This window comes from Miscanthus floridulus, chromosome 10 (assembly GCF_019320115.1).
Source record: "Miscanthus floridulus cultivar M001 chromosome 10, ASM1932011v1, whole genome shotgun sequence".
NCBI classification, from domain to species: domain Eukaryota; kingdom Viridiplantae; phylum Streptophyta; class Magnoliopsida; order Poales; family Poaceae; genus Miscanthus; species Miscanthus floridulus.
In genome coordinates this window covers 131,107,564-131,179,652 of record NC_089589.1, presented here as the reverse complement: position 1 = coordinate 131,179,652, position 72,089 = coordinate 131,107,564, and the positions used below count along the sequence as shown (strand labels likewise).

The window sequence follows — 72,089 nt, the reverse complement described above, 5'->3', positions numbered from 1 at the left end:
CTGGCAGCCTGCCAAGCAGCAATCCTTGATGCTAGCAGCCTGTTCGTTTCGGTTGGATTGGCTTATAAGTCATGGCTGAAAGTACTGCCGACTAGTTTGGTGTGCGAGGAAAACACTGTTGTTGGCTGATAAGTCAAGCCAGATACAAGCAGTTACAAGCAAGCTATAGATTTCGAAATCAATGGCCTAGCCTCGCTAGGCATCCATGTCCGCACAAACAATGAAAAATATCTACACCGTAGTACTCCTATACGCTCTCTCACCACAAACAGCCTGTTCGGCTGTTCCAGTTGTGGCTGATTTCGGCTGATCTAATAGTATTCTGTGAGAGAGAATAAATTGAAACCAGATGAGAGTGGATCAGCCGAACATGGTGCATCCTTTCCCTACAATCTACTGGTCCTTAAACCATTATTGCTTTCACACGGGCTAGTATCTTAGAAGACATAAGCATAAGCATTAGTTGTTGTGTCAAAACCTCTGGCTAAAAAGTTACTTAAACTAAATTCTATGTTTTTGTCTTCATTTTCAAACATAATTTTATGCACAATATATACTCTACGAACGAGACTGTGTCGGGCGGGCCCCCACGTGGCTCTCCGTACAGGGTGACATGCATGGCCCTGTTCGCTTCTCTTATAATTCGTCTTTTTCAACTTGTTTTTTCAGCCGGAATAGTTTTTTTTTCTCACAACAAATCAGCGGGAAACAGTGTTTTAGCTTGTTTTTTCAGTGAAGCGAATAGAGCCATGGGCGGCGAGCCCCCCACCCCAGCAGTCGCTGCCCCTCTCCCTCGCCGCTGCGCCTTGCCGTCGCTGGAGGCAGCCACCGGGATGCCCGTGCAGCTCCCAAGGACGGCGGCGGCGAGGTTCTCGAGCATGACCCGAATCTATGAAGGGCGCATCTGGCGGGCGCTGGGAGTGCTGAGCTAGTTTCTCGCCGGCGTGCCGAAGATCCACCTCGGGCATGCGCTTGGCCGGCTGGCTACACGCCGCTCGGAGGAGCGCTTCTCCCCTCCGCCCTCCTCTCTCCTCTCCTCTCCTCTACTATTCCCAGGTTGAGCTTTGCTTCTCGATCGGCATCTTGGCTGGCTGTCGGCGAGCTTGAAGACTGGTGAGGGGCCGGATCCGTGTCCTTCGGGTCCGGATCCGGCGCACCCCGCCCTAGATGTGCAGGTGGGCACGGACGCCTGGGCGCGGCAGACGACGACATGCGAGCACCGGCGCCGGCCCCGACCGGGTCTGCTGTCCCCGTGTGGCGGCAACCGGCGCCCCTCCCTCGATCTAGGCCAAGGCCTGTCATCCTCGTGAGGCGGCGCCTGCACCTCTTCTCCTAGCTGCGGCGCACGCGACCCGCCGCGTTGCATCATGCCCCCCTTGTCGTCCCTGTGTGGCGGCAGGCGCAACTCCCCCGACATGGCGCACCACGAGCAGACGCGGTCGCGTCCCCGACACCCCCCACCCCACCCCCTTCGAAGATCATGGCGCCGATGCCACTACCCTAGTGTGGCACGGACGATTGCCGGTGTGTGCCTCCTGCTGTCACGGGTGAGTCCTGGAACGGTCCGTGCGGTGTGGCGGCGGCCGGCACCTCCCTCCCCCTCCATCTAGGTGAGAATGATAGCCACTTCCCACCATGAGGGGCGAGTCTAGGAATGGCTCCGCAGGGTGTGGTGGCGGCCGGCACCCTCCCTCTTGGTCTAGGCATGGACAGTTGCTGGTGCACGCCTCCCACCATCACGAGCGAGTCCGGGAACGGCTCCACGCGGTGTGGCGGCGATCGGCACCCCCCTCGGTCTAGGTGCGAACGCTTGCCGGTGCATGCCTCCCATCGTCACGGGCGAGTCCAGATTCAGCTCCGTGAGGTGTGGTAGCAACCAACAGTCGCTCCCCTCTCTCCGTCCAGGCGTGGACACTTGCTGGCGCGCTCCTCCCACCATCGCGGGTGAGTCCTGAAATGGCTCTGTACGGCGTGGCAGCGGCCGACGACCTCCCTCTCCACCTGGCGTTGCCAGTGCGTGCCTCCCACCGTCGCGGGCTTGTCCGGGAATGCCTCCGCGCGGGGTGGCGGCGGCCGGCACCTACCCCCTTCGTCCAAGCATGGACGCTTGCCGATATGCGCCTCACTCCGTCACAGGCGGGTCAACGGGAGCACTGGCAAAGGTTCTGGGCGAAAGCTCAGCCCCGATCAAGTCTAGGCCAGCAACGAGATTTCCTTCTTTAAGGCGTCACTGAAGAACCTCTAGTAGCTGCTTCTTGTGGATCGGCCTGGTCAATGCAGGTCCCCGTCGGCGCAAGGCTCTGCGAAAGCATTGCCAAGCTTCTGCTTGGCTGACGATGATTACGTTTTGGCATCATTCACCTCCGAGGGGCCATCGCCAAAGAGCTCTTGTGCCTTGCGCATGGTAGTCCTTGCATTCGCTTGTGTATTTGTGGTTCTGTCACCCTGGTGCTAGGGCATTTTGGTGTTGTTGTTGTTCCATCTTAAACGTTTGTAAAACATATAATGAGCCATTTTGGGCTATATAATATATATTCAGGTGAGGAGTAATCCCCCTATTGACATTCCAAAAACAATATATACTCTATAGTCTTATCTACTAGTTGTGATAAACTTATAACTTACTAATCTATATGTGTTTTCATCCATATCTACACTTTTTTGCCCATTTGCATGGCACCTCTTTGTATCCTCAATCAGCCTATTCAACTGGTCTATAAGCCGCTTGTGCTGGTTTGTACGGCTGATTTATTGTGAGAGAAAAACACTGTACCATGCCTAATAAACCTCGGCTGAAACGAACAAGCGAACAGGCTGAATATGAATTTAGGGAAACCATTAGCTTAAACTATTGTGTCACTTGTTGTAGCCCTATTCTTATGATGCCATTAATACAGGTCTTAGGCTTGTCGATTGATACATACTTTTTAATTGTCAAGTTCAGTGCTCTTGTTCTATGTGGGGGGCTTCGCTCTGCCTCCAGACCTTTGCTGCTACGTAGCTAGGTGGAGGCCGAGGGTGTCCCACAGGAAAAGTTGAAACAGGCCGAATGTAAGAAATGGACGGGAGCGAAGGTTTGATGAAGGAGAACAATAAATATAGGAGTAAACTGCCATTAATTCATCATCCGTTACTGTTGTGCCCACCGGGATTTTACAGGTTATACCCGGGGAAAGGTGGAATTACATTTTCACTCAGTAGGGCCAAGGTTCTTTTACAAGTACATGGGGGTACAACAGGCGTTTTAACTCCACGATTCCAACCACCCAACTAACACCGTCAAGTTCTGCTTGAGGAGAGCACCTTCCCCCGTTAGTCAAATATGGCGCTCCCAGGAAGGTTGTGAGGGTTCTTCAGGCCAGTCGATTCTACAAGTCTTCCCAAGAAGGCGCCCCTCGCCAGGGGCACTGGCAAGGATAAATGTGATTGTCCTGTCAAAAGTATTCGGGAGCTTTTGCCTCCCCCTGAGGCTATACCGGTGGTCGAAGGTACAGGCGAGGGTTCGAGGGTTCCCTGGAGTTTTCTCGGATGCAAGGGAGAGGGTGGAGCAGGTTCCCATCGTGGCTGAAGCTGAGACGGGGTGACGTGTCGAGGGCATCCCCCCAACATTCTATATTTTATTAACACCATTTTCACACTTTATTAACCAGCGGTCCTAATTTACCCTCTTAAGTACCATGACTGCATAAATAGTCATTTAAAACCTACACCATGTTATTTAAGGTAAGTGATAGCGGCAGAAGGGAGATCTTGGATGAATAGCAGTGCTAACCTCAAGAAGATACAAATATTAAGCCTCATATTGACTATTTGCTACAAATGAATCTCACAGGGCAGGAAGATATAGCCACTTATGGTTTGCACTAACCTCCCAAGTTCCGACGTTGTTTGAATATTCTTATAAAAAATTATATGTTGTCAAATGTATTAGATAAAACATATAAATAAATATATAACGTAATAACTTATATAAATTATATATAATGGTCATTAATAATTTTAGATAATTGGTTAGCACTAAGGAATTTTATAAATTATATATATGATTCACTAAGGAATTATTTTTACATGTTTGTTGAAAACATAACATATATATTTATTTGTTATGCATGCATGTGTACTTGATCTATATGATGCCACAACATGCACGTGTACTTTAATCAGATTTTATTATATTAATATTAATCTTATATCCATCATAACTTGGATGCTGGAGGACTATATATATTGGTTTTGTGCTTGCTTTCAACGGCTTTCTATTGCACAGCCTCAATATATAAACCTATCCCAGATTCGTAGATTAGTGACGCGTTTAAATAGTCATCAGAGAAGAAAGAAAGACGTCACTTATATTGCATCTCTGATGCTGTGTTCTGTCCACTACAAATAAATCTTAATAAACACGTGCCTATGTAAATAGAGCAAATAGAGATTGACAGTCCAGACTTAACTCTCCATTTCACTGGATTTGATATTTTTTGGGTCCAAAGTCGATTCATTTGGTGGAAACGAGTCTTTGGTACCCATCCTTGATATCAGTGATGCATCTAGCTAGTTGAAATGGCTCACTGATATTTGTAACGCATTTTGTTTCTTGGTCATGGACAACACCTAATTAGTAACGTGTTTTGCTTACCTGCGTTGCTGATCTTATATTAGTGACGTGTTTCAATTCTATGTCACTGATTATGGTGTGTCCTTTGTCCTGTTTTGACATAGTGTTGGCTGTGCTGCCCATTATATTTTCACTTGGTGGCATTCCTGTACGCATGGTAATTTATTTTAAGATCTCGGTGAATACATTTGTACGCATGGTAATTTATTTTAAGATCTCGGTGAATACATTTTCTCCTGGATGCTTGCTCCATGTGTCCAAAGGAGTCCATCCAAAACATGCTAGTATGTAGTACGTGCTGACAGTTGCACGTAACTAATGTGTTGGTGCTGAGACGGCCATCATGAATTTACATTGTGCAAGGACACTAGGAGTAACGTAGCTGCAGCTATATGGGTCTCCCAAGGAGAGTACTAACAAGGAGTAGCCCATGTTTAGTTCTAAAAACTTTTCCCAAAAAGTGCTACAGTACCCGTCACATCGAATCTTGCGGTATATGCCTAGAGTATTAAATGTAGACGAAAAAAAACTAATTGCACAGTTTGGTTGAAAATTGCGAAATGAACGTTTTGAGCCTAATTAGTCCATGATTAAACACTAATTGCCAAATAAAAACGAAAGTGCTACAGTAACCCAAAATCCCAAATTTCGCGAACTAAACAAGGGAAGTTGACCTACTGTGAGTCAATGACAATGGACGACCAGCAATAGGCTGTGTTTAGTTGGGCGAAATTTGGGAATTTGGCTACTGTAGCATTTTCGTTTTTATTTGGCAATTAGTGTTCAATCATGGACTAATTAGGCTCAAAACGTTCATCTCGTGATTTCCAACCAAACTGTGCAATTAGTTTTTTTTCGTCTACATTTAATGCTCTATGATTCGATGTGATGGCTACTCTAACACTTTTTAGGAAAACTTTTTGGAACTAAATCCTGACATGGGAGCCACCAGCAATAATACCATGCAGTGCAGTCGTCCTTTCCTCTGCCACCGCCAGCAGTTCACACAACACACGCGCGATGCTGGCCCTGGCCCCAGACCAAACGAAGACCCATTATAATTGCTATCAGCTAGCGTAGCGCTACCATCACTATACAAACAACCCCCGACCTCCTCCTCGGCTCATGCATCATTCACCACAAAATTGTTAGTTAGAGCTGCTGCTTCTGCTTAACCAAGCGCCGCCCATCAATCCGATCCGATCCTTTTATTTCTTTGTAGCAGAGGAGAGGAGACTACTACCTGTAAGGCGGATCTACTGAGAAGCAAGGTGTGTGTACACAGCTTCGTTCGATCTGCTCCGATCCCTCTATTTATCTATAGTGATGATGATGATGAGCTCTATCCATCTTGATATGTTCTCCAAATTATATTTAGCTTGCTTTGCTTGGCCGATGGATCCACAGTGTAGTTCCTGCCTACACAATTTAGCAGTATTTTTTTTTGGGGGGTGGTGTTAATTTGCCTTCCTCTTCCCTCTATGGGACGCACGATTTGTACCTAGCCCCTTGTTCTGCTTAACATAAAGCCTTGGTTTGATTACTTACCTTCAGTACCAATTTGTTATAGTTGACTAAGGGCCGGCGCCCGGCAGATATCCCAGATCCATCTAATGCATGTCTGATGATTTACTTGCTCATGTAGGACTTGGACTCTAGCCATGGCAGCCGTCTTGGATGCCTTGGCACCCTACGTCAAGAAGCTGATAACAGACATAGCACAAGAAGAGGTTTCCATGTTGCTGGGCATCTCTGGTGAGATCACCAAGCTGGATGCCAGGATGGAGGACCTTAGAGCCTTTGTCTCGGATGCTGATAGGAGACGGATCACTGACCAGAATGTGCAAAGATGGGTTAGCAAGCTGAAGGATGCTATGTACGATGCCACCAACATCATGGAGCTTTGTCAGCTCGAGGCCCATGAGCGCAGGGAACTGGAAGAAGGTGGCAGCAGCAGGGAGCAGAATCTTGTAGCTTGTTGCCAGCCACTTCTGATGTGCCTTGGGAACCCCATCGCCACACTCATCACGTGCGGGAATGCAGAGAAGATACAAGATTTCTTCCAGCGACTCCTCTTCTTCCTACAGAATCCCGTGTTCGCCCATGAGATAGGCAGCCGCATTATGGAGCTCAACCAGCGGTTGGACGAAATCCACAAGGAAGCGGACAAGTATAGGTTCAACATGAACCTCGGTCCCAACCCGGAGCCAAGGAAGCTAACTGCTGCTGAGTTCTCCAGCTATAGGACAAGTTCACAGGTCGACGAGTCAGCCATAGTTGGAGAACAGATAGAGAGGGATACAAGGGAGCTCATCCAGGTGCTAACCACAGAAGATAACAATCACAACCTCATCAAGGTCGTGTCTATCATTGGTGCCGGTGGCATGGGTAAGACCACCCTCGCCCAAAAGATCTTCAATCATGCAACCATCCAAGAGCACTTCAAAACAAAGATATGGCTAAGCATCACCCAGCAATTCGATGTTGTTGAGCTACTGAGGACAGCAATCGAAAATGCTGGCGGAGACCATGGTGGGAAGCAAGACAGGAGCACGCTGACTGAGACCCTCATCAACACCATATCCACAGGCAGGTTTCTGCTTGTGATGGATGATGTGTGGAGTCATGAGGCTTGGAACCATGTGCTTAGTGTCCCAGTCAGGAATGCCAGCAAGAAACTACCTGGAAGCCGGGTCCTTGTCACTACAAGATCTGCACACCTACCCCAACAGATGCAAGCCCCCCTGCACCAACACCGTGTCAGGCCTCTAGAGAATGATGATGCTTGGTCTTTGCTCAAGAAACAGTTGCAGCCTGACCAGGTTAGTCATCTATCCATACTTTATACAACTAGGATATATACTTGATTTATAGAAAGCATATGGATCATAGTTCCGTTAAATCTAAACATTAGTGCAAGGAACACCAGCTTACGAGAGTAGAAAAAGTAGACCAGTAAAACATGATAGAAAGAGAAGAATAATAAAATATACGAGTAATAACAAAACTCTAGGCTCAAGTTAGCAATTACTCACTCCATCCAAAAATTTAGTGCATGGCTAGCTCTTTATGAAGTCTAGCTACTGGAAATGTGATTATATTTAATATCAACAGAAAATATTAACTTCAATTATGACATCAATTTAGTATCATTAGATTTTGTATATAAAGAATAAATAAGTATATTTAGAGCAAACCTATTTCTGTTTATAATTGTTCACTATTAATGTAATGATATTTAGAGGCGGTCATTTTGCATTTATGGAGGCAGGCACGACATCTGCCTCCGGCCTATCATTATTCTTAATCAACCATTTTCGACCTCGGGCAAACGACCGCCATCATAAATCGATTAATGGATGCCCGTATCTGTTATTACCATTTACGGAGATAGGATTTGGAGAATCAGTTCAGCACTAGCACCTCTCTACTACTCCACCACACACTTATTTGTGACTATATATAAGATGCTATCTTTTTATATCAACATTTCATAATCTTATATTGAATAAGAATACTAATTGAACTCAAATGGAAAAATTTTAATTATAAAGTTTAAATCTTGTCAAGCACTTCAACTTTGGTATAGGATATGTCTCCATGTGAGATTGTTTAAAAAATTCAAAATTTTAAATCTCAAAATATGTGAAATTAAAACCAATATTTGAGACACTAAAAATTTTAAATAAAAAAATTATCAATGGAAAACATGTAGATCAGATTAGCCCCCTCAATGTTGGTATTAACTATGTGAACATTCGAAATGACTTCAAATAAAAGACTTAGGAATTCTAAAGTTTGAATTTCAAAATCTATAAATTTAGAACACATATTTGGGACTCCAAATGACTTCAAATAAAAGACTTATAACTACAAAGTTGTAGATTGTATTGAGACTTACAACATTTGTATAGACAATGTCAACATCCAAGATTGTTTGAAAATTTTAAATATAAAATTTTGGAATCTATAAACTTACAACAACATTTTAGGACCCTATATAGTTTCAAATAAAAAACTTTTAAACTACTATTAAGTTGTAGATCACATTCAAGGCAACAATTTTGATATAAAGGTTATCTTTATACGAGTTCATATGTACAAGTTATGAATTATTTTTGCATGCAACTATTTATAGAGGTGGGCAACTTAAGACACCCGCATCTAAATATTTATTTGTGGAGGCAGTCATCCTAAGCCGACCGCCTTAGTTAATCGATGCTTTTCGGAGGTTGTTGTCTTAGGACGTCTGTCTCCCTAAATGATTTTTGGAGGCGAGCATTTTCCTGGAGGCCCCATGACCATTTATGGAGGTGGTCACTAAGTGTGCCCTCCTTTGTTAATCAAAGATCATGTCTCCTAAAATCATTTTACAGTAGTGGATGGTAATTTTAACTATAATTTAGTGAAAGCTAAAATTGTTTCACTTAGAATAAAACCGCCCTCTTTGTTGGAAGTAGTGATTACTAGTAGTTAGAAACTTCCTTATGTGTCCCACAGTAATGTTGAAAAAGAGCTAAATCCTAGAACTTCTTTCAAAGAAGCAGAAATATAAGGTCGACAATTTGGTAGCCACTATAAAAATATTCACCGGATCTAGCTAGTATGTTTTGTAAAAGCATAACCACATTTTCGTTATACAAAATAGTCTAGAGTAGCACATTAAATCTGTATATGAACTACAGACCTCTGTGGTTATAAAAAATAACCTAAGTAAGCCTAAATGTTGGTCTGGACTAGACGACACCTATATACTATTATAAACAATAATCTAAGTAGCACTAAAATTTACATCTAAATTATCTACATTTGCATCTAAAGTACTTAATATGTACATAAGCTTCATTGTTTTACAAAAGAAGCATGCTGAAATCGTATTATTTGCAAGGAAATGTAATATAAGCAACCTGATAGTTGTTAGAAATAATTAAGAAGCTTTAAATTAAATGCTGGCAGGTAGATGGAATTGATCAACTGAAAACTATTGGGATAGAAATTCTTGAAAATTGTGATGGCTTACCACTTGCAATTAAAGTGATTGGAGGTCTCTTTAGCACAAGATACCCAAGTGAGCATGAGTGGAAATCTGTTTTGAACAAGCCAGCTTGGTCACTGACCGGACTGCCTCCAGAACTAGACAACCGGCTATACTTGAGCTATGAGGACTTGTCTCCCCAGATAAAGCAATGCTTTCTATACTGCTCACTATTCCCTAAAGGTGAAGAACTCATACATGAAGTAGTAACTAGGATGTGGATTAGTGAAGGATTTATCCAACCTTTGGATGGTAGTAGTACTATTTCACAAGAGTATGAGTTCGAAGAGATGGCAACTGAGTACTACCAAGAGTTAATAAAGAGGAACCTTATAGAACCTACAAAAGAATATTCTCTCACTGGATACCGGTGCACCATGCACGATGTGGTCCGCACCTTTGCTGAATACATGGCAAGAGAAGAATCACTAGTGGTGGTGGTTGGCAGAGAACAGGCTGCTACTGGTATGCATGTCCGTCGTCTCTCCATAGAACAGACCGTATCAGTACTGGATTGGGGTATTTTGCAAAGGCGTGAGTCACTTAGGACATTAATTATAAATTCTAGAGTAAACTTTCATCTTCCTGGTGACTCGCTGAGTAGTTTCTCTAGCCTGCGGGTACTGTACATATGGTCTGTTGATTCTAATAGATTGGTTCCCTCTCTATCTATGTTGAAGCACTTAAGATACCTTCACTTGGAGAAAACTGATATATCTTGGCTACCAGATGATATCCAGAAGATGAAATTTCTACTGTACATTTCACTTGGTTACTGTAAGAAGCTATGCTATCTTCCTGGCAGCATCATAAAACTTGTGCATCTAAGATCTCTTGACATCCAAGGATCAAATGTTAATATCATTCCTAAGGGGTTCAGTGAGTTAACAAATCTGAGGTCACTTTATGGCTTCCCAGTACACGTGGACATGGATGCAAGCAATAGCTGGTGTAGTTTGCAAGAGCTGGAGCCTCTCTCTCAGCTTAGGGATCTTAAATTATATGGCCTAGAGAAGGTGCAGGACAGCCGGATGGTTGAACAGACCATGATTAGCAGCAAGCGCCACCTTGGGTATCTAGAGTTGAACTATAGTGCAAGTGGACATACTATAGGGACAGGTGGTGCTGAGGCAGAGCAGCAGCAGCAACAGAGTGTGATTGAGGAAGTCTTGGAAAAGCTCTGCCCTCCAACCGGCCTGGAGAATTTTATTTTGGAAGGGGGATACGTTGGTCGCCAGCTACCAGACTGGATGTGTGCTCCAGCATCGGCAGAGTTTAAGAGCATAAGGTATTTGAAACTGGAGAACCTTCCTTGCTGCACCCAGCTCCCTGATGGTCTGTGCTGCCTCCCAAGTTTGGAATTGCTGATCATCAAAGATGCGCCTGCCATCAAGCGTATTGGCCCCCAATTCCAAGCGTCATCCTTCGTGGCAGCTAGAGGTTCCGATGGTAGTACATCTGCACCGTTTCCAAAACTGAGAAATCTGCAATTGATTGGGCTATGTGAGTGGGAAGAGTGGGAATGGAATGACTGTGAGGAGCACATGGATGTGGAAACTGCCATAGCCATGCCTTGTCTGGAGAGACTCCAAATCCAAAACTGCAAGCTGAGCTGTCTTCCACCAGGCCTCGCCAGCACCAAGAGGCATACTCTTAGAGAACTATGGCTGTACGAGCTCACCAACCTGACACATGTGGAGAACATCCCTTCAGTTGTGGAACTTGATGTGTTTGACTGCACTGAGTTGAAGAAGATCACAGCACTCGACAGCAGGTTGCAGAACATTAGGATCGTTCGCTGCACAAAGCTGGAGGTTCTAGAAGGTGTCACAGCACCCGACAGCCTTGTACTGCAGGACACCACCATGGAGACGCTTCCAGGATACCTGCGAGCTGTAAACCCAAGGTATCTCAAGTTGGAATGCAACAAGAAGCTATACGAATCCTCCTCATCTCCAGGTAGCTCCGAATGGGACAAGATCAGCCACATTGGAAAGCACAAGATCTGCCTCGAAAGATGGCGCGTGTGTTCAGGTAAATTGCATTCTTTCAGTAGGCCGGAAGTGAGTTTTCATATTTATGAATTATTGCTTGTACTCTGATTCGTTGCAGGAAAAGCTTTCATTGGACCACACATAGAACAGCAGGGCATCAAAATATATGGTGATTAAACAAAGTGTTGCTACAGCCTGCCCGTCCGACGAGAGGACATCTACAATTGTTAACAATCAATTGTCTTGGAACAAAAGAAAAACACAGTGCTTGTGTTCACCTTTTCCCTGTTCAAGTCTGGCCAAAGTATGTGTATTATCATCTCTTATATTTGTAATTATATTTTTTCTCTCAGATTATTACGTATTTTCAAGTGTCATTATGCACTGACCGTGTAACTAATGTATGCAGGCATCCAGGATCCTTACGGCAGACACATGATGTTAGCTTGCAGTGGCAAGTTGGACTGAGATCTGCTTGGTAGAAACTCGTCTCCAGCATGCAGTACACATACTCTGTTCACATGCAGACTGTCGACATACTGCAAAATCATGGTTACGGATACCGTCTCGTGCACTCTTGTAGTCTTGACCATGTATATTTGTACACTCCATATATATTTTTTGAAGTAATGGACCTATATGTATATTTGCACAAGTAATGGGCCTGAAATCGTGGATCTTGTAATGGACCGAATGTGTGGTGATGAAAGCAGACATGCAGTAGGAACATTGTATTCTGACCTGATTGATGATAATGAAATCAGGCATCCCAATCATTATTGTTGGTCGATCTTACTCAGCCTCCTCAATGTAATGGCGATTATGGAGTTTTCCTCTCCTCTAATCTCGTGGCAACACCATATGTGTCCTCTGCTTCTGTCGCCTGCACTGCACCAATATATGAAGGCCCTCTGCTTTGTGAGGGAGGCAGAGCAAATGGGCAGGACGAGCCTTCACTGTGTCTGCAAAGCTGTGACTGAGGAATATAATGGTTCATTCATACTTCTTTGGAAGCAGGGGATAGAGGTTCATCATATATATACATATACCATATGTCTGTGAAGAGAGGAAGGACAAAGTATAACAGAGCAGACACAAAGCAGAGCAGAGCAGAGCACAACCACCCTGTCGTCGGTTGGTTTTTTGGGCCTTGCACCAGAACACCTCTGTCGCTTGGGCTCTCAACCTGTACGAGGACCTTACCAACCTGATATATATGTGCAGAACATCCCATCAGTTGTCGAGCTTGACGTGTCCCTCTGCCCCAAGCCCAAGAGGGCCACCGGCGGCAGCAGATCGCACAAGATTAGTATCCTCCGCTGTCCAAATCTGCAGGTGCTTCAAGGTGTCCCCGCACTCGACATATGCAATCGATTGTCCCCTGCTCAAAAGGATCAACAACCTTACAGAAAATCAGGATCATCGGTTGCCCAAATGTGCAGGTGCTAAAAGGAGTCCCGTCACTAGACAGCATGGAGATTATTGTTCTTGTTAAGAGGCAGCTCATCTGAGAACGATAAGATCAGCCATATCAAGTGAGTCGACTACATTCCTGAAGATGAAAACTTTGATGTCGCTTGGTTTTTGCCGCGCCTGATCAGAAATAAAGCAAGTGTATATTTAGCCAGGGCAAGGTAGTTAATAATTTTCTCTCGCAACACATTGCTCGTCTCGTCTTAGTATGTATTTTTTATGCAACCAACTTTATGTATGCAGGGATGGGATCCTATACATTCCTTTTTCCCATTGGAGCGTGCGGGGCAGATTTAATTTCAGTTTTCTACACTGTCACACAGAGGACAGTTGCAAAGACACGATCGATCACCTAGTGCCAAATCATGAGAAGCCTAGAAGCCGGCGTGGCCGAGGTGTGTGCTGGAAAGGAAAGGGTGCCGGCCTTGACAAATATCAGCTGGCCTTTGGGCTGGACGACGCCAATTTTTCAATTACAGATCTCGAGGAGGGAGCAAAACTTTTTGTTTTCCCCGGCCACACAGGGATACGGCGGGGTGTCAGGTATAATATTACTATATGATATTATATGGTGAATTAGCAGAGTGTTGAAATACCGAGCTGGAGAGGTGAGACTGCAGCACTAGTTGTATCCTTGCCTGCGCACGTATATATTTGGTTTCTATGAGTTGTACAACTAATGGAGATGTTATGCCTTACTCCATGGGGGCCATCCCAGCATAATTTTTTTTTTCTGAGATGAGAGACATCAAAAGTCTTGCCTGCAATGGAAGGTCAAATATAAGAACATTAATGCCAAGGCCATAAGCAATAGCAGGAGCTGTCGGCTCACAGATGATGGCCAGGTGCGCATAACATTTTGACCCGCGATTACTCCCATCATCCTTGGTGACCAGCGATTACTCCCATCATCCTTGGTGGCCATAAGCAATAGCAGGAGCTGTCGGCTCACAGATGATGGCCAGGTTCTTGAATGAGGTGTGTTGATGAATGAAACGTTGAGTAATAAACCCCACCGCAAGCAGACATGCGTAGAATGAACAAACACAGTCAAAGCATGGTCGTCCTTCTAAATTTAAGCAATAGTTTCATTATATACACAGATGCTCTGCTTTGCAAGGAAGGAAAACATAACGGATCGGAGCAGATCACAACCCAAATGCCATGTATGCAAGGGTGCGATTGAGATAGGTGAAGGTACGGAAATTATTATTATTATATATACCCAGACGAAGATAACATGAGACCAGGAAGGAGATGAGAAAAATAACATGAGAGCATCTGACGCTGAAGCAGGGGAGGGAAGTGGAAGCAATGTACGCAACTCTGAAGTAAGGCATAACTTGCGTAGCCTCTCTATTGATGGAGAGTGAGAAGGGTGGTTTTAGATTGCAAAAGAGATGGCGAGTGCTTTAGAGAGTCTATAGGAGTCTGGCTTTTTGTTTTGTTTTCTAAATTTTATGATAAAGCGGTGTGTAGAGATCCTCTTGGAGAAGTTTGTTTCTCTAGCTAGCTATTCATGCATGCATGTTCTATTCACATTAATGCAGGATCATGCCTGTAAAATGTATCTGTAGCGAATCTACATGTTGACTGCAAGTTCTATCCTTCTAAAAAAAGGAAAAAAGAATGAGCGAAATAGGTAGCTAGAGCGAGGCTGGTTCTTTTCCAGCGTTAGTTTTAAACTCCCCGCTGCTTGCCTTTTGGTGTAAGTAGAAGCATTCTAACGTCTTGATCTTTGAACTCCCAGCTGCTCGCCCTTTTGGTGTAAGCTAGTAAGCATACAAAACGTCTAGTATCCATTGGCAAATCCTAATTCACTTTAAAACAATAGATCTAGATTGAAAAAAAAGAATTATCATGATCCAAATTATATTATGAGGGTCTAGTATAAGGTGATTTAGTACAAGTGGCACAAAAGAACAAATGATCCAGTGGTTGTTCTGATGAAACAAGTGTATGATTCTGATGTACTTGTATATGTATAGGACGGACATCTGGGGGAGCCATGGCCGCAATCTTGGATGCTATGGGACCCTACGTGATGCAGCTGATAGCCGACATGGCAACCGAAGAGGTGAAGATGTTGCTGGGCATATCTGGCGATATTGAGAAGCTAGAGAACAACATGGAAAGTATCAAATGCTTCCTTGCTGACGCTGAGAGGAAGCGCATCACTGAATTGAGGGTGCAAAGATGGGTTCAGAAGCTCAAGAACGCCATGTATGACGCCACTGGCATCCTAGACCTTTGTCAAATCGAAGCTGACAAGCAGAGGGAGTCGAAAGGTAGCAGCACGGTTGAAAAGGCTCTAGGTTGCTGTCGGCCATTGCTCTCCTACCTACGGAATCCTGTGTTCGCACACAAGATAGGTAGCCGCATCACGGAGCTCAACCAGAGGCTGGACAACATATATGAAGAGGCTCACAAGTTCAACTTCATCAATCTAGTATCCCACCCAGAACAGAGGATGTCCACTGGAGAGAAGGTGACATCTGAGTTTGTTGAGTCAGCTATTGTTGGTGAGAAAATTGAGAGGGAGACAAGGGAGCTTGCTCAAATGCTAACCATCAATGGACACCACGACATCAAAGTGGTGGCCATTGTGGGCACAGGAGGCATGGGCAAAACCACCTTGGCCCAGAAGATCTTCAATGAGACCACCGTCCAAGGACACTTCAAAGTGAAGATATGGATAAGCATCACCCAACACTTTGATGAGGTTGAGCTTCTCAGAACAGCAATTGAGCATGCTGGGGGAGTCCATGGTGGGGTGCAAGACAAGACCCTCCTCTCACGGAGGCTCACCAACACCTTGTCCTTGTGTAGGTTTCTCCTGGTCTTGGATGATGTGTGGAGTAATGTAGCATGGAGCAATGTGCTTAGTGTTCCAGTCAGAAATGCAAGTAAAAATCAACAAGGCAATTGGGTGCTAATCACTACAAGATTAGAAGACCTAGCTCTACGGACCAGAGCCTCCTTCTACCAACATCATGTCAGCCCACTCAACGAAGATGATGCTTAGTCATTGCTCAACAAACAGTTGCCGCCAACACCTGGTCAAGTTAGTAAACACATATACCATTTATTTTGCAGTTTAATGCACATTATTCCCTTAACTCTATCTATTCAGGGCCTATTTTGACATAGCAGGTTTAGAAAACTATGGTATTACAAACTAGTTACAATATACAACTCCTAGTAAAGCCATAAGTACGCATCCAAATTATCGAGCTTTGTTGTTGAATCTAAAGTGACTCATGAATATGCATCTAAATTATCCACACTAATCCATTATGTGTCCACCTATACAGGTTTGAACCTTTGAGATATAAGTCTTAGAAGTTTGTGGAAATGTTTAGTACCTATATCTAATCAAATTGCTTGTCTTTGTGCCCTTTGTCTCTCTTTTATTCTTTATACATAATAACCATATAGATACTCTGTTACCTCCACCGAAGTGTGATAATTTGACCAAGTAATCTATATGTTTTTCATCAATATTCACTATTTCTTACTTTTTGTATCACAAAACTGTGTGTCCGCAATGGTTATAGTCCATGATGAGCTATGATGTCATGGACTGCATCTTTTATCCTATTAGTAGTCATTGTAACTTTCTATGCATATATTTTAAGTTGAAACTCTAGTTGTATATTCACCTATTAAGAAAAAAATAGTAGATATTAGGGAATGACCCCCATTACATGGAAGGAGCCACCTTGCAACAAGACATAAAAGCTTAAGAGATCCTAAAGACAACATCCACAGTGATAACCTAAACAACACATATTTGAGAATGATTTCCAAGTTAAATCCCACAAAAGTGCCAGAAAGTTTTGATAATGGCTCATTGGAAACATGGTGAACATTGTGTAACACACCAGCCTGTTAGAAGCATGTAGTTGTGTTGTTGGCCCATGCATCCCATCTGCCAAATGAGGAGTTATAGTTGGTGCGTTTCGTACCACCTTGGAAGCTTAGGAGCGTGAGGGCGCGTGAGGGCTAGCTTATAATCCTTTTCATTCCAATTGTAGCACCTCTGGGTTAACCTTTTTATTATACAAAGTGATGACGAAAGTGCAAGAGATGTGCTATGCAGACCCGTTCCATGTGAGGAGCTGGGCTATAAGCAGATTTTTCGACATATGGTGTTATAGGTAGTATTCAGAGCATCAACTCTTTTGGCATGTGACCAGGGAGGGTGTGTACCAAGGGGTGGTTCTAGGCATCTGCTGTGTGTGGTGAGCTGTCGAGGACATCTGCCCTTCATGGGATGAATGTAACACCTCAGCCTGTTAGATGCCTGTTCTTGGCCCATGTGGGTGAGGGCTTGTCATTCAAAAAAATTGCATCTTTGGGTTAATCCTTTTACACAAATTGAGGACTAAAGTGCAAGAGAGGTGCTATGTGTATGCAGGCCCGTTGCACTTGAGGAACTGGGTCAAATAAGCAAATTATGGATGCAGAGTATTACACACTGCCATCGGATAATGGCACCAAAAACTTCCTAGTGATGCCCTTGAAACTGTATTAATTATTGCTTCCATCATTCAAAAATAATTCTCATTTTTTGTTTTATTTAAAAACTTGTCCGGACAAATGACACATCTTTTTTTCAAAATTCTTAGGCATTCTTTCATAGCAACGCACGGGCCTTCTTTCATATATTAAAGACCAAAATGTTTCATTATCTTTCATCAATCACAATTGCCCGATGGGATCAATCTATTCTATTTGTGTACAAGTTAGAGTAGGATGTCTAAGCATGATGCAGAGTCTATTTCCAAAACAAATTGGAATACAAAAGTGTTACCATGGTCCACCACATTTACCTATGTCCGTACAAGTTAAGTGTACGTTTAGGCGTGGTGCATAGCCCGATTCCAAAATGAAATGGAACAAATAACATGATTGTTGAGAGTTTCCTCCCGTACACATATGAGTAAAAATATAGCATGTGTCAAGGAACAATATAGAGTTTGATTTTAGATGAATTGAAACACATGAAGTGATTACTAAATAGATATCCAGCACTACATGAGTAATCTAACTACATGACAAAGTTCCCATTGCAACGCACAGGTATGTTTGCTAGTAATAACCTAAAGAAAACCCCTAATATGAATCCAAATTATCCATCTCTATCATCATGAAAATAACAAAAGTAACACCAAAATATGCATCTAAATTACCCATATTTTTCATTAGTAAAAATAATCTAGGTAACATAAACATCTGCATCTAAATTATCGACTTGTACGACTATAAAAAGGTAATAAATGTACCTCTAAATTTGCATCAATATTATTGTTTTTAGTATTAAACATAATCTAAGGTCACTTATAAGTCTCCAATAAATTACTCATCTCTCCCATCTACATGTAAGATTGGCCACTAAATCATAATTTGATTTTGGCAATTTATGCATATTGAAGGCATGCTTGATTGGCTCTCGAAATTTTCCATGCCAAATATTCAGTTGTGAAAACTTGCACAAAAATATTTGTCAACCTAAATGTGCGATGTAGGCAAATTTAGGTAGCAAAATGAATGGAAACAAAAAATTTAGCGTCCAACAACAAATCAGCCAATGAATTGGGCGGAACTGCCATGGACAGCTCCCAATGTGAGGTGGGCCCATAAATTCCAAACTGAACCTTTCTACACCCTCTGTTCCATAAATAATGCAATTCTCACTTCCCAAGAAGTCAAGTAATTTAAATTTTGACTAAAATTATATAAGAAACTACTAACATTTATGATACAAAGTAAGTGCCATTAAATTATTACAGAATATATTTTCATAATAAATTTGTAGGGTGACATAAATGCTAATATTATTTATTAAAATTTTGTCACTGGAGCTATTTCGGCTAGCGCAAATCCCATAATTGCTCTTTTTGTGACAGGGAGTATTTATCATTTTAGCTTCTTCCGTCCGCGCTGGCGGGGCAGCATATACAAAAGATTATATAGTATAACAAATCGGCTAACTGCTTACCATTATTTTACAAATTAAATATTGTAAATATGTTTTATGAGTGGAAATGGTTGTTTATGCTGGTAGGTACATGGAACAGATCACCTGAAAGTTGTCGGGATGAAAATTATCAGTAAGTGTGGAGGTTTACCACTTGCTATCAAAGTGATGGGAGGACTGCTAAGTACGAAGCCCCGAAGCGAGAGTGATTGGGAGGCTGTTTTGAAGCATCATGCATGGTCAGTAGCTGGATTGCCAAAGGAACTGGACAACGCGATCTACTTGAGCTATGAGGATTTGTCTCCCCAGCTGAAGCAGTGCTTCCTATACTGCTCACTTTTCCCTAAAGGTACAACTATTTGGCGAAGTGAAGTTGTTCCGATGTGGATCAGTGAGGGATTTATCCATCCACCAGACAGAAGCACTAGTTCATATGATGATTGGCTAGAAGAAATAGCAGAAGGGTATTACCAGGAGCTAATCACGAGGAATCTTATTGAACCAGCAACAGAATCAGCTCTCACTCGATACTCATGCACCATGCATGACGTGGTGCGATCTTTTGCAGAGTTTATGTCTAAAGAAGAATCATTGGTGGTCCAGGACCAGCAAGATGATGGTGGTAGCAAGATCAGCCATGTACGTCACTTGTCTATAGGATCAACCAAGTCAGCACTAGAATGAGATATTCTACAGAAGCTCAAATCAGTAAGAACATTAATTATAAATAAAAGAATTAATGTTCAGCCTAGTGACTCATTTGGGAGATTGTCTACCCTAAGAGTTCTTTTTATAAGTGGTACTGATTGTGATAGATTGGTTGACTCTCTATGTCAGCCGAGGCACCTGAGATACCTCAACTTAGAGGATACAAATATAACTAGGCTACCTGGAGACATTCATAGGATGAAGTTCTTGCAGCACATTGTGGTTCATGGATGTCCACAGCTAGACCATCTCCCTAGCTGCATTACACAGCTTCTGCATCTAAGAACTCTTAGCATGTATGGTTCCCATGACAATGTTTTAATACCCAAGGGGTTTGGTCAGCTAAAAAATCTAAGAACACTTTATGGGTTCCGAGTACATTTGGACAAGAATGGGGGCACGGGCTGGTGCAGCTTGGAAGAGATCGGGCCTCTGTCCCAGCTTAGGGAGCTTACTTTACATGGTCTAGAAAATGTGCCCGCTAGCTCGTCGGCTGGAATGGCCATGATTAGTAGCAAGGAGCACCTTCACCTTTTGGCATTATATTGGAGTAGCAGCGGATTCATGGGATTGAGGGATGAAACCAACAAGCAACAGCAGCAGAGAGTAGTGGAGGAGGTAATTGAGGTGCTCGGCCCTCCATCCAGCATACGGCATCTAAGCATTATAGGATACTTTGGTAGACGGCTACCAAATTGGATGATGGTTCCAGCTACATGTGTCTTTAAGAGCCTGAGGCTTTTAAGGATGGACAAACTTCATTGTTCCACCCAACTCCCTGATGGTCTGTGCCAGTGTTGTAACACGGCCTCCGAGAGTGGCGGAGACCTACGCGGCCAGCAGTTCGCAGAGACGTCTCCGACCAACTACCTAAGCAAAGGCCCAGCTACCGCACCTCCAGACCTAGAAAGATGACGGTTTCTCGGACTGCTTGCAGGACGCTGCCGGTGACCCTGGCGCAGCCCCTGCCCGGTTAGCTCGTAGGTGTCTCCGGCGGAAGGGGCGGAGGCCGCCCCGCTGCAAGGCTAATCAAGTGCCAACGTTACCTACGTGTGTGTGCAGGTAACCAGAGGAAGGCGCTCGTGGACGGCGCAGGCGCGCCGGTTCGGCCTCCGCTCGTAGGGGCAGAGACCCAAGCAGGAGGACGGCAATACTGGGCGTCGGGGGTCTATGGCCCCGGCGTCCCAGGGGCAGAGACCGACGGCGGAGGCCCAAAGGCCCTTCACCGAATCCTGAGGCCTGATGAGGCGGAGACCGACGGCGGAGGCCCAAAGGCCCATCGCCGAATCCTGAGGCCTGATGGGCCAGCTGATCGCGCAGGCCCACTACCTGAGGGTGGCATGACAAGATTACTCCCAAGAGGAAAGGCGAGTAGTGGAATATTCTGAGAATGTACTGTAGCAGTTGAAGGGTACTATTGTAAACATTGTAAAAGTGGTAGTTGAGCCCTATAAATAGGGAACACTTGTAACAGTACAGGGGGTTGGAGTGTGAATTAATGAAACCCTAGTTTTGCGTGCCATCTCCCTAGACGCCCACCTGTCGTGCCTGTTCCCCGAGCCTCCGCCTGAGAGCAGCGCATGGTGGGCGGAGGCCTCTATCTCCTCCACCTTGTCTGAGACCGCTAGTCTCAACATTGGCGCCCACCATGGTTTGACCAAGGCAAACCAATGATGGCAGGGAAAAGAAAAACCACCACCAGAGCAGCAACGACCATGGGTCAGAGGGGAAGGCCTAGGCGCACCACTCGTAGCACCTACGCAACCTCGCCAGCAGAGGATGACACCAGAGCAGATGCTCAGGGTCAACCATCGGAAGCCCAAGATCCAGAGATTCAAGATCCGGAGGCCCAACCAAATTCAGGCACAACACTCGAGCAAGAACTGCAACAGCTGCAAGCACAGTTGCAAAGAGCGCAACAAGAGAGGGACATAATGGCAGCAGCATTCGCAGCTAATCAGCAAGCTACTCAAGCGTCAACGCAAGCAGCAGAAATAAGGCAGCAGTTGGCAGTCCTACATGCTGAGATGCTAAGTATGCAGCATGCAGTACCAGCGTCAACCTCCGCAATCCCAGCCTCCGCAGCAACACCAACTGCAACCAGACAACAAGGGCCTCCGCCAGTGATCAGCCCAACCATGATGCCATCTCAGGTGATGCGGAGGCCTATCGATCCCAAGTCCCCACTCTCTGAAGGCATACAACAGTCGCCATGGCCAACGGCGTACAAGCCAATCACACTACCAAAGTTCAACGGAAAGACAGACCCCCATCAGTTTATTATGAGTTACGAGGCAGCAGTAGCCTCCGCCGGCGGAGACGACGCCGTCTTGGCAAAGTCATTTGTCATTACAGCCGAAGGCGACGCGTTAGCTTGGTATTCTATGCTCAAACCAAGCACAGTCTACTCTTGGGAAAACATTCGGGACAAGATATTGACAAATTTCAAGGGGCTAACAGCACAATCGCTGACTTCCATAGATCTGTTCCAGTGCAAGCAAATGCAGGGAGAGACACTACACGACTACTTCCGGAAATTCGTGCAACTAAAGGCGAAGGCACCAGACGTCCCAGACGAGATCGCCATCGAAGCAGCGATCAAAGGCCTCCGAATCGGGCCATTCGCAGCACATCTAGCAAGAAAGAAACCAACTTCCATACAGTAGTTGTATGACGAGTTTGAGAAATACTGCAGATCAGACAATGACCTCCGGAAAAGGCTGGAGGAGCAGGGTCAAAACAGACAGCAAAACAGCAGCAAAAACTCCCAGAAAAGCTATATGAACCAGAATGCATCAAATCAGAAACTAGGCCAGGGGCAAGTGCTCAGCATCGAGGGTCAACCTTACCCCGAACAAGGGCAACTGCCAGCGCCATCAGGGCCAGAGACCCAGACCAGGAACCAAGGTCGGCAAGGTTACCAAGGTAAAAACTGGAACAAAAAACACAAGCAGAAACAACGCAGGCCATATTGCGTTTTTCACGGAGAAAGCACCGGGCACAGCACCAAAGATTGTCCGGAGACAAAAGAGACACAGGAAAGGATGAAGAACAAACAGACTGCACAACCTCCGACACAGCAGAGCGCAAGAGAGGTCAGCACCACCTACACAACTGGCCACTAGCAGTACTGCCCAATGTACCCAGCGCTAAATGCAACCCAAATACATCCCTCCACACTGGCCTCTGCCTATTACCCAAACTTCCTACCAGCATGGGGGTCAACGCCTTCGCAGCAGCCTCTAGCGGGTAACTATAGGTCGGAGGCAAGCCTAACCTACACAAACCCAAAACCTCCCCACATAACCTACCTCGAAACAAACCCACTGCCACAAAACCAAATCAGGTTCGAGCCTCCGCCGCAACAGCACCACATGCAGCAACTGCCTCCACCGCCACCTCACAACCAACCACCAGCACCAAAAAATGAGCCAAACCCAGAAAACCAAGTCAACCCCCATGGACCGCTACCAACAATAGGCATGATACTACCAATCGCCGGAGGATCATCAATGGAGTTTCAAACGAAAAAGCAGAAAAAGGATCACCTCCGCCTGGTAAACAACGTAGCAGTCCAAGGCCCAGCAAAATACACAGATTGATATAGAGTCCCAATCACCTTCACAGAAGAAGATCTCCAGCTAGAAAGCTACCCTCACACAGATGCAATGGTAATCAAGACCAACATAGCAGCATGGGAGATAAGCAAAGTACTAATTGACACTTGCAGTTCAACAGATATCATCTTCGCAAATACCTTCAACCAAATGAAGCTCAGCAGAAATCAACTACAGCCCTCCGAATCCCCTTTGATAGGATTCGGAGGCAAGCAGATACAAGCATTAGGAAAAATCTCACTCCCAGTGTCGTTTGGAACCCAAGCAAATGCTAGAACCGAGTACATAACCTTCAACGTCGTCGATCTGTATTACCCATACAATGCCATCTTGGGTAGAGGATTCACGACTAAATTCAACGCAGCCCTGCATATGGCCTACCTGTGCATGAAAATACCAGCACTCCATGGTATTATCACAGTCCGAGGCAGCCAGAAAGAAGCAAGAAACATAGAAAAAGTAATCTACAGAGCTCAAAGAAACATCAATGTAGTCGAGTCGGCAGACAAAGAACTAGAGCCTCCGGATATGCCCAGAGGAAAAATAGATATGGCAGGTCAAGAAGAGACAAAGGTGACCCCTCTAGAAAAGGAGTTACCAGATAGAAAAGTAACAATCAGCTCAGAGTTGAGCAAAGCAGAGGAGGAAGAGCTCATGGAAACTCTAGTAAAAAACAAAGACATCTTCGCCTGGTCAGCCTCCGACCTACAGGGAGTCAGCAGGGACATCATACAGCACGAACTGGATATCAATGAAAACATGAGGCCAAGAAAGCAAAAAACAGAGAAAAATATCGGAGGACAGAATCCTGTCAGCAAAGGCGGAGGTGCAAAGGTTGCTAGATGCAAAAGTCATCAGGGAAGTCAAGTATTCAGAATGGCTTGCAAACGTAGTACTGGTACCAAAGAAGAATGGCAAAATGAGAATGTGCATAGATTTCACAGATCTGAATAAAGCTTGCAAAAAAGACCCTTTCCCATTGCCAAGAATAGATGCCTCCGTCGACAAGGTAGCCAGATGCCAGAGGTTTTCTCTCCTCGACTGTTTCTCTGGGTATCACCAAATCTGGATGAAAAAAGAAGACGAAGACAAGACAAGTTTCACCACTCCATTCGGGACATATTGCTACACCAGAATGCTGGAGGGGCTCAAAAATGCCGGAGCAACCTTTGCCAGAATGACAAAGGAAGTTTTGGGCTCACAACTAGATAGAAACATCATAGCCTACGTCGACGACATAGTGGTCATGAGCAAGAACAAGGATGATCATTTCTCTGACTTACAGGAGACCTTCGCTAACCTCAGGATAGCTGGCCTCCGCCTCAACCCAGAAAAATGTATATTTGGAGTTACAAAAGGGAAGATGCTCGGATACATCATAAGCAGCGAAGGCATCAAAGCGAACCCAGACAAAACCAGAGCAATAATGACAATGGCAGAACCCAAAAACAAGAAAGAAGTGCAAAAGCTGACAGGAAGAATAGCAGCAGTCAACAGATTCATCTCAAAATCAGCAGAACGCAACCTCCCTTTCTTCCAAGCCCTGAGGGGCGGAGACAACTTTGAGTGGGGGTCCAAGCAGTCGGAGGCATTTCATAACTTGAAAGAGTATCTGGCAAACTCACTGGTGGTCTCCATCCTAGAATCAGACAGCCACCGATTGCTATATGTGGCGGCCTCTGACCATGCAGTCCGCGCAGTCTTAGTTCATGAGCTGGAAAAAGAATCAGGCAAAACTCAAAAGCCAGTTTATTTTATCTCAGAAGCACTATCCGGAGCCAAGCTAAACTACACTAAGGTAGAAAAAGTTGCCTACGCAGTGCTGATGGCATCATGAAAACTAAAGCATTATTTCCAAGCCCACGAAATCTCAGTTCCAACATCGCTGCCACTGCAAGACTTGCTCAGAAACAAAGAAGCCTCCGGCAGAATAGGAAAATGGGCTACAGAGCTATCACAGTTTGGTATCTCATATGTCCCTAGAACAGCAATCAAATCACAAGCACTAGCCAATTTTGTAGCAGATTGGACACCTCCGACAGAGCCCAAGGTTCAACCAACCACTCAAGGCTGGATAGCATTCACGGATGGAGCCTGGGGCCAAGCCAGAGCAGGAGCCTCTGCCATCCTAAAGGCACCCTCCGGCGTCAGACTGAAATATGCAGCAAGGCTAGAGTTCAAATCAACAAGCAACGTAGCAGAATATGAAGGCCTGATCCTAGCGCTTAGTAAAGCAAAGGCCCTAGGGGCAAAAACATTGACAGTCAAAACAAATTCTCAAGTGGTTACTGGCCAAGTAGGAAAAAGAATACACATCAAGAGAGCCAGAACTCATCAAATACCTATCCGTTGTCAGAAATTTGGAGCGGAGATTCGAGGGCTTCACCCGGAAGCACATCCCAAGATCAGAAAATGCAGAGGCAGATGAACTAGCAAAAGCTGCGGCAAATAACTTGCCACTGCCACCAAACACTTTTTACCAGATCTTGAAGTCTCCGGCAACTGCGGAGACATCTAAGGCACCTAAGCCCATACTACACCTGCAAAATGAAGATTGGAGAAAGGCGATAACAGAATTCTTAGAAGGCAAAACCACCGAAGAAGATAAAGCAAAAGCAGCAAGAATACAGGCCAGGGCAAGAAATTACACAATCATAGATGGTGTACTGTACAAGAAAGGAGTAGTCCAGCCTCTCCTCAAATGCATATCGCAGAGCGAAGGCATAGAGTTGCTTCAAGAAATACACTCAGGAATTTGCGGATCGCACATTGGCTCTAGAGCATTATCAGCAAAGGCAATAAGGCAAGGCTTGTATTGGCCAACACACATACAAGACGCAGAGCAGACAGTCAGAACATGCAAAGCATGCCAAACATTCTCTCCCCGGCAGTCAAAACCATCGTCGGAGACCCAGCTTATACCTCCGACATGGCCGCTATAAAGATGGGGTATGGACCTGGTCGGCCCATTACCACCATCCCAAGGAGGAAACAGATTCACAATAGTGGCAGTAGAATATTTTATAAGATGGATAGAAGCAAAGCCGCTGGCAAAGATAACCTCAGAAAACGTCAGAAAATTCTTCTAGCAAAACATCATTTGCAGATTTGGTGTACCGAGGACTCTGACAGTAGACAATGGAAAACAATTCGATTCAGAGAACTTCAAAGAATTCTACAAAAGCATTAGGACAAAACTAGCCTTCGCCTCAGTATACCACCCAGAGTCCAATGGTGCTGTGGAAAGAGCAAACAGAATAGTATTTTCAGCAATATCAAAAACATTGCTGGGCCTACGCAAAGGAAAATGGGTAGATGAATTACCCAAAGTGATTTGGTCACACAATACATCTATCTCAAGAACAACAGGATTCACACCATTCAAACTGCTTTATGGAGAAGAGGCCATGATGCCAGACGAAATCAAGCACGAAAGCCTCCGCACAACGAGACAGCTAATGCTGCAAGATGAAGAATATGCAAAGGAAACAATAGAAGCCATAAGACTAGAAGGAGTCGAAAACATTGCAAAATATCAGTCCCAAACTAAGAAGTGGAGAGACTCTCAGGTGTTAAGGAAAGACATAAAACACAGAGACCTCGTACTCAGAAGAAAACCCAACGCACAACTTGTTGGCAAACTGCAACCGAAATGGGAAGGCCCATACACAGCAACGGCAGCAGGCCGCCCTGGCTCTTTCCACTTGACCGACAGCGAAGGTGTCACGACAACCCACACCTGGAATATTGACAGCCTCCGCAGATACTACATCTAGGCAATGCACCAAAGGGCAACCTCCGCAAATAATAAGCGGAGGCCCCTCCGTTCATTTACCCTTCAGCTCTTTTTTCTTCAACCCAAAAAATGTAAAAGAGCCTGTACTCTTTTCCTCACAGGGGAACTCCAAACGGAGGTGAGGTTTTTAACGAGGCAGGCTCAATGTAAAAATCCTCTACAAGTATAAAGAGATAATTGCCCAAAAGAACGCTTGAAAAGTTCAAAACCAAAAGCGGCCAGCTCTGGCGCCGCAATATTCGGTGAACAAAAATAAGCACAGGTCCTTTCAAAGCGCCGGCCATAGGCATTGGCAATTTGAAATGACCTCTATGGCCAAACAGTCCTCTGACCTTGACAAAGACCTGTTCAAATTCAGGCATCAAGGCAGAAACCACCTTGGCCAAATAGGCCTCCGACCCTGACAAAGACCTGTCCAAATTCAGGCATCAAGGCAGAAACCACCTTATCCAAATAGGCCTCCGACCCTGACAAAGACCAGTCCAAATTCAGACATCAAGGCAGAAATCACCTTGGCCAAATAGGCCTCCGACCTTGACAAAGACCTGTCCAAATTTAGGCATCAAGGCAGAAATCACCTTGGCCAAACAGGCCTTCGACCTTGACAAAGACCTATCCAAATTCAGGCATCAAGGCAGAAATCACCTTGGCCAAACAGGCCTCCGACCTTGACAAAGACCTGACCAGATTTAGGCATCAAGGCAAAAACAACCTTGGCCAAACAGGCCTCCGACCCTTGACGAAGACCTGACCAGATTCAGGCATCAAGGCAAAAACAACCTTGGCCAAACAGGCCTCCGACCTTGACGAAGACCTGAAAAAATTCAGGCATCAAGGCAAAAACAACCTCGGCCAAAACAGGCCTCCGACATTAACAAAAAACCAACCCAAGCATCAGGGGCAACACCATTATGGCGCTAGAACCAGGAATAAGGTCGCCGCCATCGAAAACAGCAAAACGAGGAAAAGGTCTGACAAAACCCTGTCACTTAGGCACTAGGCCTATTTACTTCATAAGACCTCAAAAGGCACGAATAATTCAAGCAAGATATAGGCCATTAAAGCCAAGATACGTTCCAACAAACAACGTACCAAAAATTTAACAACCAAAAGCCACCACCCCGCTATAAAAATGGGTTCCCCTCACGCCCTTAAAACCTCAGTCAGCATAAGGCACAAGGGGGGAAGAAGGCAGAGCACAAGCACAAGCCACAGCAATGGCCATGGAGGCAGGGGTCTCCTTAGATATCTAAGTCGGCCATAGATATTGTACGAAAACTCGTAAAATCGGAGGCACAAGTAGACGGTCGGAGACAGTGGGAAAAGAGATAGGAACTACGACACGGTGATGAACAGCGCAGGCCTACGGAAGAAGGGGGATATCGCATGAAATCTCGTAACATCCCCCTGACACCGGAGACCTAACCTACCATCTCCACAAATGAAACATGTCCCATGGGTGTGCAGCGTCGGAGGCCCATACCACCAGACAGCTAAAACACCCAGCTAAAGAAAAACCAAAAGTCTCCACCGTCTACACAAGCTGCGCCAAACCTCCTATCGGATCACACACCGATTCAGCAAGCCTCGCCAGGCGGACTTCAAGTACGCCTCCGCCGGCCAAAAAACTACCAACACTTCTACCCCGGCCATCAAGCAAGCACAGAGAAGGAGAGAACATGAGGCGGAGGTCTTGGCCACCACCTCTGTATCGTGCACGTTCGCCCAAGCAAAGGCCCACGGTGTGCAAGCTCGGGACTAGATGAGATATGTAAACTAGCACAACAGACATAAGCCCCCGCACAAACAATCAAGAAAGTGAACCTATTTTGTATTCCATAAAATGTCAAGTAGCATTCTTACAGGACACAAACTTACAATAAAATCCAAACTATTGTGGCGGAGGTCCACGCCAAGCAAGCGCACGAGTAGACCCAGCGCGCTCGTCGTCTATGTCAAATTTAACTGACTCAAACACGTCGCGCGCAACGCTCCGGGGAAAGGCCGAACGCCAATACTCTCAAAGCTCTCCGCTCACATAAATACCGTCGTTGTAGAGAGTCAAAGGCGCAACATCTTGCGCAGGCTCCCGATTCGGAACCTGCGCAAGATTAAAATTTTCCACAAAATCATTCAGAACAAAATAAACTTTATTTAGAAGAGTCCAACTGGACTACAATATACAAGTCAAAACAGCTAAGTCCTACAAAGAGCCTAGACCTCCGGCGTCCTGGCCACAGCAGAAGTTCCTGGAATGGAGCCCGCATCAGCTGTGGGCGGGGACGGCGCCTACGGCCTTCGACCATCACCACCACCGATCATAGCGCCCACCGGAGCGCCAGCGGTGGCGGAGGCGTCGCCCGTGGTCGATGAGCGCGGAAAGGGTGGAGGCCTACCCGCAAGACTCTTCTGCGCATCCTGTAGCACAGGCTAAAATATCAGGGGCACAGGCAATGAAAGCCTTCGTAGCTTCGCAAAAAGCAAGGAGAGAAAAATAGTGGCTACAAAGACTAGAAATACCTTCGCCCTCTTTTCCTCCGCCAGTTTCCGGGCAGCAGGCCTCCCAAATGGAGCCCAAAACTACCCAATGAAATTTCTCAAGGTTTTTCGCAAACCAAGAGAAGTCTCACCAAGCTCCTCCGGACCCGGCAGCGCTCCCTCCGGAATACTTTCGGTATGCGTACACCCGCCATGCACCAAAAGCTTGGCGTAATTCGCTACTCCCGCCAGTGCCCCATAGTCCATGCAGCCATTGATCAGACCAGGGAGCTTCGCAAGGTGACGCTTTAGCCAGGAGGCGAGGGCGTACACGCTGTCTTCCTCCGGAGGAGCGGAGGTTTTGCCTCCGAACTCAGCGATGATGGCCCGGTAATGGACAACGGTTGCAGCAAGGACCCCCTTGACCGAGTCCAAATGCCTCGTCGTCAAAGACAGCTGCTCTCCCACCGCAGCTGCAGATTCCTTCTCAGAGGCTAGCTCTCGCCGGAGACCCTCGGCCAACTCGTTCGCCCTGCGGGCCTGCTCGGCGGACAAAGCTTCTGCATCCCGGGCCTTGGCGAGTTCGGACCTCAAAGCCTCCTTTTCTTGTTCCTTCTCCGCTAGAGAAAGTCGGAGAGCTGCAAGGGAGTTCGCCAAACCCCCTTTTTCACCTTCTAGGCGCTCGTTCTCTGCCTTGAGCGCTTCAATTGCAGTATCTTGGTCGGAGACCTTGTGAGTGCAGCGCTCTTCCATAACAACGGCCGTGTGGTACCCCTGCGATCAGAAAGAAGATGACCAAGGCGATCAGCCATAGAAACAAAAACAAATCTAAAGGCGAACATACACCAAAAAAGGCAAACCACCGAAGACGCACCAAGCTCTGGTGTTCTAGATGAACACTGAGAAGTTGGAAGAAATCCATGTCCCTCAGACGCTGTTTGAAGCGATCTGTTCAATGAAGAACAAACAAACACAAAACCATAAGGTGAGAAAAGCAAATCTCACAATACATACACCAACCGCCAGAGACCACCTCCGACGTCTCCAAGAACCCCAAGATAGCACTCTTCCCAACCTAAGATAGAGGTGTCGGAGGAGCCTACATAGCAAAAAAACAAAAACAACTCAGGTCAGAGGGACAATCAGAAATAGGCAATGACAATAGGCCAAAAGACGAGTAAGATAAAAACACTCTATACTCACTCGGACCCGGCGCCATCAGCCCTGGCTGCCCCGGACCAAACCTGACGCTGGCAGCGGCCGCTCGCTCCTCCGGGGTGAGGAGTCCAGCCATGACATCACCTACAAAGCAACAAGTACACGGTATTAGCACTTGGTACAATACATAAACAAATAAACCGGGCGAAGACAGTAAACTCAAAAATGTGCACCAAACAAACTTACTCATAAAAAGCCCAGGCTGGGCCGCCTGTCGAGCCCCCTGGGCAGAAGTCTCTACCATATCATGCGGCGAAGGCCCAAAGGGCCGGCTCTCCTCAGCCAACGGCCTGGCGGGCGGAGGACTCGAAGAAGACTGAGCCACTGGGGCCTACTCAGCAAGCATGGCCTCCGGCTGCCCGATGTTGGCCGCCGGCGCGGGCGAAGGCACAACAACGACAGGAGACAAAGGAGCGTGCCGCAAGATGGCCTCCGCGCCCTCTTCAGAACTTGAATACAGCCCGCCAAAAATGTCGGGCATAGGATCGGCGGCGCTAGCCTCCGACTGTTCGGCGACACTCGCAGCACCGTGCAAGGTGCGCGCCGGAGCAGCGCTGGCCTCTGGACGACCAGCACCGCTCACAGCACCACTCACAGGGCACACCGAAGCTCCAGGAGAGCCGCGATCCTCTCTGTTCGTGACCCGCACGTCCATTAATGGGACGGAGGAGCTCTGAACGTCTTCACTGCCGGCGGAGGCAACACCGGCACTACCGGCCGAAGACGAGGCCGGCGCGATCACTAGAGCACCGCTCTTCTTCTTTTTCGTAGGCGCCCGAGCAACGGAGGCGCCCTTCCTCTTCTTGGACTCGGCCTCCGCCATAACATTCTTCACGAAGGCCTTCTTCTTCTTCTTGTCAATCGAAGACAGGACCTCGGCGGGAACCTCGCACTCCCGGTAGACGATCTCGAGCTCCTCAAAAACTCGATTGAGCCGCGGCATGGTGCCTACCATGGCTCTCCGAGACGTGTACTCACGCTCGAAAATTTTGCCAACCAACCCGACGGTGGCCTCCTCGACGTCGGCAACGAAGCTGTCCTCCGTCACCCCTCCCCTAAAGACCGGCCAAAGCGGGGGAAAGGAATCCCGGCCTCCGGCCCAAAAACAGGAACCTTCACCTTTTCCAGCTGAAAGGCTGGGTTGTCTTTGCCCAGGGGCCAGTAGTTGGAGGCCATAATCTCCTCCACCAGGTCGTGGCCCCCGGAGTAGCGGCATGCAGCCGCAAAAGCCCGGTCGCAAGCCTTCCTCGCCGGAGACATCTCCTCCGGCGGATCCACGCGCGTATGCGGTGCCGTCTCCTCCATTCTTGAAGTCAATGGATACTCCGCGACCTTCGCACCATCCTCGGTAGAGCCGCGGACCCCGTAGGTCTTCACGTAGAACCACTGCTCAAGCCAGCCGCGGTCCCACTTGCCCTTCTGGCAAAAAGAAATCTCCAGGCGATCTACGCCTTGGTTCCTCTTCGACATAAAGGTGCAACTACCATACTGATAGGTCCCCTCCACCTCCTTGCCCTCCCGCATCTCCTTCTTCTTCTTTGGCTGCTTCTGCAGCTTGTAGTAAGCGCAGAAGGTGTCCACATCTGGCTCGGCACCATAAGAAACACACGCCCAGCAGAATTTGCTGAGCGTGAGGAAGGCAGTAGGAGTCCGATGATGGAGCTGGACATTGAAGGTCTCCAACACCCGGTAGAGGAAGGGGATGTAAGGAAGGCGGAGGCCGTAGGTGAAGAAGTCCCAAAACACCACCGCATATCCCTCCTCCGGTTCCGGAATAGTCTAGCCAGGCGGAGGGATTTTTACCCTCGAAGAAGGAAAATATGATTCCTTCAACATCTCCGCGACCACCTCTTCAGTAATGGAGGAGGGGCCGAAATCCCATGACTTTATCGCCATGTCTCTAGAATCCGCAGCGATCAGGTCTCCGACGGATGTGGAGACACTCCCCAAATCCTCCTCCACTAGCTTTTCAAATTCCAACGCGGAGACGGAGGCAAGCATGCACTCCTCGAACCGCGCACCCCAGCCGGCGGCCCTAACGCCGAGAAGGTGGCGATAGGGTCCGAAGAAGGCGGGCCGGCGAGTATGGGCAGAGGCGGAAAAGAAAGCCACCGCGGCGGCAGCCTAGGTCGGAGACGTGACTACGCGCAGTCTACGCCCCCGCAGACGCCCTTGCTTAGGGCGTTTTGAGCTCACGACACGCTCGGGCGGACCGTGGTCTCAAAAGGGGGGAACTGTTGTAACACGGCCTCTGAGAGTGGTGGAGACCTACGTGGCCAGCAGTTCACAGAGACGTCTCCGACCAACTACCTAAGCAAAGGCCCAGCTACTGCACCTCCAGACCCAGAAAGATGACGGTTTCTCGGACTGCTTGCAGGACGCTGCCGGTGACCCTGGCGTAGCCTCCGCCCAGTTAGCTCGTAGGCATCTCCGGCGGAAGGGGCGGAGGCCGCCCCGCTGCAAGGCTAATCAAGTGCCAATGTTACCTACGTGTGTGTGTGTAGGTAACCAAAGGAAGGCGCTCGTGGACGGCGCGGGCGCGCCGGTTCGGCCTCCGCTCGTAGGGGCAGAGACCCAAGCACGAGGACGGCAATACTGGGCGTCGGGGGTCTGCGGCCCCGGCGTCCCAGGGGCGGAGACCGACGGCGGAGGCCCAAAGGCCCTTCGCCGAATCCTGAGGCCTGATGAGGCGGAGACCGACGGCGGAGGCCCAAAGGCCCATCGCCAAATCCTGAGGCCTGATGGGCCGGCTGATCGCGCAGGACCACTACCTGAGGGCGGCATGACAAGATTACTCCCAAGAGGAAAGGCGAGTAGTGGAATATTCCGAGAATGTACTGTAGCAGTTGAAGGGTACTATTGTAAACTCTGTAAAAGTGGTAGTTGAGCCCTATAAATAGGGAACACTTGTAACAGTACAGGGGTTGGAGTGTGAATTAATGAAACCCTAGTGTTGCATGCCATCTCCCTAGACGCCCACCTGTCGTGCCTGTTCCCCGAGCCTCCGCCTGAGAGCAGCGCATGGCGGGCGGAGGCCTCTATCCCCTCCACCTTGTCTGAGACCGCTAGTCTCAACATTGGCGCCCACCGTGGTTTGGCCAAGGCAAACTAACGATGGCAGGGACCAGCTCCCTAGTTTGGAGTCGCTTTCCATCAATGACGCACCTACTATCAAGTGTGTTGGGCCTGAGTTCCAGTCACCCTCCTCCCTGGCAGTTGGTGGAGGATTTGTGTGAATGGGAGGAATGGGTCTGGCCATCAAATGTGACTGTAGATGCCGTGGCCATGCCTACACTCAATGGTCTCGCAATTATTAACTGCAAGCTGAGCTGTCTTCCACCGGGGCTCGCCAGTAGCAGGAGGCATGCTCTAAGAGAAGTGCGCCTGTGCAAGCTGAGCAACCTGACATATATAGAGAACTTCCCTTCAGTTGTGAAACTTCAAGTATTCGACTGCCTGGAGCTGAGAAGGATCAGCAATCTCTCCAAGTTGCAGAAAATCGAGATCTTATACTGCCGAAATGTGGAGGTACTAGAAGGAGTCTCGTCACTTGACAGCATGGAGATGGAGGACGGCACCGCGGAGACAGTTCCGGAATATGTGACAACAGTAAGACCAAGATATCTCAAATTGACTTGCAGCAAGGAGTTGTATGAGTCCTTGTTAACAGGAAGCTCATCTGAGTACGACAAGATTAGCCATATCAAGTCACGGACCATTTGTGCTGAAGATGAAGACTAATTGCTGCACGACCATATTTTCAGGTAACAAGTGTTCCGTAGTACTTGTTTTGGTAACAAGTGTTCCGTAGTACTTGCTACGTAGTAGTACTACCGCTTAATACGCACTCAATTTTGAAGTATCATTATCCATTGATCCTGTATGTAACTAATATATATGCAGGGATCCTTATGGCGGAGCCGCATCCTGCTAGCTTGCAGCGGCCAGTACTCTGTTTTGCTCAATTGCTCTGCTTGATGCTGCCGGTGGGTGTGGTCAGTGGTCACACCCAGACTGTGTACAGAGGCCTACGAACGACATACTGAGGAATCATTGTAACCGGAGGCCCTCTTGTATTACTTGGGCCTCTATATTTCATCTACTATGTATGTTTTTTATTGAAGTAATGGACCTATGTATATTTGTACAAGTAATTGACCTGAGGTGCAGGATTTGTAATGCAGACTGTTGACATACTGCCAAATCATGGTTACGCATACCGTCTCCTGCACTCTTGTAGTCTTGACCATGTATATTTGTACACTCCATATATATTTTTTGAAGTAATGGACCTATATATATTTGCACAAGTAATGGGCCTGAAGTCGTGGATCTTTAGTTGTATCATTATTTTGTGTTACTACAGGATATCTATTTATCACACTTTTCACATGTTCCATTTATGTGTCACAATATAGTACCACTTTTGTAACACTCCACTCGTAACATTAATTGTGTTACTAAAATCGTTGTCAGTAACACGTGTTTTATTAAACAAGTGTTTTGTGTTACAATCCTCTTTTGTAACACATAGTTTGTGTTACTATGAAACTTCATCGTAACACATTAACAAACGTGTTACAAGAATATGACACAATATCTATGTTTTGTAGCAGTGGATGGACAGCCATTTCAGAAATAAATCTCGTAGATATATATACAACAAGGCAACTATATATACTTTTTTCTCTCTCAATGCAGTGCACCAACATGCACAGTCGTAGTATAGTACTTACGTGCCGCTTAGTACTTATTTTCAGGTGTCATTATGCATTGACTGTATGTTAATCCTCTGCTTTGTAGCCTGCACCAATATACATACATACATACACACATCCTCTGCTTTGAGAGGAAGGAAATCGTAACAGAAACAACAGCTCAATGGAATCAAATCCTCTTGCGTGCGCAGTACGGCTTACTGCTGTGGGAGCGGGGGTTCATCCATCATCTCTAGCAGGCAGATTTCAGTTTTCGACACATGCAAAGACACAATCGACCAGCTACCGCCAAATCATGACAAGCCAAGAAGCCGGTGCGTGGTCGAGGCGCTGGGAAGAAATAAAGTAAAGCGTGCCGGCCTCGATGGATGTCAGCTGGCCTTTGGGCTGGACGACGCCATAGTTTCAATTGCAGCTCAGGAGGAAGCAAAGGCGTTCGGCTGGTAGCCTTTGGGCTGATTTTGGATGGTTTTGGATGATTGAATAGTATTCTGTGAGAGGGAATAAGCTGAAACAAACTGAAACAAGCGGGAACAAGCCGGGACATGACCAGCCGAACGCCCTCTCCATTTTTTCCGGGCCACACAGGGCGTCAGGCCATCAGATAATATTATATAATTAGCTGAGTGCTGATATAAACAGCTGGAGAGGCCGGTGAGATTGCAGCACTAGGTATACTATATGCATCCATTCCATGGTAAATCTTTATTTATTTATTTATTTCAGGTGCACCTCCCTACAGCAAGCTATACATAACGGCCACACCATACGCACTTGTCACCTTGCCTGTGTCACCGGCAATCACATTTATTTATTTATTTATTTATTTCAGTGTCTGTCATCCAAAAGCAATGTGTTGTGTTGGCATGGCAGATTATTATTGTTATTATATTACGAGTCTGTCTACCCAACGACCATGTGTTTCAACAAAAGATAGCACATGGTTGTTTGTTAGATACAAAACACACAATTTATAACAGAGGAAAAAAACCATGTGTTTTAGCACAAGCTAGCACATGGTTGTTGGTTGCTTGCATAACACATGATTTCCAAGAGAGAAGAAATCATGTGTTTTAGCACAAGGTAGCACACGTTTTTAAAGAAGGCCCACTTAGAGGAAATCTGTTATAATTTTTGTGTAACCAAAGTTGGTCCATTAACTAAAATGACAAAATAGGACATTTAAAAGCAGCAGCCCATAAGAGAAGCCCAAAACCATGAATACATAGGAATATAATTAAAATTACAAATTGGACCATTTAACAATAGCAGCCCATAACAAAAGCCCAAAACCATGAATACATAGGAATATAAAGACTTGGGAGAGAAGCCAACCAGAAATAGATCTGCGTGGGGGAAACCTCTGCTCTGCTCACGCAGGGCAGGGGAAAGGGGGAGACATCAGATTGCAAAGAAGAACAAGAAATTTCAAGAAGAAGAAGTAGAAGACCGATCCATACCTCATCAGCAAAGGTTAGTATCCAATCTTTTGAATCTACTTTCTGAAAAAGCAACAAAAAACAATAGCAACTCAGATCAAAGACTAGGAGAATGTAGATCCATGGAAAACTAGTGCTGAATCTCTATGTGTGAGGCATGAAACGAGACGGCGACATGAGTGTGACAGAGACCTCTCTTCAATTTTCTGTCTCCTGACTTTTTTTTGAGAGTCTGTCTCCTGACTGACTAGTGCTGAATCAGATGGCCATGCATGCATTACCCATTAGCACTGCAATTAGTGGCAGCCAGGCACATCAACAAGCTAATCTAAATCTTGTCCTTGTTCATCAGAGAACTACTAGCTAGCTAGCTCTAGTTGCATAAGAGATGGAAAATTGCAACTAAGGTACTGGTGCACACCTAAAAACCAAACAAGCAACTCCTTAGGAAAATCGAAGATGCAGAGCAGTAGCTTCTAGAACTCAGGGCCAAACTGAAAACAGCAACCAAGCTGCTGCTAGGACTGCTATGATGTTCCTACACAAGACAAGCATAGCCACACCACTCAACAATCCTCAACTAATCCTCAACTAAAATTACAAATATATCTCTTATGCATTTGCTATATTACTATTGTAATTAAATTATAGAACAAAAATAAGGAAATATCACATTTGACATAGTGCAACTTGTACTTGCTGCTAATGCAATTATACTGTACATGTATACAATTTCAAGATCCGGCTCATGCAACTTGTACACGCAAAGCAGGGCAAAGGGGCAGAGATCAGATCAAAGATGAACCACAAACCTCAACAGCCAAGGTTAGTACACCGATCATTTGAATTCAATCTCCTTGTGTGTGTTAGATGCATGGAATATGTAATGATGAGAAACCTTCTAACTGTCAAAATATGAAATCTAGATGTTATAACAGAACATGAATCTAGAAAGAAGAACAAGGCAGCAGGAAATGTCAAAGGCACAATATCAGATTCAGAATTATGAGGAAATGATTCGCCAAGAAGAAAGCAACAATGATGTAAAATTACTCCTAATTCAAAACAGTTGACATAAACAATAAATAAATAAGAACTAATGGCTTCTTCATTTTCTTGCAGGTTTCAATTGCTTCCCTTATGCAACTAATACAAGCACCAGTCAAGTTTGATCAACTACTTGAGGTAAGAAACACAATTCAATGATGCAATGAAAAAAAAGAAGAATCTGATAAAAAGCTATATAAGTACTCAGCTGCTTGCTTTTTTTATGAAGCAGAATAATATGTATGTCACAACAAGTAGATGTGATGATTATCCAACATCAATGAACTCACAAGAAACAATTAAGGAAGAGAGGCATCAGCAAACATCAGTAGCAGCAACCACAACCACACAGAGAGAGAGAGAGAGGCATCAACAAACATCAGTAGCAGCAAGCATCAGTAGCAGCAGGCAAAAGCAGCAAGCAACACCAAAAAACAGAAAGAAAAAAGGGAGCAACGGCTCTGAAAAGCGGAAAAAATAGCAGCAGCGGGTCAAAGCGGGCAAGGAAATAAAGCGGGTAGGCACAGGCATGCCACAAGTCTGAGTTCAGGCACTTGTGCTCCTCCACAGCTGTAACGGTAGAAGTATTTGTTTTGTTTTGAGAACAAGCTTTAATACTACAAGTTTCTTCTGCAATGAAATATCAACGGGTGACATGTGCTTATGCCAACAACAAAAAGAGGAAATAGGCCCAGAGATTGCGAAGACAAGATGAAAAAAATTACCAAGTTCATGCACCACTATAGTACATGTCAGCCACAAAAAGGACCATAACTAGACATAATGCTAGAGCACAACACCAATCTCTAGCTCTATTCCCTCCTAACGCTAGAGAATTAAACCTATCGAGCAAATCGAACCCACATTAGAAAAGGAGATCTGATACAAATGAAGAAGACATATGTTCAAAGAGAGAGCAACCACACACCAGATGGTGTCCTTAGAGCTACTCTACAAGAGCTCCAACAGCCTACATCAAATCGCCCTGGTATCCCGTCCTTGCTACGGAGCCACAGAGGAACTCTATTTGACAAGGATGTGTGGTTCGAGAAGGTGAGCAGGTGTCTTTGTTGTCTGTGCTGGCACAAAAACACAACAAATAGATTACAATTTAGCTATAGTATGACAAAGACAAAAAAAACTGAAACATGTTGACACAAATCACAAATAACAATTTTTTCTATAGAAAACAAGGACAAAAATGTTTTCTGTGTTGGCACAAACCACAATAAACATATTACAATTTTTATCTATAGAAGGACAAAGACAAATAACTGAAATGTGTTGGCACAGATCACAAAAAACAATTCTTTTCTATGAAAGGACAAGGACAAAAGTGTTCTCTGTGCTAGCACAAATGACAATCAACAATTAACAAAACTCTGAATTGTGTTGCAACAAAAATAAATCACAAATAACATTTTTTTTCTATAGCAAGACAAGGACAAATAACAATAGCTAACTGATTAATTGACAACTTTGATTATGTAAATGATACTTTATGGGCTGTAGCCATGACAACTGATATTGACCCATCAGTAGGCAAGTTAATTTTGTCACCTGCACCATGCACCAAAAGTGCTTTCATGAAGGCTATGATGTAATCTGACTGAAATGATCTCAAACCATGTAGATTACCCATACATACAAACATAAAGAAGAATTAAGGAACCTGCCGAAAATGCTTAGCATAGATTACCCATACATACAAACATAAAGAAGAATTAAGGAACCTGCCGAAAATGCTTAGCAAACATTTTTGAAGACTCACAGAACCTCCCATCATTGTCTGCTTTCTCCAAGTTAATTTAAACACTCATTTGTAGAACTAACACATATATGTGGGCATACACCACACAGGATGAGAAGGGGCCATTGTAGAAACATGTTCCTGTGAACAGTAGAAAATAATAAAAGGGCAAAATATGTGACATGTTATCCTAACTGCTTTGAACAAAAACAGTGGACATCATATATCAAATGTACAAAATCATGAGGCATATATACGAAGGAAATGTGGTGAGAAGTGAGAACAAAATTCAACAAAAGATGATAAAAGGAAAAAAAGAGAGAAGAACACATACAACTGTCTTTCCACTTAAATGTTTCTATAATTTTCATCCATCAAAAAATGCAAACATCTGAATTCAATCACTTGCGTAGAAAATAACACGGCCAATTGAATGTATGTCTATCCAACGGTTGATCTTAACTGCAACCAATTTCATCCCTGTAGGCATTGCCCCATTCATAGTCATGGATCTACAGCTATGAGCATTGAAGAATCATTTCAGAACTGTCTGAGCAAAAAAAGAGCACATAGCATTATGTACATAATAATTTTCAGTTATATATGACACTACTGACTACAAATATGCAAAAGAGGCAGGAAGCACTTCTTTGAAAATATTTTTTGGTAAAGAAAAGGAGATGAGACCGTCCAGTTAAATGAAGCCCTAACTATAAAAATAATAATAAGTTATAATAGAAGGAATATGCTGATAACACAATATGTAAAGCAGACATGCACAGCTACTTAGATAAGCAAGGTAGATTAAGTACAGAAGTAACATTAGAACCACAAATGGAGGCCGTGGATAATAGACTTTCATAAGCAGCGCTGAAAGCAATAAATCCTGGCCACTAAAAGTTGTATTCTAAAACAGGTGGAACTGATTAATCCTCTTTAACTGCTGAAGCCTAACACAGATAGCACAACAATGATCTTCAGTTGATGAAATGCAATACGGAGAGGAAGACAACGGCCTGTTAGAAACAAGACCTGTTAAAAACAGGCAGTGTAATAATAATCACACTCACGAAAATAAAATATCGGTAACTGTATTCCTGTTTTTGGTACGAGATCTCTTAAATCCCAAAATATGCAGCAAGTCAAGGCAGAAAAAGGACAACAGCTCCTGGTCATTCATGGTCCTCGTAAAGGAAAAAAAAGATAGTATGATCTTAGTATAATAATTAAGAAAAAATATAGTACCAATAAAACTATGCGTTTGAATGTTTTTTTCTCACTGGTAACTTATATTTCTATCATGAAGATTTCATTTTTTTGTAGAGAAGTATATTTTTCAGGACACAATCTTAATAACCAAAGATCAAGATTTTAAAAAGATATGTTGGTAAGCAATGAGCTGAGGACAAAAGCCAAAAAAGGAAAGCTGGTGTGCTCTGAACCGTACCTCGCTGTAACCTGGCCTTCATGGAGAAACCAGCAAATGGAGCTCTTTTTTATTTGTACCTGTACAAATTCTCTTAGACCAACAATCAACAGGCTAGCAGGCGAAAAGCTTTCGTGCAAATCATGAATAGAGAAATTAAAGGTACTTAATGTGCAGACAAATATGAGAAAGGAAAAAATCTGCACAGCAAACAGTGATACAAACTAAATCTATGGAAAACCAGGTATCTATAAAACAAAGGTAATGAATAATGATCCATCCCATCTCCTTGCAGCATGAACACAGATGGTACCACACCTTGCATGAGGCTAGAAGCTTGGAGGGAAGTCAAAAGCCATGGTGCACACCTGTGAACATGGAAAGCAGAAATAGAAATAGAGAAATTAGCTGTGGAAACAAACAAAAGGAGAATGTAGCATCTGAATTCTAATAAGGTAAAAAGGGGAAATAGTGTGAAAGTTCTCGGGAAATGTAGAAATGGAGAGAATACCCCCAAAACAACACAAATTCCATTCTAGGTGAAGCTCTTGGTAGTAGTATGTGCCGTTACACAGACCACCGGATTGATAATACAAACACAGTAATAGGAACTCTACAGTGTAGCTACAAAATCTATTTGTATTAGCAGCATCCTGTCACCACTGAGCTAAGTATAGTCACCAAGATGAAAAGAAAAAAATATAGGAAAGCACGGAAGACCGAGATAGAATAGCATCAACACCAAAACTGACTTATCAACTAAACCAATCCAGAATTGAAGTACCACACATAGAGCTCCAGTTGTCCACCTATATATCCAAATTAAATTTGGAGAGGCACAACAAACCACCAGCACATGTAGCACCAACCCTCGACATGATATTTATTGACCAAATTTTGTAAGGAAATATACAGCCACTGCAAATCACCAGCGCCTGTAGCAAGAATCCTCACCAAGGATCTGTATTGAGTAAAACATCTATTTTTTGTTGCCTCTTATGCTTTGCAGCAGGATTAGCCCAAGAAAGAAGCAAACCAAAATTGTTAAGCCCCTACATCTACAGCAGGTGTGATTTTGTGAAGTGATAACTGATAACAAAGGTGAGGAGATAGACAGATCATAAGATAAAAAATACAGGACTATAGGTGTTTTGTAAACAACTAACACATATCATTGATTTGTTCTACGCGGTCAGAGAAAACATTCCCAGCATAGGACAAAAAGATTGGAAAATACTTAGCTTCTGCCGAAAAAAATCAAAAACATTGTACAGCTCACATGCGCATCGTCCTAACCAATCATCATTTTCTAATGTCATTGAGAAACCACAATCCATTATCAAACCTTCCTCGACTAGAAGTTGCAATTCTTTACTGACACACAAGGGTTTCATTTTGAGATCCGTGCATTGCCAAATTGCCTATACTTCCCATCATTTTGATATATGATTATTTGTTGACAAAAAATGTGTGAATTTTTTTACCAAGTACTCATTGGTAACTTGGAGGAGCACAAACAAGAAGTCATTACCTTGATTTGCAGTGATAACATGCTTAGCCCAGAGTCTGGTACCTTCAGGTTTCCATATTAACCAAGCAGAAAATTTTCACGCTGCAAGTACCATAATTTAGATTCAGAGTTCCCAGTTGTAGAAAAACTACATAAACTAGAATAGTAGTATGATTCAGTTTTAGATTAATCACAGTGCTAAAATAGTAGTATGATGATTCACTTAAAATTAGAAAAATTGACAATACTAAAAGGAAAAAATATTGACATCTCATCGCAGCATTTATGCAAATGCAGTGAAGCACACCAAGCAATCTCCTCTATATATATCAAACTCGCCATGATGTTTCATAAAACATATATAGATCAAAGTTGAGTGAATCTCCGTGTACACAGCAAATCAGGTGCATTAACATAGCTCAATATTGCTAACATCATTGACCACAACCAAAAAAACAAGGAACAAATCGAAAATCTATGCAAACTATAAGATGCATATCATCATTCACTAAACAAAGGCTCACAAACATAATGCAAATGATACAAAAAAGTTCAGGATCTAAGACTTCAAAAAGCTAGAAGAGCGTAATTTCCCATAAATTTGATCAGACAAAACAAACAGCCTTGGTAATTCAATACCTCAATTCTGATTCTAGGTGAGCAATCTGGCGCTCTTTGGATAGTAGATCCTCTTGGCACATGATGAGTTTTTCTTCCAGATAAATATTTTTTGTCATCCTTCACATATTCGTTCAACAGGTCAACAAATATCTATAGATGGCAAACAAAAATAGATCAGAGAACCCAAAATGTGGGGGCAAATAACGGATTCAACCACAGAGGCAAGCTTTCTGAACATATGTTTTTCCTGCTTAATCAAATGTAAAAAGGAAAACAAAATAGTGCCAAAGCTATATATAAAGACGGGATATTGCACATGTTAAACAACATAATTGCAGTATTTTAAGTGTGCAATTTATTATTTATAAATGTGCAATCAAGAAATGGATACTAAACACAGCTTTCTTGTATAGTGTATGCGTATATGCAACACACAATTAAAAGATGTGAGCTCCTACTGTTCCACTACAACAGTCACAAGATAGCCCAGCTATCCAAAACTATAGGAGGATGAGGCTATACACAAGCAGTACAGGGTAAAACAAAAATGCTTCATCAATGTCATTGTTAGTGGAGGGACCGAGCTCAAATAGGCATGATGGCTACTACAACTTAAGCAAAGAATGTGCATCAATTGGGATTTAGATGCAAGCAAACTGTGGTAACATTGACACACATGTGCCTCCTCCACACACATACACACAAACACACAAGCAAATAAACAAACAAAGTACAACATAAAAGCACTCAACTGGTCTACGTTTACCGGCTCCATAACCGGCATTCCACAAAGAAAGCTTCACAAAGTACAAAGTACAATCCAGAGCCACCTTCGATGAAACTAAAAAAAAGGGCGTACCCAGTGCAGAGAGCTCCCGCTCTGTGCGGGGTCTAGGGAAGGGTGTCAGTGGCAAGCCTTACCCTCGCCTGTGCAATGCGAGGAGACCGCAACTCGAACCCGAGACCTTCTGATCATAGGCGGTAAGACTCTACCGCTTGCACCAGGCTCGCCCTTCAAGAAGGAGCACATAAATAAGGAAAAAATCAAATCAGAATGACTACAACAATGACCGCATGTATAAAATGTCAGGAACAACTGCAAGGAATACTCACTAACAAGTGCCTCCGTCTTGACCTCTGCCTGAACATCCACAAAACAGAGGGCCACACACAGGAAGACAGAAACTGTGACAAAAATTAGAATCAGAACAAAAGCAGCCAGATCTACAACTTCTAATAAAAAACTGAATGAAATACTCACCGATGAAGCCAAATCAGCATCGAAAACGATTCTGCCTCTAGCTCCGCCTCCGCCTCAGCATACCAGAAGAACATAAACAAAAAAATAATTCAAAGCCCATATAATATTAAATTTGCCATGAAGAAAGCAAGATGAGAATCATCAACTAGAAAATAAAAAAATGCTATACAAGAATCCTGACTTACAAAAATAGAATTAACCCAGGAAAAAATTAATACTCTGCCTATACTTTGAACAAAAATTTATAATAGCAAGGCAAATAAAAAGAAACCAAAAAACCAAAAAATCTCTATGAATTCCAAAGTCAAATTATTTCTGAGAGCATTGATCATACAAACAAATCAAAATAAAAAAGTCAATTCAAAGTTTCAAACTAAAGAGGTTCTGAGGACATTGCCTCAATCAAAATAAAGTAAAGCTAACATAGTCCATCCAAAATACATTTGCCAAACATGTGCATAATAAAAAAATTTCACTTAATACTAGTTACATCAATAATACCTAGAAATTATACCTGATTAACCACTGTAAGTGTAGTTGAACTCTAGTGTAAGTGCATTATCAGGAGGAGCCAAACCTTCTTACTGGTCTAAGTACATTAAGACAGAATGACTACTATCAATGTCAAGCTAAAATTACTGAAAATTTGACAGACAACATAAAAGCAATGAATGAAAAGGGAATCTTATGACCAATACAAAAATTCAGATAAAAAGTAAGGTTGCATTACCTTAAGTACCAACAAATATAGGAAAATACAAACAAAAGTAGGAAACAAACATTTCAAAATTTGCAAAAGTCTCGAAGCAAAAGAATAAGAAACACTATATCAGATGAATAAAGTAGTGGAGCAGTACCTTAGATGTTTAAGTGAGAGACTCCATACATACTAAGGGAGAAGGATATTTGGAGCCAATATATCAAACCTGACATTAAAAAACTGAAATCAAAGGAGGAAAATGATAAAGAATATAACAAATGAACAAAAAACCAGAGCACGAGAAACAGAGAACAAAAGAAATATGCAGACAACAAAAACCAAAGTTTTCTATGGATTGCAAATACCAAAACTTTACTGAGGGCACTGCATGAACCAAACAAATCAAATTAATAAAACAAAAAAACACAAATTTTCTAAGGAATGCAAAATACCAGAAAGATTATGAGACCATTGCATCAAACAAACAAACCATACTCAAGACTATTGGAATTAAAGAGGTACTGAGGGTATTGACTCAATCAAAAATACACCAAAGCATACATAGTCCACTCAAAAATAGTAGCCAAACATGTGACTAATGAACTTTTTGGACTTACTACTACTTACATGAATAATACCTAGAAATTACACCTGATTAACAACTGTAAGTGTAGTTAAACTCTAGTGTAACTACAAAATTAATCCATAGTAACATGATAGTAAATTAATTAAGTGCATTTATCAGGTGGGACCATTCTTCTTACTATATACAGATTTTTCTACTACATTTAACAACAAGAAAGCGAGATCAGAAACACCAAACAGATAGTCTAAAAATGCAAAACTGGAAATAAAAAAAACATGAACGATAGATGAACAAGTACAACAAAATATAAGCTCTAGACCACATTTCGTCCTTGTCAACCAATTGGAGACAAGCAGTCAGACACAAGAAAAGGACTAATGCTTCTAACAAGTACTAGATGTATAAAATATATGTTACAGAAACAAAAAATAATAATAGAAAGACTAATATCAGAATGAAGCAGAACATGTGCAAACTGCTTGAACCAAACAAATAAAAGAAAAAAAAGTTGTATGCAATTCAAAAACCAAAAACTTACTAAGGGCAGTGCACGAACCAAACAACCAAATCAAAGTAAATACACTGAAATCAAATTATAAATCAGACATGAGCCTAATAAATTTTTTCACTTAGTATTGTTGACCTAGCAATTACAAGAATAATACCTAGCAATTACAACATATTAAGCGCCGTAAGTATAGAAGAATTCTAGTGTAAATGAAAAAAATCAAATTCATAGTACATATAATAGTAAATTTGCCAACAAAGAAAGATCATATTCAACAAACACATAATCAAAAAAACAAAATTCCGATGTAGAGAATGTAGTGTACTTGGAAGCACTGGAAGTGAAAGTCCACATGGAGAGACCTGCAGCAAAGAATGAACAGATAATGTTTCAGAATAATAAGACCAGCTGTTGCCATTGCTATTAATAAGAATTTCAGATGACGTGAAGTTGTCGTTGGATAAAAAAGCACATAATAGAATAACAAATTATTACAGGTCAATGACCATGCCAAAAACAAAGATCAAATTACAATGAATAGGAAGGAAACCAATGATCCCATCTTATGAACAAACAATTACAATATCAGGTAATCTTAGAACAAGCATAGAAACAGAGAAATCTAAAGACGAATAACACATACAAGATAAAATTGCTCATAGGAAAAAACAAAAGCCTAACAAACAGCACCAAAATTTACTAATTTTGTCCTTTATGTGTGCCAAATTATTTTATAATAAATTCCATTACTATCATTATTTGTTTTCCTGTCGAATATTAGGCTGCCACAAACGACACTTTTATCCCAACCACAACGAGGCAAACTGTTGGCCTGTGACATAGGTCAAAAAAAAATAACTCAACGTATATTTTCCCCTCCAGAGCCTCGGCACTACAGTAGATGAATAAGCTTCTACTGTCATAAACATTAGCAAGCCCCCCTGCTCTTTTTCATACGATTTAACTATTAATTTCAAGTAAAGAAAATCTTCCCATTGGTCACCAATTTGCCCAATCGGACAAACACATGGATGGAAAAATCAATTTCACGATCCAAGTGCTAACCAGGAATTCACTTCTATTGCAGCTCTTAAATTCATCTACTCTGACAAACTGACAGCATCGACCAGAGGACAACCTAGATCTAACTCCTTCTTGAGCATGTCAAGGTCATTAGTAATTACCTGCGAAATCGGGCTGGCACAAACTACCTCTTCCTTTGTTTCTACCAGCTGTGCTAGTTCTAGAGACTGCTCGACAACAGCTTCGACGAGCTATTTGCGCTGACCAAACAGCAGGGACATGAGTCTCAGGAGTACAGGGAAAACAAAGGATAGAAGAGTAGGCTACCGACCGGCGAAGACACCATCTGCAGTAGGAGACGCCTAAACCTAAGCCTAAGCATCAGCATACACAACACAGGAGCAAAAATCATATCAACAGAAACCGGATCTGCAACATCTAATCGAAAACTAAATCCAAAAACTCACCGGTGAGAGAAGTCGACAACGGAGAAGACTCAAGCTCAGACTCTGCTTCCGGGTCCACATCAGACTCCACCTCCGCCTCCGGCTACACCTCGGCCTCGGCCTTGGCCTCAACGTCCGCCTCGGCCTCCACAAACCAGATGAACACAAAATGAACCAAAACATCCATCTCCACCGGCGAGAAATGCGGGATGACCGCCAGAGTGTATTGCTCCACCGCCGCTGCCCCGCACACGCTGCTCCCCTACCGCTCCTCCACTAGGGGCCACTGTGGTGCTGAAGGGAAGGAGAAGGGGATGCACCAACGCCAACGACACCGCAGCCGGTGCTCCACGCGTGGTGGGAGGCTGCCAGGGAGCCGGAGGAGACAGAGGAGCGGCAGATCTGGGACTGGGTCACTGGGAGAGTGGGAGGGAAAGCTCGCCGGTCGGCCACCCAAGGAGAGCGGCACGTCGCCTGGAAGAAGCCGAAACGAAATGGAAAGAGTCATGAATGGAAACGGGGGGAGGTGGGGGACGGACACCACTGAATCCGGTGCGACTCCCAAAAAAATCAAAACTAGCGCCGACATCCAGGTCCACAGGTCAGAGGCAAAGATAGCAGACCACATCCAACGTCCAACAGACGCGCGTGAGACGATCTGACGGACACAAAATCCATGTGCCAACAAACCAAGAAACACACATGTGTTGTATAGCATTCATTTATATTGATAGAATGATTATTGCCAGACTGAGCACTTTCTATTCATTGAACATGAGTTTATATAGGGGATACATGACTCTTCGTATAAGACTTATCACATTCTAGACTATTTGTATTCTAATACCCTCCCGCAGACTCAACCGGGAGATGAGCGAATGTTGAGACTGGAGCGGAAATTGATGAAGACAGCAGTTGGCAAACCCTTGGTGAATATATCAGCATATTGAAGAGACGTTGGAACATGAAGTACTCGGACAGCTCCAAGGGCCACACGCTCCCGAACAAAATGGAGATCGATCTCCACATGCTTGGTCCTTTGGTGATGAACTGGATTTGTGGACAAATACACGGCACTGATATTGTCACAATAGACAAGAGTAGCACGTGTTAAAGGACGACGAAGCTCACTCATGAGCTGACGAATCCAACATGTCTCAGCCACAGCATTGGCAACACCCCTGTATTCAGCTTCAGCACTAGACCGCGAGACGGTGTGTTGGCGCTTGGAGGACCATGATATAAGATTATCACCAAGAAATACACAATAGCCAGAAGTGGAGCGACGTGTGTCTGGGCAGCCAGCCCAATCGGCATCTGAGTAAACCACTAGCTCATGAGATCGGCTGCGAGAAAGAGCAAGGCCGTAGGCCATAGTGCCTTTGATGTATCGCAAAATGCGTTTGATGAGAGCAAAGTGCGACTCCCTGGGATCATGCATATACAGGCAAACTTGTTGAACGGCATGAGCAATGTCCGGCCGTGTGAGAGTCAAGTATTGTAAGGCACCAGCAAGACTACGGTATAATGTAGGGTCAGCAACTGGTGGTCCATCTTGGGAGGACAGCTTTGAATGAACCTCAAGTGGAGTTTGGCAAGGGTTGCATGATGACATGTTTGCCTTGACCAGGATTTCAGCAGCATATTTAGCTTGAGACAGAAAAAGACCTGTGGGTGACCGTTCAGCAGAAACTCCCAAGAAATAGTGAAGATTGCCAAGATCAGTCATGGCAAATTCCTGCTAAAGGGAGCCAATAATATGTTGAAGAAGATGATGGGATGAAGCTGTCAAAATGATGTCATCCACATACAGTAGAAGATATGCCATATCCGTACCATGAGTATATATGAAAAGTGAAGTATCACATTGAGAAGCCTGAAAACCAATAGAAGTAATGAACGTCTGGAAGCGACTATACCAAGCCCGCGGGGCCTGTTTAAGACCGTATAGAGCCTTGTTGAGCTTGCACACATAATTAGGACGAGAAGGGTCAACAAACCCAGGTGGTTGTTGGCAATAAACAGTCTCGTTGAGAGTACCATGTAAGAATGCATTTTTGACATCCAGTTGATGAATAGGCCAATCACTAGAGACAACAAGTGATAATACCGTGCGAATTGTTGCAGGCTTGACCACTGGACTGAAGGTTTCATCATAATCAAGGCCGTGTTGTTGAGAGAAGCCGCGCACAACCCAACGAGCCTTGTATCTTGCCAAAGACCCATCAGCATTTAGTTTGTGACGGTATAGCCATTTGCCGGAAACAATATTAGCATGTGGAGGCGGTGGCACAAGGTCCCATGTTTGATTAGCAATGAGGGCACCATATTCCTCCTCCATGGCACGCTTCCAATTTGGATCAGAAAGAGCACCACGATATGTTTTTGGAAGCAAGCTAATATCTTTGGAAGCCGCTGCCAGATTGCAGTAAGCCTGCCCGTCTTGCTGTCGTGGCTGGCTGATGCCAGACTTGCCCCTGGTTTGCATGGCGTGCTGATTGATGGTGGGAGGGACAGGCACAATCGGTGCATTTGAGGAGCGCATAGCAGTAGGGATGACAGTGGAGGTGGTGCTGGGCAGCGCAGGAGATGGCACTAGTGGTGGTTGATCTGCAGGCACTGGTGGTGCTCCAGGAGGTTCCTGTCGGCGTGTGTATACTTGCGTAACCGGAGGTCGATAGTGCAGGCCTCCAGCAGACGTACCGGACTGGTGGCCCAGATCATTGACAGGGCTGTCAGGAGCCAAAGCTTGGCCCTGAAAGACAAGAGGAAGGGGTGCTGCACCTGATCCCTGCCCTTGTCGCGGTTGGCTGGAAGTCATGCCTTGATGATGTGGAGGTACAGCAGCTGGTTGGGCAGCTGAAGGCACAACTGGACCAGCGCCTGGCGAAGCCATCGGTGGGCCAGCAGAGTTAGAAGGCACTACTGGGAAGCCGCCGGATATCACCGGATCAACATCTGTATCATCCAAAAAATCATAGGCACTCAATGGTGCCGGTGAGTCACGTGTGAAAGGAAATTGTTGCTCATCAAAGACCACGTGACGGGAGGTGATCACTCGATTGGTGGTGAGGTCAAGGCAACGATACCCTTTATGGTTATCAGGAAAGCCAAGAAGAACACATTCTGTAGAGCGTGGTGCAAGTTTATGGGGCATAGTGGCGGAAAGATTGGGGTAACAACGACACCCAAAGACACGGAGGTGAGCGTAGGAGGGTGGTGTACCAAAAAGAGCTTGGTTTGGGGTGCAGTTTTGAAGAGTTTTGGTGGGGTGAAGGTTAAATAAATAAGTAGCAGTGCGAAGTGATTCAGCCCAATATGCCGGTGGCATAGATGCTTGAAACAACAATGTGCGCATGATGTTATTGATGGATCGAATGACACGTTCGGCTTTGCCATTTTGTTGGGATGTGTGAGGGCAAGAAAGACGAAGATGAATACCTTGTTGAAGGAAAAAAGAGCGAGCAGCATTGTTGTCGAATTCGCGACCATTGTCGCTTTGAATAAATTGGACACGACAATGGAAATGAGTGAGCACATAGCTATGAAAGTTTCGCAAAGTGTTGAATGTTTCAGATTTCAGTTTAAGTGGGAAAGTCCACAAGTAATGAGTGAAATCATCCAAACACACAAGGTAGTATTTGGAACCGGATATGCTTATAACAGGAGACGTCCACAAGTCACAGTGAATTAATTCAAAAGGTTTAGATGCTCTTGACATAGAAGTAGGAAATGGCAAACGAGTGTGACGACCCAACTGACAGGCATGACACAAAGAGGTGTCATGCTCACTAGGAATTACAGAAATAGAATTATTTATTCGCAAGCGGGAGAGAACTTGGTTGCCGGGATGCCCCAATCGCCGGTGCCAAATGGTCTCCAGGGCAGCGAGCAGGACACGAGGATGTGAAGTGGACGTCGGAAGGAGTGGGTAAAGATCCCCAGAGCTATCACAGCGGTGAAGCACCGTCTTGGTTTGGAGATCCTTCACAGATAAACCAAAAGGGTCAAATTCAACTGAACATGAATTATCTGTGGTAAATTTGCGAACGGAAATGAGATTAGCTATGAGTTGAGGTGACACAAGAACATTAGAAAGGTGAAAAGGACGGTGTGAATTTGGAAGTAAGGTGTAGCTAGAACAAGTAATAGGTAGACGGGTGCCATTACCAACAAGTATATTAGAATTGGAGTGAAGAGAGGGGCTGATATTGGAAAGATTACCAGAAGATGAAGAAAGATGAGAGGACGCACCCGAGTCCATATACCAGTTCGCATCGGGCTGCTGTAGAGTCATTGTGTTGAAGACATTTGCCAGAGCAGCCTGATTCCAGGAAGCCGACGGGTCCAGGGTACTGCCAAGACCGTAGGACGGGTAAGCGCTGTACAGGTAACTGGGCGGGGAAGCAGCAGCACCCAGTGGAGCAGCAAGATGTGCCTGTGCAGCACCCAGTGGAGCAGCCGAAAGTGGTGGACGAGGCGCCTGGAACGAGCCAGCGCCTGGGTGGGCACCGAGGATACCTTAGCCCGGCATCGGCCACATTTGGAAGGAGCCGCTCCACAGATTGGACCACGGACGAGGGGCACGCCAAGAGTTGTTTCCCCATCCTTTCCCCCTGCCACGCCCCCATGGCCGAGACGGGGGACGAGAGGATGAAGGGGCTGGTACAGCAGGGGCAGCAGCGAGGGCCGCCATCGGTGGTGGAGCACGAGGAGGCGCAGATGCACCACGAGGCGCAGTGAAGGCAGTGGTTGAGGTGGACACCGGAAGCTCGGACTCCTCCAAGGCAAGCAGCGACTGGGCCTCAAGAAATGAGGGCAGCGGAGTCTTCGTCTTTAGGATGGAGGCCATACCACGGAGGGGCTCATTGACGCCGCGAAGAAGGGCGAGCAGCAGCGTAGAGTCGTTGACGGGCTGTTCAAGATCAGCGAGCCCATCAGCGAGATCCTTGAGCCGCTGTGCGAATTCAAGCACAGGAAGATCGCCCTGAGTTAGAGCACGAAACTTGGCCTCAAGAGTCATTGCTCGTGAGGCCTTGTTGTCGAGGAAGAGGTTGGCTGCCTTGGTCCAGATGGTATGAGCCGAGGCGCCGTTCCCCATGATCAGCCGCATCACACGAGGTGATGCCGAGGAGTAGATCAAGGAACGGATGGAGCAATCAACCGCCAACCAGGTAGCATCGGGGTTTTCGGGCGCTGGGGTGCCATCGATGTGGAAGGAGGCGCCAAATTTGCCAACGAGAGTTTGGAAGAGTTCACGCCAAGTTGAGTAATTGGGTGGATCAAGTTCTAGAGGAAAGGGGATATGATTTTTGACATTGATGGTGGCGAGGGCAGAAGCAATGCTTGGGGCGGGAGGTGGGGGAAGAGCAGCAACTATGGCTGCTGCCAGAGCAGCGGCAGCCTGGGTGTCATCATCAGCCATGAGAAGAGGAGCAGAGGCGCACACAGGGAAGAGAAGGTGGAGAGGAAGAGTTAGAGAGAGGGAGAGGATCGGTTTCTAGCTGATACCATGATAGAATGATTATTGCCAGACTGAGCACTTTCTATTCATTGAACATGAGTTTATATAGGGGATACATGACTCTTCGTATAAGACTTATCACATTCTAGACTTATCACATTCTAGACTATTTGTATTCTAATATATATTATACATACCCAACAGACATAACATGAGAGCAGTCTCACCGGCTGCTATGTGCAAGTGGACATAGTACTATATGGACAGGTGGTCGTGAGGCTGGGCAGGAGCACAAGCAATAGAGTGTAATTGAGGAGGTCCTTGAAAAGCTCTGCCCTCCATCCTGCATAGAGAATTTTACTTTGAGTGGGGGATATGTTGGACGCCAGCTACCGAACTGGATGTGTGCTCCAACATCAGTAGAGTTTAAGAGCCTGAGATATTTATGGCTGCAGAACCTGCCTTGCTGCACCCAGCTCCCTGATGGTCTATGCTGCCTCCCAAGTTTAGAAATGCTTACCATCATAGATGCGCCAGCAGCCATCAAGCGTATTGGGCCCCAATTCCAAGCGGCATCCTCCATGGCAGCTGGAGGTTCCACTGCTAGTACATCTGCACCGTTTCCTAAACTGAGACAGTTTCCTAAACTGAGACAGTTGCCCATGGTGGAGAACTCGCAGATCATGTTCTGGCGCTGCCGATAGCTCGTCTCTCCCGGGAACCCCGGCTCCATCACGGTCAGGTCCTCACCCAGCCGAAGCTGGGCGGCGGCCATGGCCGAAGCGGCCCCTAGGCGAATGTAGTACGTGGCCACCTCCACGATCCGCAGCGGCACGGTGAGGAGGCGGTCTGCCTGGGTCGTCCCCATAGGCGCAGGAGGCGAAAGCACACGGACGGTGTTGCCTGCTGCAGCGTGGAGGTCCTGGTAGTGCCTGTTGCTCTCGGCCACCATCCGGGAGGAAACATGGGCGTTGTCCTCGGCTACTTGGCGAACGCGGATCACCTCCGCTGCCTCGCCCTACGTGGCGATCAGCTGCTCCTGGACGGCTGAAAAGGAGACAAAAAACGCTACAACTTAAGACACGACGTCGCACGTAGTGAAAGAGCAAGATCATATCGTGGACAAATCTAAGGTCACTTTATGGCTTCCCAGTACACGTGGACATGGATGCAAGCAATAGCTGGTGCAGTTTGCAAGAGCTGGAGCCTCTCTCACAGCTTAGGGATCTTACATTATATGGCCTAGAGAAGGTGCAGGATAGCCGGATGGCTGAAAAGGCCATGATTAGCAGCAAGCGCCACCTTGGGTATCTAGAGTTGAACTACAGTGCAAGTAGACATACTATAGCGACAGGTGGTGCTGAGGCAGAGCAGCAGCAACAACAGAGTGTGACCGAGGAAGTCTTGGAAAAGCTCTTCCCTCCAACCTGCCTAGAGAATCTTACTTTGAGAGGGGGATACGTTGGTCGCCAGCTACCAAACTGGATGTGTGCTCCAGCGTCGGCGGACTTTAAGAGCCTAAGGTATTTGAAACTGGAGAACCTGCCTTGCTGCACCCAGCTCCCTGATGGTCTGTGCTGCCTCCCAAGTTTGGAATTGCTGATCATCATAGACGCGCCAAGCATCAAGCGTATTGGCCCCCAATTCCAAGCGTCATCCTCCGTGGCAGCGAGAGGTTCCGATGCTAGTACATCTGCACCGTTTTCGAAACTGAGAAGACTGAATATGGTTGGACTACGTGAGTGGGAGCAGTTTGAATGGAATGACTGTGAGGAGCATAGGGATGTGGAAACTACCATAGCCATGCCTTGTCTTGAGAAACTCCAAATCGACAACTGCAAGTTGAGCTGTCTTCCAAATCGACATGTGGAGAACTTCCCTTCAGTTGTGGAACTTGACGTGTTTGACTGCCCTGAGCTGAAGAGGATCAGCGGACTCCCCATGTTGCAGAAGAATAGGATCGTTCACTGCACAAAGCTGGAGGTTCTAGAAGGTGTACCAGCAGTCGACAGCCTTGAACTGGAGGACCCCACCATGGAGACGCTCCCGGAATACCTGCGAGATGTAAGCCCAAGGTATCTCGAGTTGGAATGCAACAAGAAGCTATACGAATCCTCCTCATCTCCAGGTAGCTCCGAATGGGACAAGATCTGCCACATTGGAAGGCACAACATTGTCTGCCTCGAAGATTCAGATACAAGTTTGAATGGATCTTCAGATGAACATTGAGGACCCTCGTGCAGTCAGGTAATAAATTGCATCCTTCCACTAGGCCGAAAGTTGTTTATTATCCGCTGTCCAAATAAATCTGCAGGTGCTTCAAGGTGTCCCCGCACTCGACAGCACTTTCGGAATATATGTCACCTGACACCAGTGAATCCAAGGTATCTCCAGTTGGATTGCAACAACAGGCCGCATAAGCCCGCAATGATGTTGGCGACTCGCGCAGATGGGTTGAGGGACAGCAGCAACCCAATAATAAAAACGAGTCCCCCTGTGTGGCTGAATCGAGGGGGCGGCGATCCTAGTGATACAAACAACTGAAGTAAAATTACCAGTATACCCCCAATAACCCAAATTAAATTTATAAAATGTCTTTGTCAAACAATTGGCCACGAAATATAAATTATGAAAGTGTCTAAGAGTACCGATGGTACTTTTTCAACCATTGTAAAAGCTCTCGCTTCGTATTTATGCAAGGTTCTTTGCTTTCTGACTGAGGCAGGGTAAATTTAAAATGGAAGGTCTGCCTTGCTGCACGCATCTCCCTGATGGTTTGTGTCGGCTTCCCAGTTTGGAAGTCCTGCACATTATCGAGTTACCAAAAGTAAAGCGTGTCACTACTACATCAGCAGGTTTTCCTAATTTGAGGCAACACCGTTCATCTAGAAAGCTTGTGTGGATGGTAAGAGTGACAATGGGTGCAGCCAAAGCCGAGCGAGCATGCGAATGGACACACACATAGTATGGCAATGCCTGCTCTCTACAAACTCTGAAAATTGGTAACTGCAAGCTGAACTATCTTCCGCCAGGGCTTGCCAGCAGCAAGAGGCTTTCTTTGAGAGAACTGGAACTGCACAATCTGGCCAACCTGACCCATGTGGAGGACTTCCGCCAGTTGTGATAGTGGACGTGATTCATTGCCCAAAGCTCAAGAGGATCAGGGGCCTCTCCAGGTTGCACAAGATTAAGATCTCCTGTTGCCTGAATTTACAGGTGCTGGAAGGTGTCCCCGCACTCGATAGCATGGAGCTGCAGGACGCCACCATGGAGACAATTCCGGGATACCTGGTAGGTGTATACCCAAGGTATCTCGATTTTTTTGGGTGCAGCCAGAAGCTACAAGAGTCCTTAGTACAACAAGATAAGTCTGAACTTGACAAAATCAGCCATATCAGAAAGCACAACATCTACATTCTGTGTTCGGATGAAGTCTGAGGACTGCATGCAGGGATGAATTGCAAAATGATATATACGTTAAGGTATCTTGCTTCCTTTTATGTGCTTTCTTTCTCTCCCCTGTTCCATTTTATAAGCAGAGCAATCTCCGTATGTCGATCACTGACACGTCAAATATTTGCATGATCAGCAGGGAGGGAAAGCATTTTGTTTGGATAAAGTTCAGCCAAGAGCTGGATATCGGCACCCGTAAACACCACCAAGAGCAGCAGTGCCGGCAGCAGTAGTGAGGGTGCCTGGACCCGAAGAGCAGTTGTTGCCGCGCAGTCGAAGAAGAGGGGAAGGAGGCAGGGGCGCCATTGGAGGGGTCACGGGCTGGAGCAGCCGAGCTCCGCGGCGGTCCGAGAGCGGAGGAGCAGCCCGAGAGCGGATGAGAGCCCGCGCCCGTGCCGTGGATGCTCGCCTGCGCCCGCGCCGTGGATGCCCCGCCGGCGATCGCATGGTGGCAGGCGAGGGCTCCAACGGAGTGGCTCGGTGCAGATCCGACGAGTACTTGACCGCGCCACCGGAGCTCCATGGCCAGCTTGCGCCGTGCCCTTCTCGCATCGTCACACACCAAGCACTGGGAGGTGACGGGAATGCCAACCGGGTGCTTGGCCAAGCCAGGCCCCAGAAAACGAGCTCCACCAGCATTCTGTCCTAGCCAGGCCAGGGGCTTATGGATGGCCTTCTGAAGCCAGGCCACAACACACAAGCCTATCCTGGCTCCAGGGAACTAGGCCAGAAGTTGGCCACCTAACCAAACAAACCCTACGTCCCTCTGGCTCGTTGTGGGGTTACTGCTTGGTTGGTGCCTCTATAACAAACTAATCCAAAAATTGGCTGTGGCAAAACATGGGCCATGCATGCCGAAAGCTTGGGCAAAATTTTGATGCTTGCTTCAAAACCATACCAAAATATGGCCAAGGCTAGAAAAATATTTGTTTGGACTAGCCATGCCTAATTTTGTCGCACGCTTTGAATATGACGTGCCGTGTCTATATGCCATTATTTTAATTTTTTTAAAAGATTACGCAGTCAAACGCTTGCAACGTACGTACACTCACCCCTATAAACCCATGCATGTAAATCCTCACCCTATGAGCACCTTCGAAGGCCGAGCTGGCAAATCCTGGAGACGAGATTGACAAAGTCCCCCACATACGTCTCGCTGTCGACGTGAACATCACCTGCCAGTGAAAACACAGAGCCGTTAAATCTTTGCAAGTGACTCCCACGGAGAGTTGAACCAGGACCACATATACTACCGTGGCTGTTGTAACCACCGGGCTATATGCCCTTTTGCTATATGCCATTATTTCTTCTTTGAAATATAGACATGTGAGACCTTGTTTTGCAGAGAGAATCATAAAGAATAATAAAGAAGTGACGAGAAATAGATATTAGTATTTTCAGTTTGATAATTCAAAAAAAAATCTGGAATAATACTGCAAAGTTGTTGGCCGATCCGGCCACATCTCAGGGGTCGGTGATGCGGTATGACTGATGGAGACATATATATAGACCAACTGACCTTGCATTGCTATCAACATGGTCCTTTCATTAAATTTCTATACTATCGCCGGGGGGCCCGGCATTGCTATCAAGCCATCACGTTATATAATTGCTTGCCGAAGGTGCTTCCGGGAGAGGAGAGGAGACTGCTGCTCCAAGGTGGCGGTATCCAACTGAGAAGCAACAAGGGGTGTGTACATCTGCTGTATTTCTATAGTGTTTGACACACACACACGACAACGCTGGCCCTGCCATCCTACCATCACGTTATATAATTGCTAGGTATCGCTAGGTACCATCACCAGCTATACAAAAAAGCCCTGCCCTCCTTGCCGAAGGTGCTTCCGGGAGAGGAGAGGAGAGGAGACTGCTGCTACCTGGTGGCGGTATCCAACTGAGAAGCAACAAGGGGTGTGTACAGCTTCGTTTCATCTGCTGTATTTCTATATATTTCCTTGCTTGCTTTGCTTAATGATGAGCTCTATCCATGTCGATATGTTCTCAAATTACATTGGCTTGCTTTCCTTACTACTTACACAAGTTAGCAATTTTTTTCTTGGCTTTAATTAACTTGCCTTCCTCTTCCTTTGCACGCACGATTTGTAGCAAGCCCCATGTTCTAATTAAAATAATGCCTTTTGTTCTACACTTAATTAGTCAAAGCATGGTCGTCCTCTGCTCTGCTCGAGTACTATTATATATCATATATACATACACGGATGCTCTGCTTTGCAAGGAAGGAAAACATAACGGATCTTTGAACTCCCAGCTGCTCGCCCTTTTGGTGTAAGCTAGTAAGCATACTAAACGTCTAGTATCCCTGGGCACATCCTAATTCAGTTTAAAACAATAGATCTAGATTGAAAAAAAGAATTATCATGATCCAAACTATATGAGGGTCTAGTATAAGGTGATTTAGTACAAGTGGCACAAAAGAATAAATGATCCCGTGGTTGTTCTGATGAATCAAGTGTATGATTCTGATGTACTTGTATATGTATAGGACGGATGTTTGGGGGAGCCATGGCCGCAATCTTGGATGCTATGGGACCCTACGTGATGCGGCTGATAGCCGACACGGCAACAGAAGAGGTGAAGATGTTGCTGGGCATATCTGGCGATATTGAGAAGCTAGAGAACAACATGGAAAGTATCAAATGCTTCCATGCTGACGCTGAGAGGAAGCACATCACTGAATTGAGGGTGCAAAGGTGGGTTCAGAACCTCAAGAACGCCATGTATGACGCCACCGACATCCTAGACCTATGTCAAATCGAAGCTGACAAGCAAAGGGAATCGAAAGGTAGCAGCATGGTTGAAAAGGCTCCAGGTTGCTGCCGGCCATTGCTCTCCTGCCTACGGAATCCTGTGTTCGCACACAAGATAGGCAGCCGCATCAAGGAGCTCAACCAGAGGCTGGACAACATCTATGAAGAGGCTCACAAGTTCAACTTCATCAATCTAGGATCCCACCCAGAACAGAGGATGTCCACTAGAGAGAAGGTGACATCTGAGTTTGTTGAGTCAGCTATTGTTGGTGAGAAAATTGAGAGGGAGACAAGGGAGCTTGCTCAAATGCTAATCATCAATGGACACCATGACATCAAAGTGGTGGCCATTGTGGGCACAGGTGGCATGGGCAAGACCACCTTGGCCCAGAAGATCTTCAATGAGACCACCGTCCAAGGACACTTCAAAGTGAAGATATGGCTAAGCATCACCCAACACTTTGATGAGGTTGAGCTTCTCAGGACAGCAATTGAGCATGCTGGGGCAGTCCATGGTGGGGTGCAAGACAAGACCCTCCTCTCACGGAGGCTCACCAACACCTTGTCCATGGGTAGGTTTCTCCTGGTCCTGGATGATGTGTGGAGTAATGTAGCATGGAGCAATGTGCTTAGTGTTCCAGTCAGAAATGCAAGTAAAAATCAACAGGGCAATTGCGTGCTAATCACTACAAGATTAGAAGACCTAGCTCTACGGACCGGAGCCTCATTCTACCAACATCATGTCAGCCCACTCAACGAAGATGATGCTTGGTCCTTGCTTAACAAACAGTTGCCGCCAACACCTGATCAAGTTAGTGAACACATATACCATTTATTTTGCAGTTTAATGCACATTATTCCCTTAACTCTATCTATTCAGGGCCTATTTTGACATAGTAGGTTTAGAAAACTGTGGTATTACAAATTAGTTACAATATACAACTCCTAGTAAAGCCATAAATACGCATCCAAATTATCGAGCTTTGTTGTTGAATCTAAAGTGACTCATGAATATGCATCTAAATTATTCACACTAATCCATTACGTGTCCACCTATACAAGTTTGAACCTTTGAGATATAAGTCTTAGAAGTTTGTGGAAATGTATAGTACCTATATCTAATCAAATTGCTTGTCTTTGTGCCCTTTGTCTCTCTTTTATTCTTTATACATAACAACCATATAGATACTCTGTTACCTCTACCGAAGTGTGATAATTTGACCAAGTAATCTATATGTTTTTCATCAATATTCACTATTTCTTCCTTTTTGTATCACAAAATTGTGTGTTCGCAATGGTTATAGTCCATGATGAGCTACGATGTCATGGACTGCATCTTTTATCCTATTATTAGTCATTGTAATTTTCTATGCATATATCTTAAGTATTAACTCTAGTTGTATATTCATCTATTAAGAAAAAAATAGCAGATATTAGGGAATGACCCCCATTACATGGAAGGAGCCAGCTTGCAACAAGACATAAAAGCTTAAGAGATCCTAAAGACAACATCCACAGTGATAACCTAAACAACACATATTTGAGAATGATTTCCATGTTAAATCCCACAAAAGTGCCAGAAAGTTTTGATAATGGCTCATTGGAAACATGGTGAACATTGTGTAACACACCAGCCCGTTTGAAGCATGTAGTTGTGTTGTTGGCCCATGTGACCAGAGAGGGGTGTACCAAGGGGTGGTTCTAGGCATTTGCTGTGTGTGGTGAGCTGCCGACGACATCAGCCCTTCATGGGATGAATGTAACACCTCAGCCTGTTAGATGCCTGTTGTTGGCCCATGTGGCACATGAGCAGTTACAATTGGTGGGTTTATTACCACCTTATATATTTATTAGGGTGAGGGCTTGTCATTCGAAAAATAGCATCTTTGGGTTAATCCTTTTACACAAATTGAGGACTGAAGTGCAAGAGAGGTGCTATGTGTTTGCAGGTCCGTTGCACTTGAGGAACTGGGTCAAATAAGCAAATTCTGGACGCAGAGTATTACACACTGTCATCGGATAATGGCACCACAAACTTCCTAGTGATGCCCTTGAAACTGTATTAATTATTGCTTCCGTCATTCAAAAATAATTCTCATTTTTTGTTTTATTTAAAAACTTGTCCGGACAAATGACACATCTTTTTTCAAAACTCTTAGGCATTCTTTCATAGCAACGCACGGGCCTTCTTTCATATATTAAAGACCAAAAGGTTTCTTTATCTTTCATCAATCACAATTGCCCGATGGGATCCAACAGACTCTATCTATTCCATTTGTGTACAAGTTAGAGTAGGATGTCTAAGCATGATGTAGAGTCTATTTCCAAAACAAATTGGAATACAAAAGTGTTACCATGGTCCACCACATTTACCTATGTCCGTACAAGTTAAGTGTTTAGGCGTGGTGCATAGCCCGATTCCAAAATAAAATGGAACAAATAACATGATTGTTGAGAGTTTCCTCCCGTACACATATGAGTAAAAATATAGCATGTGTCAAGGCACAATATAGAGTTTGATTTTAGATGAATTGAAACACATGAAGTGATTACTAAATAGATATCCAGCACTAAATGAGTAATCTAACTACATGACAAAGTTCCCATTGCAACGCACAGGTATGTTTGCTAGTAATAACCTAAAGAAAACCCCTAATATGCATCCAAATTATCCATCTCTATCATCATGAAAATAACAAAGTAACACCTAAATATGCATCTAAATTACCCATATTTTTCATTAGTAAAAATAATCTAGGTAACATGAACATCTGCATCTGAATTATCGACTTGTACGACTATAAAAAGGTAATAAATGTACCTCTAAATTTGCATCAATATTTTTTTTTAGTATTAAACATAATCTAAGGTCGCTTATAAGTCTCCAATAAATTACTCATCTCTCCCATCTACATGTAAGATTGGCCACTAAATCATAATTTGATTTTGGCAATTTGGGCATGTTTGGATTGAACCCCGGGAGAAAAATGCCTCGCCTGTCACTTGCCTGGAAGTTGACTGCATCTTGTTTGGTTGCAGACCTGGTGGGTTGCCTGCCCCAGGCATCTTCGGCCGGACTCCAGGCGTAGAAAAACGGTCGCCTGGCTCCTGCTGCTTCTTTGCCTGGATAAGTGCTACTCCAATGACTGATTTGATTGCTTTAGCTATTTAACTACCGTGCATTAGCTACTTATAATTAAGGCAAAAGTACATTAGCTATTTTATTAAGGCAAACGTGTACCATTATGGATTAATTGAATATGAATACATATTTATTTCTATTTTATTAGCTTAATAATCTAAAATAAATCTAATTAAAATAACGTTTTTAGATTTATAACTAATTCTATATTTATTTAACTAATTAAAATATTTATACAAATATATTTTTTAGTAAAACTGCAAAAGCTATATGCTAATTATATATCACAAACATCAGTTAACACACTGATATTATGAATATCTCCTCTTATTAACATTCTCAGGCATATACCTCTAACCAAACAGCTTTTCTTTAGAATTACCTCGCCAGGCAAAAACCATCAACTTTTCAGGCAACTTCCAGGCATCACTTTTTACTAGGCAAGTTGCCCAGGCTTCTAACCAAACATGCCCTTTATGCATATTTAAGGCATGCTTGATTGGCTCTCGAAATTTTCCATGCCAAATATTCAGTTGTGAAAAGTTGCACAAAAATATTCGTTATCGATTTGTCAACCTAAATGTGCGATGTAGGCAAATTTAGGTAGCAAACTGAATGGAAACCAAAAATTTAACGTCCATCAACAAATCAGCCAATGCTCCCAATGTGAGGTGGTCCCACAAATTCCAAACTGAACCTTTCTACTCCCTCTGTTCCATAAATAATGCAATTCTCACTTCCCAAGAAGTCAAGTAATTTAAATTTTGATCAAAATTATATAAGAAACTACTAACATTTATGATACAAAGTAAGTGCCATTAAATTATTACAGAATATATTTTCATAATAGATTTGTAGGGAGACATAAATGCTAATATTATTTATTAAAATTTTGTCACTGGAGCTATTTCGGCTAGCGCGTAACCCATACTTGCTCTTTTTGTGACAGGGAGTATTTATCATTTTAGCTTCTTCCGTCCGTGCAGGCGGGGCAGCATATACAAAAGATTATATAGTATAACAAATCGGCTAACTGCTTACCATTATTTTACAAATTAAATATTGTAAATATGTTTTATGAGTGGAAATGGTTGTTTGTGCTGGTAGGTACATGGAACAGATCACCTGAAAGTTGTCGGGATGAAAATTATCAGTAAGTGTGGAGGTTTACCACTTGCTATCAAAGTGATGGGAGGACTGCTAAGTACGAAGCCCCGAAGCGAGGGTGATTGGGAGGCTGTTTTGAAGCATCATGCATGGTCAGTAGCTGGATTGCCTAAGGAACTGGACAACGCGATCTACTTGAGCTATGAGGATTTGTCTCCCCAGCTGAAGCAGTGCTTCCTATACTGCTCACTTTTCCCTAAAGGTACAACTATTTGGCAACGTGAAGTTGTTCCGATGTGGATCAGTGAGGGATTTATCCATCCACCGGACAGAAGCAGTAGTTCATATGATGATTGGCTAGAAGAAATAGCAGATGGGTATTACCAGGAGCTAATCACGAGGAATCTTATTGAACCAGAATCAGCTCTCACTCCATACTCATGCACCATGCATGACGTGGTGCGATCTTTTGCAGAGTTTATGTCTAAAGAAGAATCATTGGTGGTCCAGGACCAGCAAGATGATGGTGGTAGCAAGATCAGCCATGTACGTCACTTGTCTATAGGATCAACCAAGTCAGCACTAGAATGGGATATTCTAGAGAAGCACAAATCAGTAAGAACATTAATTATAAATAAAAGAATTAATGTTCGGCCTAGTGACTCATTTGGGAGATTGTCTACCCTAAGAGTGCTTTTTATAAGGGGTACTGATTGTGATAGATTGGTTGACTCTCTATGTCAGCTGAGGCACCTGAGATACTTCCACTTAGAGGATACAAATATAACTAGGCTACCAGGAGACATTCATAGGATGAAGTTCTTGCAGCACATTTGGGTTGAGAAATGTCCACAGCTAGACCATCTTCCTAGCTGCATTACACAGCTTCTGCATCTAAGAACTCTTTGCATGTATGGTTCCCATGACAATGTTTTAATACCCAAGGGGTTTGGTCAGTTAAAAAATCTAAGAACACTTTTTGGGTTCCGAGTACATTTGGACAAGAATGGGGGCACGGGCTGGTGCAGCTTGGAAGAGATAGGGCCTCTGTGCCTGCTTAGGAAGCTTTGTTTACATGGTCTAGAAAATGTGTCTGCTAGCTCGTCCGCTGGAATGGCCATGGTTAGTAGCAAGGAGCACCTTGATTACTTGGGACTATATTGGAGTAGCACCGGATTCATGGGATTGAGGGATGAAACCAACAAGCAGCAGCAGCAGAGAGTAGTGGAGGAGGTAATTGAGAAGCTCAGCCCTCCATCCAGCATACGGCATCTACACATGGAAGGATACTTTGGTAGCCGGCTACCAAATTGGATGATGGTTCCAGCTACATGTGGCTTTAAGAGCCTGAGGATTTTAAGGATGGACAAACTTCATTATTGCACCCAACTCTCTGACGGTCTGTGCCAGCTCCCTAGTTTGGAGTCGCTGGCCATTAATGACGCACCTACCATCAGGAGTGTTGGGCCTGAGTTCCAGTCACCCTCCTCCCTGGCAGTGGGTGGAGGTATAGACGTCACTGCTAGATCAGTAGTAACATTTCCTAATCTGACATTTCTTCGTCTGGCTGGCTCGTGCAAATGGGAGGAATGGGTCTGGGAGGAGCAGGGCGAGGATGTGACTGTAGATGCCGTGGCCATGCCTGCACTCAATAGTCTCACAATTGCAAACTGCAAGCTAAGCTGTCTTCCACCAGGGCTTGCCAGTAGCAGGAGGCATGCTCTAAGAGAAGTGGGCCTGTACAAGCTGAGCAACCTGACATATATAGAGAACTTCCCTTCAGTTGTGGAACTTCAAGTATTCGACTGCCCGGAGCTGAGAAGGATCAGCAATCTCTCCAAGTTGCAGAAAATCGAGATCTCATACTGCCCAAATATGGAGGTGCTACGAGGAGTCTCGTCACTTGACAGCATGGAGATGGAGGACGGCACCATGGAGACAGTTCCGGAATATGTGACAACAGTAAGACCAAGATATCTCAAGTTGACTTGCAGCAAGAGGTTGTACGAGTCCTTGTTAACAGGAAGCTCATCTGAGTACGACAAGATCAGCCATATCAAATCACCGACCATTTGTGCTGAAGATGAAGACTAATTGCTGCACGACCATACCAGAAATAAACCACGTACTATATTTTCAGGTAACAGGTGTTCCACATTACTTTTGGTTCAGTCGTAGTACTTACTACGTAGTATTACCGCTTAATACGGACTCAATTTTGAAGTACCATTATCCATTGATCCTGTATGTAACTAATATATATGCAGGGATCCTTATGGCGGAGCCGCATCCTGCTAGCTTGCAGCGGCCAGTACTCTGTTTTGCTCAATTGCTCTGCTTGAGGCCTACGAACGACGTACTGAGGAATCATTGTAACCGGAGGCGCTCTTGTATTACTTGGCCCTCTATATTTCATCTACTATGTATGTTTTTTATTGAAGTAATGGACCTATGTATATTTGCACAAGTAATGGACCTGAGGTGCAGGATTTGTAATAAACAGGGAGCAGACATGGGAGCACCATAATGGTATGCTGATCCCTGCTAGATCATCATGGTGATTATGATGTGCTCTGCTTTCTGTCCAGAACGAGCCTTCCTTGTGAGTTGTGGATAACAGATGAACCAAGCATGGTGGCTTTGGTGGTCAAATCGACACTATTTGTCCGTCATTCTTTTTGTCTTCAATTGGTCGTTCTAACATTGTGAAGCAAAATCGTCTAAAAAAAACTTGTGAAGCAAAATGACCAAAAAAAATAAAAGCCACCCTGTATTGTCCGACAGACCAATTCACAATTCCACTTGTAGAAGAAGATATCCGTCAAGTAGAATGTACATAATCTTTGTGAAAAAGAAAAAAGTAGCATGTACATAATGATCTTGTTCTTCCCAGCCCATCGTGTAAAGCCAACAGATACTTGGATGACAACTACACTGAGTGGATTTTTTGTATGAGTCCTTGTTAATACGCAGCAGCTCACTGAGTGGATTTTTTGTATGAGTCCTTGTTAATACGCAGCAGCTCGTCTAAGTACAACAAGATGAGCCAAATAATGTTACATAATTAGGCATTTTCATGGTCAATTTAATCCAGAAATAAAACATCAGCAGGTTCGTGACGACATATATGTATATGTGTATATCTCTAACAAACGCTACAGCATGCAAGTATGACATACTGATCTATACAGTAAGTACGTAAAGTACGGTAACCACAGAGTTAAGAGTGTACCCAGCGGAGGGTCCCATGCCGAGGGCATCGGAGGCTTCATTCGCACCAGACATAGTGCGTTGCTCGAAGTCGTGGACCACAGTCGATGCAGGAAGGTGTTTGCAGTGCAGTCCCATGAACGGTCACCAGGAAGAAGACACCTTGCTGTTCTACGAGCGATCACCAGGAAGAAGATCGCAGTGCAGTCCCACGAACGGTCACCAGGAAGAAGACGTCTGCGACGTGGACGAGCAGTCGCGGAATCACTCCCCAAAAACCTAATCGCCGCATACCCCGTGCAAGGTTCGCAGGTGGACGATGGTTTCGGAGGTACCTGCTCTCCCGTTGCTTCGTGCGCGCAGAGTTACGGGACAGAGAAAACCAAAGGGCGGCTGATATGTGGTCTCTCAGAAGCGAAGGGAAGATTAGACTAATGAAGGACTTTCTCTTTTATGCCTACGGCGGGGAGGGAGAAAGCCAGCAGAGGAACTCAAGAGACGGAAACACGAAGAGACGGTAACTGGCGCAATCAACTCGTCTCCACCATAAAAGAAAGAAACTCCCGTAATTATGTGAATTAAGTGGTAAAATCTGGCCACGCCCACCCGTCCGCTCGCTCACCGCCTGCCTGCCGGCCACTGCCATGGCCCAGCCCGGCCCACGCCCACGCTTACGCCCAAGGCCCGACCCGACCAGCGGTGGCGGCGGCGGGGCGCGCGCGCGTGTGGCACTCCTGTGTCCTTTTCTCAGCTTCTCAATTAAGATGGATAATTTCCAACCAAATAAGCTGAGTCAACGTTCAGTCAAAATCCCGTACGGTATTAAACCATACAATGCTTAATGTTACGGACCATAGAGTTTTATTTGATTTATTAAATATTATACGGGCCAAGCCCATAATATATCCAATAATCCCCACCAAACTCTAGGGTTTGTAACAAAGTAGTCTCAGAACCACATTTCTTTTATATATCAGTGTTTCGATGGAGACTGTTAAGTTGAACATCCATCTAGAGCAATAGTTTCACTCAGTCACAGCTGAACAATGGACTAAGCCTTGAATTGATAGTTTTGTGTGAGGTGAATGTCACTAAAGTCCTTAGCTGATACTAGGCTGCAAAAGGCATCCTCTCTATTTGAAGCATATAAGTCATACTCCAGCCCATTTCATGAGTATTTAGAGATCACCCAAATCTCATAGACTGTGATCAGCAGTCTGGCTCATATAGGTGTGTTCCTCAAAAGATGTTCTATAGGACAACATCTTTGCTTTAGCAAGCCACTTGGAACACATTAAGGTAAAAACAAACCTGCCTTACAGAAAGGAAAGATATGCATCAGAAATGAGTCTTACTAAGGATCTTTCCTCACAATTTACTACTAGTTTGTTTCACCATCCTACTTCACGGGATCTCCGATCACATAGAACATGTTACCACTATAGTAAATTTCATGTGGGTCTCAAACCCATCTCTCTCAATGCACTTTCTATTACATTGCGTGACAAACCCTTAGTGAATTGATCTGCCAGATTGTTAGACGTGTGAACATAGTCCAACACTATTACTCCAGAGTTTCTCAATTTTCTAACAAATTTTAGTCATCTCTTAACATGCCTTGTGGACTTCATATTATCCTTAGAACTATTAACCTTCGTAATCACAGTCTAGTTATCGCAGTTCATAGAAATAGCCGGTATGGGTTTTTCAACAACCGGTAAATCCATAAGGAGATCATGAAGCCACTCGGCCTTAGAGCCAGCGGTGTCTAATGCTATGAGTTCTGCTTCCATTATAGTCTTCGTTAAGATAGTCTGCTTGCAAGACTTCCAGGAAACAGCACCACCTCCAAGCGAAAACACATATACACTTGTGGCATAAAGCTCATCAGCATCAGAGATCCAGTTGGCATCACAATAGCCTTCCAACACCTTCGGATGTCTGGTATAACGAATACCATAGCTCATAGTGCCTTTTAGATAGCGCATCACTCTCTCAAGAGCACGCCAATGATCATCTCCCGGGTTTAACACAAACTGGCTCAGCTTGCATACAGCAAATGAGATGCTAGGCCTTGTTGCACTAGCAAGATACATGAGCGAACCAATGATCTGGGAATATCTCAATTGATCCCTTGCTATTCTCCGATTTTTCCTCAATAGCACACTAGGGTCATAAAGTGTAGGAGCAGGTTCACAGTCACTAAACCCAAAGCGACTCAGCACCTTTTTCACATAGTGGGATTGTAACAGAGTTACCCCACCATCACCTTCTCTCAGAAGCTTGATATTAAGAATAACATCAGCCTCTCCCAAATCTTTCATTTCAAAATTATTAGATAAAAATTCCTTCACCTCCCCAATCATTTTGAGGCTGGATCCAAAGATCAGTATGTCATCAACATATAAGCACAAAATAACTCCTTCACCCCCACCATACCAATAGTACACATATTTGTCAGCTTCATTCACAACAAAGCCAGCAGATGTTAAAGTTATGTCGAACTTCGCATGCCACTGCTTAGGAGCTTGTTTTAGGCAATATAATGACTTTAATAATTTACACACCTTGCCTTCTTGACCATTTGCTACAAACCCATACGGCTAATCCATATAGATCTCCTCCTCTAACTCTCCGTATAGGAAAGCTGTCTTAACGTCCATTTGATGAACGATACGACCATAAGAGGCTACCAGAGAAAGCAAAACTCGAATTGTAGTCAATCGGGCAACCGGTGAATAAGTATCCTATAGGCTTGCACCCATAAGGACGATCAACTATTTCCCAAGTTCCATTAGACATAATAGAATCCATCTTACTCCGTACTACTTCCTTCCATAAGTCAACATCAGGAGAGGAATATGCCTCTTCAATGGTCGTTGGTGTGTCATCCACAAGGTACACAATATAGTCATCACCAAAAGACTTTTGCAGTCCTCTGTCTCTTACTTTTTCTAGTGACTATAGTGTCCTACTCCTTAGGATTTTGCATATAGGGTTTCTCAATTTGCTCTATCAGAGTAAAATTTTCATGCTCATGGGAAATTATAAATTCATGATCACTCATGCTTGGTGCATTTTTCATGGGAAATTCATTCTCAAAAAATATAGCGTCTCTAGATTCCATGATTGTATCAACAGCCATCTCAGGAACACTAGAATTTATAATTAAAAATCTATAACCCACGCTGTGAATAGCATAACCAAGAAAAACACAATCAACAGTCTTTGATCCAAGCTTTCGCTTTTTGTTTATTGGCACATTCACCTTTGCCAAACAACCCCAAGTTCGCAGGTAAGAGAGATTTAATCTCTTCTTCTCCTATTCCTCGAATGGTGTAATTTCTTTGTTCTTTGTGGGCACCCTATTTAGGACATGACACGCTATTAATATAGCCTCACCCCATCATTCCTTAGATAGTCCCGCAGTCTCTATCATGGCATTAACCAAATCAGTTAGAGTGCAGTTCTTTCTCTCTGCAATCCCATTGGACTGTGGTGAGTATGGTGGCGTCCTCTCATGAATAATTCCATGCACCGCACAAAACTCAGAAAATTCATTTGAGAAATATTCTCCCCCGCGATCGGACCGCAAACGTTTGATTTTCTTCTCAAGTTGATTTTCTACCTCAACTTTATAGACTTTAAAATAATGCAACGCTTCATCTTTAGTTTTCAATAAACACACGTAGCAAAATATAGTACAATCATCTATAAATGTCATAAAGTATCGTTTACGGCCTTTAGTCAATTCGTCATTCATTTCGCATAAATCAGAATGTACGAGTTCTAATGGTGCCATGTTCCTCGCCTCAGCAGCCTTGTGAGGCTTGCGCGGTTGCTTCGATTGCACACACACCTGACACTTAGAGTCTTTGACTAAGTTAAATTTCGGGATTAAATTCAGATTTGCAAGCCGCGTGAGATAGCCAAAATTAATGTGACAAAATCGTGAATGCCATATATTCGACTCATTCGAAATGTTAACATTGTTCACTACTTTATTACACACACCATCAAGCAAAGATAAGCAGAACCAACCTCCGCAATCATAACCTTTTCCAACAAATGTTCCATGTCTCGATGCAACACACTTATTGGACTCAAGCACAATTTTAAAGCCATCGTGACACATTTGAGAACCGCTAATAAGATTCTTCTTGATGGAGGGGACATGCTGCATGTTCTTTAATAGCACCGTCTTTTCCGAAGTAAACTTCAGAACAACCGTACCAACACCAAGAACACGCGCATGCAAACCGTTTCCCATCAGCAAGGCTCCAGTCCTGCCGGCCTGATAGAAAGTAAACAAAGAAATAACAGCACACACATGAATATTAGCACCGCTATCCATCCACCACTCAGGTGAAAGACAAACTAAAAGAACAAAAGGTAAAGAATTACCATACCCAGATGTTCCTCCTCCAGTCTCGCTAATCACCATGTTTGCTGATTTCTTTTCTTGCTTATATTTGCGGTCTGGGCACGCACTTGCCCAATGCTCATCGCTCCCGCAAACAAAGCAACCTCCACCTTTCTTGTTTTTCTTCTTAAACCCTGCAGTTTGCTTAGGCTTTGTATTGTTGTTCTCTTGCATGTTCTTCTTCTTTTTATTATGAGATGCAAATGAGTTTTTCTTCTGCACCATATTGGCAGCAGAAGACTCAACTCCTTTTCTACGGTTGTCTTTTGTTCTTGCCCTCTCCTCAACATCAAGAGATCCAATAAGCTCAACCACGCTAAACTCTTGTCTCTTGTGTTTTAGAGAAGTAGCAAAATCCCTCCAAGAAGGTGGCAGCTTAGCGATTATACCGCCAGCCACAAACTTGTTGGGCAACAAACATGGAAAATATTCTAGTTCCTTTGCTAGCGCCTGTATCTCATGAGCTTGTTCCACTATAGAATGGTTTTCAACCATTTTGTAGTCATACAGCTACTCCATAAGGTACAGCTCACTACTAGCATCAGAAACTCCAAACTTTGCCTCAAGAGC

General features: G+C 44.6%; 4 protein-coding genes across 4 annotated transcripts; all 4 read left to right on the top strand.

The window, feature by feature from the left end:
* The first annotated feature begins 5,726 nt into the window (after window positions 1–5,726).
* LOC136487245 (disease resistance protein RGA2-like) lies at window positions 5,727–12,299 on the top strand. Its single transcript, XM_066484372.1, has 5 exons — window positions 5,727–5,886; window positions 6,261–7,437; window positions 9,572–11,684; window positions 11,763–11,948; window positions 12,054–12,299. The coding sequence occupies exons 2-4, from the start codon at window positions 6,277–6,279 to the stop codon at window positions 11,819–11,821; spliced, it is 3,333 nt and encodes a 1,110-aa protein (XP_066340469.1). The 5' UTR covers window positions 5,727–5,886; window positions 6,261–6,276; the 3' UTR covers window positions 11,822–11,948; window positions 12,054–12,299.
* A 2,826-nt stretch (window positions 12,300–15,125) lies between these two features.
* On the top strand, window positions 15,126–20,930 carry LOC136489648 (putative disease resistance protein RGA4). Its single transcript, XM_066486226.1, has 4 exons — window positions 15,126–16,010; window positions 19,188–19,739; window positions 19,938–20,426; window positions 20,871–20,930. The coding sequence occupies exons 1-4, from the start codon at window positions 15,126–15,128 to the stop codon at window positions 20,928–20,930; spliced, it is 1,986 nt and encodes a 661-aa protein (XP_066342323.1).
* Window positions 20,931–54,580: 33,650 nt separating this feature from the next.
* On the top strand, window positions 54,581–56,873 carry LOC136489647 (uncharacterized). The gene is made up of 5 exons (XM_066486225.1): window positions 54,581–55,480; window positions 55,635–55,663; window positions 55,731–55,800; window positions 56,633–56,707; window positions 56,868–56,873. The coding sequence occupies exons 1-5, from the start codon at window positions 54,581–54,583 to the stop codon at window positions 56,871–56,873; spliced, it is 1,080 nt and encodes a 359-aa protein (XP_066342322.1).
* A 1,715-nt stretch (window positions 56,874–58,588) lies between these two features.
* On the top strand, window positions 58,589–65,980 carry LOC136489646 (putative disease resistance protein RGA3). Its single transcript, XM_066486223.1, has 3 exons — window positions 58,589–58,780; window positions 59,373–60,448; window positions 63,887–65,980. The coding sequence occupies exons 2-3, from the start codon at window positions 59,378–59,380 to the stop codon at window positions 65,978–65,980; spliced, it is 3,165 nt and encodes a 1,054-aa protein (XP_066342320.1). The 5' UTR covers window positions 58,589–58,780; window positions 59,373–59,377.
* The last annotated feature ends 6,109 nt before the right edge of the window (window positions 65,981–72,089 follow it).

Bases quoted from the DNA above. Each gene is read 5' to 3' on its own strand.
- LOC136487245 (XM_066484372.1), top strand. From the start codon at position 6,277: ATGGCAGCCGTCTTGGATGCCTTGGCACCCTACGTCAAGAAGCTGATA. The intron at 7,438-9,571 runs GTTAGTCATCTA...AAATGCTGGCAG, and splicing joins AACAGTTGCAGCCTGACCAG to GTAGATGGAATTGATCAACT. The intron at 11,685-11,762 runs GTAAATTGCATT...GATTCGTTGCAG, and splicing joins AAGATGGCGCGTGTGTTCAG to GAAAAGCTTTCATTGGACCA.
- LOC136489648 (XM_066486226.1), top strand. From the start codon at position 15,126: ATGGCCGCAATCTTGGATGCTATGGGACCCTACGTGATGCAGCTGATA. The intron at 16,011-19,187 runs GTCAGAAATGCA...TTATGCTGGTAG, and splicing joins GCAATGTGCTTAGTGTTCCA to GTACATGGAACAGATCACCT. The intron at 20,427-20,870 runs GTAATTGAGGTG...GTGTGTGTGCAG, and splicing joins AGCAGAGAGTAGTGGAGGAG to GTAACCAGAGGAAGGCGCTC.
- LOC136489647 (XM_066486225.1), top strand. From the start codon at position 54,581: ATGGATGCAAGCAATAGCTGGTGCAGTTTGCAAGAGCTGGAGCCTCTC. The intron at 55,481-55,634 runs GTAAGCCCAAGG...ATGGATCTTCAG, and splicing joins TCCCGGAATACCTGCGAGAT to ATGAACATTGAGGACCCTCG. The intron at 55,801-56,632 runs GTATCTCCAGTT...CTGAATTTACAG, and splicing joins CTGACACCAGTGAATCCAAG to GTGCTGGAAGGTGTCCCCGC.
- LOC136489646 (XM_066486223.1), top strand. From the start codon at position 59,378: ATGTTTGGGGGAGCCATGGCCGCAATCTTGGATGCTATGGGACCCTAC. The intron at 60,449-63,886 runs GTTAGTGAACAC...TTGTGCTGGTAG, and splicing joins TGCCGCCAACACCTGATCAA to GTACATGGAACAGATCACCT.